Source organism: Sceloporus occidentalis, unplaced genomic scaffold (assembly GCF_023333645.1).
Source record: "Sceloporus occidentalis isolate IW3139 unplaced genomic scaffold, rSceOcc1.0.p SCAF_67, whole genome shotgun sequence".
Taxonomy (NCBI): domain Eukaryota; kingdom Metazoa; phylum Chordata; class Lepidosauria; order Squamata; family Phrynosomatidae; genus Sceloporus; species Sceloporus occidentalis.
The window spans coordinates 3,468,709-3,540,797 of NW_028317047.1; positions in this window are offsets into that span (position 1 = coordinate 3,468,709).

Genomic DNA, 72,089 nt, shown 5'->3' on the forward strand with positions numbered 1-72,089 from the left:
CCCCTTGGGTACATTAGACATACTAAACATAGCAGGAACAGAAGTTACACTACTACACTGTGGTCACATTTTATAGATCCACAGATTAAAAGTCCACTTGAACCAGCTGTTTACAAGGAAGGTATGGGAGGCTAGGACTTCATGACTAGTACTCAGTGATTTGAGAAGTACAGATACAGAGTCTGAAAAAGCGAGATGTTTTTGTCTTCCTGTCCTTTTGGGCTTGACAAACATAGTTGTATATGTTATGTCTCATATTCAATAGCTGGCTTCATTTATCTCTTAGCATCCTATACAAGTAGTATTTATAGATGTTATATTGTTTCATTGTTGGTTATTATACAATTTCCAAAAATGCCTTTTCATACAATAATTGAATGTTAACAACATCAAAACTAAAGTTTAAAATATATCAAACGTTTCTTATTAATGCATGTAACATATAATTTTTTTGTGGATTTTCAAATAAAGAATTAATTCTCCTTTGCACCAAATATTTTACTATAATATGCCAATTAAGTGTCACACGCAATGTTTCACACCATCTGTACCTCAATTAAGGTTTTGTATAATCCTATATATATATATATATATATATATATATATTTAATACACTGCTCCGCACAGGTTTGATTATGGTATGTAATTTAGTGCATTTTCGCTTATAATACTCCTCTACTCTGACCGAAACTGTCCTTATATTGTAATTACTGCAATATTAAATGTATATATGTGTACATAAACAGATGTTGTATAGAATTAATATACTTAATAAGGTGTTATGTGAAAGGGTGTCTTATTATCGTATTTTGCAATTAAATTACTACATGAGAAAAATATTTTTTACACTGCTTTAGATTGCATATTTCATACATATTTCATTTCTGAAATCTTTGCATTAACACTGACTTCACTAAAGCCAATGTGTCCCTCTTTACAAATCCTCATATAAAAATAAGGACTATATGATATATTTGTTGAAAAACCACTTGATTAAAATAATATGGCCTACGGTATGTTAGCTTCCTTTTCTCGAGTTTTGTCTAATTATGCTTCTTTCATTGCGTTAAGTTATGAAGCACCGGTTACAAAATGAGAGAATACCAATATATTTTTTTTGTATAGACATAAGCATGTATTGCATTCTTTAAAAAATAAATTCACACTGGAGAGTTTTTTTTTATTACATTCTTTATCACTTTGCTGCGCTAAATGACGTACGCAGCAAAAATAGCTCTGTGATGGGTTCCGGTATATTTATATATATATAAATATATATGTGCCAGAAAGGGTAATATTGGTTGATCTCTCGTGTGCAGCATACTGCTGTGGTCTCTCGCTTTCATGTTAACGAAGCATTGTTTAATGGAAAGGCGGTGTTTGTGGTGAAGCTGCAGCAAAAGCACACAATGCATTTGCATACAGAATATGCTACTATTTTATTCTCAAATGTTATTTTATTTGTTCAGTTATTATTAAATATATTTACCAGCATTCATTGCAATGTTGTCCAAGATGGTTATTGTGTGTTTCAGTGTTGGCATGTTCAAAGGTAATAACATAAAAATGAATCTCAAAAACACACTGTAATAATAAAATCTAAGCTTTTTATTATCGGTTACCAATAGAAGATAATAACGAAAGCTTTAAATATATATAATGCACCTACCTAAACAAATTGCTTACATTGGTTCCAAAATCTGGTATTATTATACCAATAGCAATCAAGAAGCGAGCATGGGATAGGCATAAGGCTAAGCTAGATATAGGACAAGGCCAGGTACTAAGGAGGAAAATACTCAGAGTTTGGGCAGACTGGATGGGCCTACTGGTTCTTATCTGCCATCACTTTCTATGTTTCTATGTTTGAAACGAAATCCAACAGCATAAATTTTCTAAGCAAAGCAACAATGTCGTCTTCCTCTCCTGTTAGGAGATACTTATGCTGTGGCCTTGTATGTAAAGATCAGGATGGGGCAATACAGAGCACTTTTCAGGAGCATTAACATGTATGTAAGGTATGCTGCACGGTAGGTTGTAGCTTTAAAAGGTGATTCTGGATAATCTGTAAATAATAAAATACAAGTTTCTTTGTAAAACCATGACTCGGGACAAAGTAATCAGAACATATATAACACAATTATTATATGGGTGTCTGTATCAAATGACATAGCAAAGAGCATGCTGTATAATTTTTAGGATCCCATCTGCATCTTGATCTCCCCATTCCACATATACAAAGGCATAGATTTGGTAGAACTGATCACCCAACGTCCAACAGGGCGATCCATAAAAGAACAAGGTTTGACAAACTTTACAGGAACAGAATTTGGCGCCCTTTTGCTTGCAAAGAAACCATGAAATAGTGTGATCTCTGAATTATCTTGGCTTTGAGGGCTAGTTGTGTAGCTTGCTGGGAAAAATATTAACCCAGCAACATGTACAACAGAAACACAGGGTTACCCCCTGAAAATGTTAGTATTTCAATATTTTCTCTTTGAAGATGTTGCATAACATTTTACTTGAGGACCTAGGAATTTGAGGACCTGCACTGCAGTATGCACAGTAACACTCAACTAGTGTTTGAGTTTATATACACAAAAAAAAACACAAACTAGGAAAATAAACCCATACTTACCAGTGGAATTGTTATATATTTTAACACATGTTTTATCATTTTCTCTTGTATCAATGAGAATTGAGCTTTTATCACTACGATCTTCTGTGAAAGAGAGTAAACATATGTTAGCAAATATACATCATGAAATAGTGTTTAGTAATCAAATCAGATTTTTTCCAAAACTGTATTATTTGGAGCCTTTTTACATGTTAAAATGTGTCCATCATACTTAATATTTCTCTATTTTGACAACTCTATTTGTGGAGGTTCTTAAATGTGGTGCTATTATTACGCTTAATTATACTAATGAAAAGATTTTTGCTGTAATTTAAAAGCATCCATAATGCTACAAGTAGGGTCTTTTTAATCTCTGATATCACAAAATTTTAATTATTGTTTATACCTCTTGTATAAAGATGTTAAAGAGGAAAAAAAACATATCAAGCTAATGCACACAGTAACCTCTTATTTTTTTGGGACAGGTAACTATACGTACTAACCTTTCGTAGGTTGAGGTCCAGTTGTGGAAATTTCACCCCACAAATCCGGATTCGTATTTCCTTCATGTTTATACCGGCAGAAAAACCTCTTGCCCAATTCATTTTTGCTCACTGTAATCCAGCTAGTTAAAGAGTACGTTTGGATTTTATCATCTAGCATCATTTCTCCTTGTTCAGACAATAACTCCTCTGTGCTTCCCTCTTTTCTCCAGGTCACTTTGATTACATCAGGGTAAAAATTATCTAGGAGACACATGTATATAACCTGGCCTGTTCTCTCAATTCTCTCCTTCGATGTACTCAAGATGGTCGCCTGGGGTGCTTTAACAGTCTGTGTGTCTAAATATAGGGAAAAATCATCAAAACATAAAGTACTGAAATCACATCTGGCATAACTGAGGTATTCTCTTTTTTTTTGTTGTAAGGCTACAACAGTAGTTTTTCCTTAGCCTGGATCTAGTATCTTATATAGGAAAATGTGAATTCATTTATCTAATATCAAAATAATCCCACTCCTTATATTGTTGCATCCTTATGTTTCATGTCACCAAGATGGATAGAGATGATAAACACACCTTTTAAGTACTCATGTCTGTTTTACTTGTGTTATATCTGCATTCGACCAAGACTCTAATTCATAAAAAAACAATACTACTGTAGTGTTCTTATTGTAATGGCACATTTATTTATTTTTCGTACACCTTCATGATTGGAAAAGTATTTTTTCTGCCACTCAAATGCTTAAATCAACCTAAAAAAAAAATCTAAAGAAATAATTTTCCCTTTTTTAATTTACATGTTATTAAAAAAAATCATTCTAAAGTAAGGGAATGCATAATTAAGTACAGCACTCAATCAGCACACAGAAATATTCCCTAAACGATAAAAAGACAGGTATTGAGTACACGTACTTTATACCGATAAAAACTATTCAATAAATAGAGCACACAAATGTTTAGACATACGGTGTAACATGAAATTATGTTTGTTCATTGGCCCCCATTGAAATGTTATTGATGTTTAACCTAACAAGTAAGTTTGATTGGTTAATTCACTCATAGTCAGTAAGTTGGAAATGTTATTAAAATAATAGAATTTTATATACTAGTACTATTTGGTAAGTTAAGTTTGTTAATTTTTTGTCCGCGGGTAAAAAAAAAATGAGTAAGCTTAGGAAGTATGTTAGTTGATCACGTCTTGTTAGTAAGTAGATTTGGTACGTGGCTGATTAAGTGGGTAGGTGGCACAATGTATACAGCGTTATATCTTTATAAAACAAAAAATGAAAATCAGAAATATAAAAAGAAAGATCTTCAGGAAAAAAAAAATTAGTAAGTTTCTCTTCATTGGAAATGCTCAGAAAAAGCTAATAAAAAAATATTGTACAAAATGATTTACTGATAAAGCTCTTAAGTAGTTTTTTCCCTTTTGGGAGTCTGTCATTGACATGTTCATTTCTATTAAACCACACCTATAAACATTTAAAAAAAAACAACCGTTATTAGCCCCTTTAAAACAAATAATGAAACTGAAAACTACTTTCTGCTGTATTATCTTAAAATTCTAAATTTACAATTTTTTGACTAAACATTTATGGCCCTTTCTGTTTGACTGTAATGAAAATCTAAACTTTCTAGCATCAAATTATAAATTATTGTTCAGGTAACGATACTAAACAGTATTTACGGAAAAAATAGTTCAGCACATACTGAGTTACCAGCAAAAAGAATAACAGCTCCACTTTCAGGAAACTTATCATGCCCACAGGATGAAAGAGTTTCCTGAGAATCAACTTGTAATGCCAAATTTCATTTTGAGAATATTTTTTTGGACCCAGCCTTTATATTGCTTCAACTTTGTAAATTGGGGGGAAAATGCCCAACAAAAAAGCTTTTGTGGATTTTGTGTTGAAATTCAGCTGCTGAATTTTCAAATAGTTTTAAAACTAAGTATTTTCCTACAGTTATTTAAAATTGAACTGCTTAAAATACTGTTGTAAAAGATCCCTTCAAACTAAAAATACACCCTTTATTCAATGACAAAAACTACTTCTTAGAAATGTTCTACTTTTCCAATGGCAATACTGAATTACATTTTTTAAATTTAATTATTTATTTTTCTTAATCATAACATATGTTGTTTCATGGTTGTAATTCTAAGGTAGTTACGCTAAAAAAAAAAAAGTGGTATTTTCTTTTTTTTTGTATATCAGATATATCAAAAAGTAAAGGTTATCTTTCTAATACTGGTGGTCTGATATCTTGACCTAGTTTTTCCTCTTTTGAAAATCGAAAATCCTATGCCTCATTTTTTAGTACATGTATTAATGTAAACATGCTAAATTGTAATTTAGTACATTAGGAAATAATTTGTGATTTTATGCTGTTTTATTTTGTGCTCAACATGTACTTACTTATTACGGTAAGTTTGGTTCCTGTTCCAAACTGTTTTACACCGGAGTCCTTGCACAATGGTAGTATTTTTAACAAAAACTATGTATTTGTAAAACAGTGTTTATTTGATATCCAGTTTTTAAAGGTTTAGTGAGATTTTTAAATCAAAAAATATGGAGTGATTAATATAACATTTAAATCCATCATTGGAACTCTAAAAACTATTTAAAACTATTTGTGTATTAATACTAGTCACAATATTAAAAATATAGGTTTCGAAATTGTTTTACGAAAATATTTACATTTAGACAAAATGGAATGAATATTTTCTTATATTTTCCTTAACACAATGCTGGCCAAACTTTTCCAGGTCATTCTTAACACTGCCATTTAAAAAATAAAAAAAATTCACCTTGTCCGGCAGTGTTCCAGTAAGCAGGAGAAAAAACAAAACTAAATAAATAAGATGCTAGGTCCACTTGAGTTTTGTATGCAAGGGTAGCCTTACCTTCTTCTTGATAAAAGACACCTATTTTCCGAGGCTATTACTTAATAAGCCTTCTGGCACATCAGCTGCTGGCATAATAGAGGCTACCAATTTGTGATTGGGAGACATTTGCTTATGTAGTGGAAGTGGGCAAATTCTAGCTATTTGCATTCTCCTGGCAGTTGGCTGCTGGGCAGACCAGCTTCAGCCTATGCAGGATTATTTTGAACAAGTGATCATTGTCTTAACCAATTAGATGCCTGGAAATCAAATTTAGGGAACATTGCCTTTGTGTTCTCTGCCCCTCTCCATCATAACTTGGAGAGGGACTGGAGAACAGTATAGTAAAGCACACTACTTATATTAAATAAATTATTTTTTAATGATCTCTTGGACCATTTCAGTAGTATTTATACTACTGATTATTTAAACTTAAGGGCTCATTTTTACCATCAAGAGTTCATTTTTACACTTAAGGATTTTTAAAAAAAAATAGTTTGATTATTTTATTGACTTTAATAATTAGATCAGTTGGGGGTTAGTATGGAATTGAGTTTATTTTTACATCTGTAAGTAGGGGTAGGGTTCCTTAGGTTTGAATTTTAGTGTTAAAGTTACTTAATAGAGCATTTTAGTGTTTGTGTTACTTTAGCGAGTACGTTGGGAGTCGTTAGTGTCTCTCTAGCAAAATTTAGAACTAACAGTTATTTATTTTATCTTAATTTGTAAATAGGATTGGGCATTAGCTAATAAGTAGGGTAAGATATATATATTTTTTTAAAGAAAATACTGTGGTTTATCCATTTTCAAAAATATATAGATAAATTGAAATCTGGGGCCACCATACTTCCTCAAATGAGACACATACCTTATCAGAGAAAAACTGTCAAAATTGCACATTTGTGAGAAAAATTTATATCTTTTACCACCAACATTGGAAAATGAAAAAAAAAATACCATATGCCCAGAAGAGGGCTGGTAGCTTCTAGCCTGGGAGGCAAGAAAGCTGACTCCCCCTCCAGACTCTTGAAACCCCTGGTAACATACGAAAGACATGCACTAGCACATGCATTTACACACTCACACACACTTAAACATCCACACTCATGCACATAACATACACACATTCATACACTTACACATTCATGCTAACATACAAACATAAATACCTCAAGATTGTAAGCTTGTTTGAGCAGGGCCCTCCTCACCTGTTGTTTCTGTAAGTCAAATTGTTATGTTATATACTACTTGTTATGTCCTGTCTACCCATTGTACAGCGCTACAGAATATGAAAGCGCTGTATAAAGCAATAAATAATAATATACACTCATGCTAACATATACACACTAACACTCACATATGCACTCAAACTAATTCACATTCTAACACACCCTTATACACTCATCCAAACACACACTTACACACAATCACTTTATCACACAAATCATTCCCCCGTCACATTCTTACCTTCACCAGCTCTTTTTTTCCACGCTATTACCATAGGTCACATAACATGTTACGTGACTGCCTCTTCCTCCCCACATATGCCCTTAGATAAATACCCTACTTTTCAAAAATATATAGTTTTCTTGGCAACAAATATTCAGAAAGCGCACAACCTAAAAAGCATAAAAAGTCACACACATTCAGATCCCCAAGTTGCTGATTGATAATGATTAATAAGTACAGAAAACAAAGCAAGAATTCAGCGCATACCCAGCAAATACTATTGAGAGAAAAAAAAACACCTATCTAAGGCAGAAATATTTGGGATTCTATCACACTATATGGCCATATACCGCTTAACCCGTCACTACATCAAAGTACCCCAAGTTTGGCGAGTCCTATATAATTTTCATTGGCTATATTGCTTACCGGGGAGCTAAATCAGTGAGACTGTTCTCCATTGAGTCTCCCACGAAACTTAAAGCCTTCTCTGATCATATATGCCAGTGCTCCTAAAGGCACACCTGACAGTCCAGGATTTAGGTATTACTTAAGTGAGTCTAAGCTGTTTAAGGTGTTTTTGTTTTTTTAATTGTGTAGCACCTTAGACACACATAAGTAATACCTAAATCCTGGACTGTAAGTTGTGCCTTGAGGAGAGGGTTGAGGAGACACTGATATATGCAGAAATTACTTTCATCTTCAAGTGTAAACTAGTGTAAAATGCCAGCATCTTTAATGAGTTAATAAGCTTGCCTTAATAATGAAAGTAATAAGTGGTTGGCAGTACATTGATCTTTCAGTCATCTTTAAAAAAGTTATTTCAATTTTCCATTTTATCTATTTTAGCATATTACTATAACACATATTAAATACAAATAGAAAGTACTCATATGAATTGTATATTTCAACTTTTTATACATTATCTCTACATAATTCATTTATTCAAGTTTTTATAAAAATCCCAGAGCATGTTATTTTCACACGTTTGTAGTGTCCCTTACATTTACATTTATTTTAGTAGGAAAATATGAGAAACAATTATTGACTTTTCACTATTTTGATGCAGGGTATTGCACAATTCATCTTTTTAACAATTCATTTTTTAACTGCCAATAATTAAGTCCAAGAAGGCGTCTTACCGATGTTTGTTCAAATATGAAATCATTGACAGTGTTTTTAGTACACAGTAAAAAAAATCGTATTCTTTGCAAAGGCTTATTATAGTCATTATAGAGAATTTGCAGAAAAAGCACTGCAACTTTTTCAAATCTATGCTGTTGAAACCCAAACAATTAATAATGTATTGCGGGTGTGCACACCAGTGGTATTTACTGTTCATTTTTAGTGAATACTTCCATAACAACACAATCATCTGAACAAGATTTTTTTTGCAATCATTGTGAAGCGATTTTGTTACAACTTTGTTCACTCATCTAACCATTAATTAATAATGAAAATAAATATCTTTATTATCTATCTTATTTAACCTTGTTTATATCTGGTTTATATCCTGGTTTTAAAGTATTTTTCTCTGCAATATTTACTCTATAGAATCTAATTGTGTGTATATATATATATATATATATATATATATATATATGTAATAAAGTCTTTAAATAGTATATCAATACATTGGTATATAAATAAATTATAAGACAATTTCAAGCAAATTGTTTCAAAAATAAACACATTAATTATTTACATAGGGGTACCTACTTGTTACAGTGAGTTTTGTTCCAGATCCAAATACCATATATACAAAATTGTCAAACACGCCACAAAAGTATATCGCTGATTCTTTTACTAAAGGATTTGTCAACGTGAGTATACATGAGTTTTTTTCAGAATTCTTCCCAGCTGAGAACCCATTTTTGAATTTATCTCCATTCTTGTAGTCAGATGAACTTTTATAGTAGAGGATCCATTCCGGACTCTTGTTTTCCTCAATCCGATACCAGTGCACATGTTCATCTTTTATATTTAATCCTTCCATTTTACACTCAATTCGGGCAGTTATCCTTTCTTGCTTTGTCAATGACATATCAGGTTGTACTAAGGTGAACCCTTCACTATACTCTGTGGGAATACAGCACAATTTTAGTTACATTTATAAACAGTATATATATTGCTGTAGTCTAGAACAGTCAAATATTATCTTACGTACATTTTCTTTAGACTGAATTAAACTTAGTAATAATTAGAACAAAGAATTCGACAAAGTGACTATTAATAATTTACCTGTCATTAATACCATAAAAAGCATAATACAGCGAAGAGACATCTTGACGTCTTCAGAATAACAGTAGTTGATGACAATAATGTACTGTATTGTGGGTTTAGATTATGTACTATATAAATGACTTCCTGTATGTGCAGAAATAATGGAGGAACATGGGCCATCTGCAGGTGCACTGTTAATATGAATTCCCTTAATTATTGTATTTGGGAAATCCAATGATTTGAACAATAATTTTATTTACTCCTATGTGTAAGAGTAATAATAGCTGAAGTCCATTTAATTCATGGTCTCCAGGCCTAACATTTTGCAAAAACCTTATTAAAACAAAATAAAGCAACCCCAGGGCCGGACTGGGACTAAAAACCAGTCATGGAAATAACTGAATATCAGCCCCATATTTTAGGGTGCCATTATTGTGTATTCAAGCATGTGTGGGGTGCCGGCCTATTTTTTTGTTGTTGTTCAGAACAGGGACAAACCATGTATTTGTATTATTATATAAAAATATATTTAAAGAACAAATTAGTCATAAAAAAGATAAGTATGAAAACTTAGTTCTTAATATCACTGTGGCCCATGATATCATGCAATAGGTTGAGACCATCTGGGAGAGCACCAGTATAAGGCCAAATAATGCTAAATGATATCCTACGTATCCAGTAGATGGGCAATTAATGCTAAATGATATCCTACATATGAAGTTAACCATTTTTAAGTTAACTTAAATAAATTACTGAAAGTTATTTAAAACAATTTCACAGTAGATGCTAAATGTGAAAAATTAATTAAGTTTATCACAGTCCCAATAACCCTTTCACGTTCAAAACATTTTTCTAAGCTGTATTGCAATAGTCCAAAAACACTTATATATAAATACACTATATGGACAAAAGTATTGGGACACCTGACCATTACATCAACAGGGATTTTTATGGCATTTCATAGACATTAATATGTAATTGCCCCCCCACCCCCTTTGCAGCTATAGAAGCTTCCACTCTTCTGGTAAGAATTCCCACAAGATTTTCAGGGTCTTTTTTGTGGGAATTTTTTATCCAGTAGAGCATTTGTGATGTCAGGCACTGATCTTGGTCAGGAGGGCCTGGCTCGCAATCTCTATTCCAGTTCATCCCAAAGGTGTTCGATGGTGTTAAAGTCAGGGCCCTATCTGGACCAGTCAAGTTCTTCCAGACCAAACTCATCCAACCATGTCTTTATGGACCTTGCTTTGTGCACTGGGGCACAGTCATACTGGAATAGAGAAGGACCTTCCCCAAACTGTTCCCACAAAGTTGGAAGCATTGTTCAAAATGTCTTGGTATGCTACAATATTCATTTTTTTCTTCACTGGAAGCAAAAGGCCTAGCCCAAACCCTGAAAAACAGTCCCATGCCAATATTTTACCTCCATCCAATGCAGAATGCAGTCAGACAGGTAATATTTTCCTGGCATCCCCCAAACCCACCAGACTGCCAAACAGAGACCGCTGCCTGTCTCAACCTCTGCTTCATTTTGGACCTTGTTGCTGCTTGTGCCCTTTGTTGGCTCTGCTTCTGAGTTTGGCCTGGCTCCTGATGTCTGCTCTGGTTGTATCCTCGTTTCCTTCCAGTGTGGTCAGAGGTGTTCCCGGTGGATGCTGCCAGGTCCTGAGTGCTTTGCCATAAGGTGCCATGTTGAACTTCCAGTGACCAGTATGAGAGAGTGTGAGAGCGATAAACACCAAATTTAACACACCTGCTCCCCATTCACACCTGAGACCTTGTAACACTAACGAGTCACATGACACCAGGGAAGGGAAATGACTAATTGGGCCCAATTTGGACATTTCCTCTTAGGGATGTACTCACTTTTGTTGCCAAGGTTTAGACATTACTGGCTGCAGCAAATTTACATAGTTACATAGTTCATACGGTTGAAAAAAGACCTAAGTCCATCAATTTCAACCCTTCTACCTAACCTTCCTATTCTTAAGCTACTTCGAATTCTGCCATCAGGGGGGAAAAAAATCCTTCTTGACCCCAAGAGGCAATCAGATTTCTTCTTGGATCAAGAAGCTCTAAAATATTAATGTTATTCTATGTATAGCCCTGTATGTCATGCCTTTCTAAAAACGAATCCAGACCCCTTTTGAAGGCATCTAATGTATTTGATAACACCACCTCCCTTGGCAGTGAATTCCATACCTTTACTGTCTTCACTGTAAAGAATCCCTTCCTTTGCCGTCTATGAAATCTCCGCTCTTCCAGTCTCAGAGGGTGACCTCTTGTTCCTGTTATATAGGCTGTACAATCACTACTTTACATTGTAGCAGAATGTCATTTCTTCAGTGTTGTCACATGAAAAGATAAAATATTTGCAAAAATGTGAGGGGTGTACTTTTGTGAGATACTTTATGCATCCTTAATCTTTTAAGCTGTTCAGAGTGAACAAAAATACCGTATTTGCTCGATTATAAGACAAGATTTTTTCAGAGCAAATAGAGGTCTGACTACAAGACTAAGGGACCTGGATACTTCTGTCTTGCAGCCAGTGGAAGTCTGTCCGATGTGCACAGACAATGCCCGCTGTTGCCGACACTTTCTCTGGGGCTTCTATGACGGAGCACCGCCACCTTCCGGGGCTCCACCATAGAAGACCCTGTGGAAGTGTCGGCCTGGTAAGTCGGGGGGTAAGAGTGGCGTATAAAAGACATATCAGGGAGGCAGAGTGGCATATTGGGGGTTAAAAGGCATATCAGGGAGGCAGAGTGGCATATAGGGGTTAAAAGGCATATCAGGGAGGCAGAGTGGCCTATATGGGTGTATAAGGCATATCTGGGGGGGCAGAGTGGCAAATAGGGGGTTAAAAGGCATATCCTGGGCAGAGTGGCATATAGGGGGTATAAGGCATTTCGGGGGGGCAGAGTGGCATATAAGGCATATCTGGCGGGCACATGTGCATAACTGGGGCAGAGTGGCAAATAAAAACAAAAACATAAGTATGAAAAATAATTTACATGTGAATTAATATTTACTAGTAAATCTTTTTTTCCTATAGGGTTGTCTTTCTTTTTTTCCCTAAATTAATATTCAAATTTTGGGGGGTCGTCTTATAATTGAGCAAATACAGTAATCTTATTTTAGTGCAAATGTTGTAAGGAAAAGAATAAAAAGTATATCTTGCTGGTAGTGTATACAACATATCCTATATATTGAGAATAAGGAATAGGAGGGTTAAAAATGTTTAATTCCAGTGAAGGTGGTTAGCCACAAAAGGTGGTTAGGCACCTCTGGCTTCAGGTAACACTTTAACTAATCCTCCATCAAGACATTTATGTAGTGGCTACATTGTTTATATAGGGATGACTACTTACTAGGTTTATTTATATACAGTATACAGTACTAGTATAAAAATTATTTAATTAATAAAGAGAAGAGATGACATAACTTCATATAATTCTTTAAATAACTGCATGAACAGAAGATGTCACTCTTGCCTTCTGGGTTACAAAGACTGTAGGCAGATATGGAACAAAGGATGAGGAAGACAAGGTTTCTGGGTAACTGTGGGCAGTTAGAACAAATATTCCATGAATTTGTAGAGAAATAACCAATTTTGCTTGACTGGAATATTACAAAATGTATGTTATTTCGCTGTCAGTATCATTTTGTAATGCACCTCAGTTGATGGGTTTCAGGTATTCCTCTCAATTTCATTGTTGTTTCCCAAAAACAGTATTAAACATATTAAACTTTAACATAAAATTTTCATACTCTCTTCTATTATATTGTATGACATTGCCACATAATCATTAATTGCTCTTTTTTGGTTGCGAAACTAGGTGCAAAGATATTCTTTAAAGTCTATCCATTATTATTGTTATTATTTGTTGTTGTATATAGCGCCATCATATTCCATAGGGCTGTAAAATGGGTAGACAGGACATAACAGGTAGTATACAGTATAACATAACAATTTGACTTAGGCTAGGTTTCCACTTGGTTTTTTTTTAGCTAAAAACGCCCATAAAAACGCCAATGGCAGCAGCAGCCAGATGTTAGCTGTTCTTCAATAGGAAATCGCAGAATGCCCTATCCACTTGGCGTTTTTTGTTTGGTGTTTTTTCAGTCCTCTTTGGCGTTTTTCTGCTTTTTTGGGCTCTGTGGCAGTTTTTCAAAATCGCAGCATGTTGACACTCTGGCGTTTTTTGCAAGGAAATCTTGGCGTTTTTCTCCAATAGAAGTCTATGGGAGAGAAAAAACGCCATGAAAAAGCCATGTGGGTTTATTGCCTTGGCGTTTTTTATGGCGTTTTTTCCACAGTTACAATGCAGAGGATGGACCCAGTATCTGTGTGTCCTACGAGAAATAGGCTGGAAACAAACAGTTTCACACAAAACAAAGTTCATATTGAATTCTACACCATTTGGAACAAACATGCATTACAAACAAACATACGCGACGCCTCAACTGGATCCTGCGTGCCAAAAGCAACAGCAAACAATTTGCACCATCATTTGGGGCCAATCTTCCTAGAGGAGCAGACATTCGGAATAAAGCAGGCCTTACAAACCACAGAAAAGAGACAAAAGGGTCCGCCGGGGCATTTAAGTAGAACTCTACCAAGTAAATGACATCAGGGGGCAGATACTTGCCATTTATCCGAATCCCTTTTAGCTGGGTGAAACTTCTAACTTGTAAAGGCTGGAAAAACTGCCTAAGGTCCAAAAAAGCAATTTCCACAGAAAGGCTAAAACGCCAGAAAAAACTCCCGAAAAAAACGCAAAAACGCAGAAAAATGCAGTGGCAGTTTTCTTGGCGTTTTTCATCAAGAAAAAAAACGCAGGACAAAAACCCAAGTGGAAACCTAGCCTTACAAAAACAACAGATGTAGAGGGCCCTGCTCAAACGAGCTTACAATCTAGGGCAGGGTTGTCCAAGTTTTTTCTACAGTGGGCCACTTCATCAGAATTGTATATGTGGGCGGGCCGCACTCATTTTTCACTGTGAGAAAATATGGCCTTTAATAAAATATGAAGATTAAAATAAAGTAAATGACATAAAACCTTTACTTTTCCTCTCACTGATTTCTGGGCCTAGAAAGTTTTGTGACTAAAAATCCAAGATTCAGGATAATTAAAAATGAAATAGTTCTATTTATTCTAGGGATGCACCAAAATGAAAATTCTGGACCAAAACCAAAAATTCAGGGTTCACTTAGCCGAAACCGAAAATGACCCCCCACCTTTAAAAATAATTTAAAACCCCCCCCACACTTTTAATAATAGTAACACACCACAATTGGATCATCAGTACATGATGGTACAGGGTGGCTGTAAGTGATGTGTAGACCCCATACTGCTGGCAGCATCAATACCCAAGGGGGGAGCAGCTAGCCAGGCTTCAGCATGTACTGACTGACTTGGCATGATAGGAGTGTGATTGCTAACAGCAATCACAGTCCCATTATGCCTAGGTTCCAGCACTTACACATCCATGCTATCACACACACACTCATTCATTCATATATTCATTCATTCACAGATTCATTCCCTCAATCACGCATGCTCATTCAAACAACCTCCCCCATCCCCTTACCTGCACTGCAGCTCTTTTGATGCTGCTCACAGACTTCAGCAGGAGGCGCGGCCGTCACTTACATTCACATGACTCTGCTGGGTTCTGCTTCCTCTGTTCAGTACAAAAGACCCTCCCACAGGTAAGCAGCCCGGCTCTTGTGATCCCGGTTTCCCTGGCTGCCGATCTCACGCGGTCTCGCGGGCCGCATGTTGGACGCCCCTGATCTAGGGTGTATTACACAATAGATAAAAGGTAAAAGTACTGTTGTTAGCGATGGACCAATCACACTAGTTTAAGTATTGCAGGAGAGGGAAAGGTGAGCTAAAGGAAAATAGGAGGGTGTTAATGTGTAATGTTGTAAGCGTCCTTAAAGAAGTGGATAATGTGTATTTTGTATTTTCAAACTGATGTTCCTTCTTTGTATAATCCCTTTATATTTATTGGTGCTGCTTCCTGTCTGCACTGCCATTATCTTGAGGTGATGGTATTGATCCTTTGTTGTGGTGTGAACTATTGTATTGTATTAATTAAATGCCTGAGTTAATTTCCTTATGTTAACTTTCCTTTTGTATACAAAGTACTTGGTTATTTGTAGTGTTTTACCCACCCCTTGTTTTCCTATATAACCTTGTATGCCTTGCAATAAACAGAGAAGTCTTCCCCAAGAGTTTGGTGTGCGTCCCTTTCTTGGGAGGGTTGCGGCAGAGTCTTCGGATCTGTCAGCATTGAGCTTAACACTTGGCAGCCTCTGTAAAGGCTGTACTTGGAGGCAGAGGGACCTATCCAGTATCCAGTGGTTAAAGGACTCGATGCCTACCCCAGCTCAGGTCAAACCTGCTACCGTCTACTGACCCTTCAGCCTCGCTCCAGAAGTTTCCCCTACTGAGACCAGCATCCTGGGGGAGATATAGTCACCGACTTGACCCCGGTCTCAGCAACGCTCCTTTCTGGACGATACATCCTGGGGGAGAGGCTGCTCCAGGTATCCGTATCGTCACAGATAGGTAGATCTTTGTGTCATCAGAATACAGGTGGTATTTAAAAACAAAAGATGACATTAGCTTGCCAATTGAGGTAGTGTAAAGGGAGAACAGAAGGGTTCCTAGAACTGAGCCTTGGGGTACCCCGAATGAGAGGGGGAGGGAAGGGCCAATGGAGACAGAAATGCTGAAGGTACAATCAGAGAGTTAGAAAGTAAACCAGGAGAGAGCAGTGTCATGGAAACCATCATGGAAACCACTCTTGGATGCTCTAATTAATAAAGTCATAAAACAAAGATTTATTCCTACCTCTCAAGACCACTATAGTGGGTGTTGTTATACATATCTGAATCTTGGGAAAGATATGTATATGTAAAATAATTCCTTTTATGTCCTGCTCATGTACCGTACATTCCGGCGTATAGGACGACTTTTTAACCCGTGAAAATCTTCTCAAAAGTCGGGGGTCGTCTTATACACTGGGTACTAAAACTTACCGAGCCAGACTGGAGAATCACGAATCTCTAGGGGAGGGGTGAGCGGAGAAGCCGCCTCCCCTTGGCCGGTCTTCAGGGCCGCGCCGAGGTAGGTGCAAGATCGTGATCTCCCCAACTAGCCCTGATCAGCGGGCGCCCGATGAGCAGGGCTGGTTGGGGAGATCACGACCTCCCTCTAACTAGCCCAACATTAGGGAGCTCGAGGTCTGGCAGGGTTAGGATACAGATCCCCCGCAGCGGTGCAGGGGACCTGCATCCTACTCTTCGATACGCTCAGACAGCCTCCCCTGCCAGCACTTTCCACGGGGGGAGCTGCCGGCACGTCTGCTCGGTGTGCTTTAACAATCTCCCTTGCCGAGAATTCCCACGGGGGGAGTCCTGGCAAGGGAGATTGTTAAAGCACATCGTGCAGACGTGCCGGCAGCGGAGTTTGTTTACGCTCGCCAGGTGAACGTCTGCGTGGTAAGCTTTAACAATCCTCCTTACCAGTGCAGAACAGTATACAACCGGTATACAACGGAAGTTGTATACCGTTCTGCGTAGAATAGATGTCACCTGCCGGCCCCGCAAGACACCCGGGACTCCAGGAGTCTGCACTGGTAAGTCAAGGGGAGGGGGGCACATCTCGGGGGGGGCACAGAGTGGCAGCATATCTCGGGGGGGGCACACACAGAGTGGCAGTGTGTGTAAAGGCAGGGGTGTGTGGTGAGGGCAGTGTATAAATGTGTATGTATGGACAGTCGTATGTTAGTATGTGTAGATATATATATATATATATATATATATGTGTGTGTGTGTGTGTAAGGGCAGTGTATGTATGTATATGTCTGTGTATGGGCAGTGTATGTGTATATGTGTGTTTGTAAGCTGGTGTGTACATGTATATGTGTGTAAAGGAAGGGGTGTGTGAGGGCAGTGTATGTCTATACATGTGTGTGTGGACAGGCATATGTTAGGGAGAGCTGACCCACCCAATCCAAGCAGGCTTTGTATACAACAACCAGCCAATTACCAGTGAGGTACATCGCTTGCCGTGATTGGCTGGTTGTTGTATACTGGGTAGAGGGGTAGTCTTATACGGCGAGTATAGCCCAAACGCTATATTTTAACTGGAAAAGTTGGGGGTCGTCTTATACGCTCAGTCGTCTTATATGCCGGAATATACGGTATACTATATAAATAAAAGATAATAATAATAATAATAATAATAATAATAATATACTCTTTTGGCTTGTTTCCTCTTTTTGCTCTTCAATATAGAAAGATGAGTTCACATTATGAACATTATGTCATATTTAGATCTTTAGTTATGCATGCTTGTGTTTTATCCTCGCCGTACTTTTTATAATTTTTGGGTGTAATTTCCTGGCATTACATTCTGTTCCACGAGATTCATACGCTGTTCCAGACTTTTTTTGGGCATTACCGTATTGGCTCGAATATAGGCCGCACACGATTATAGGGCACACCCTAAAAGTGCTATTTTAAGGAAAAATGTATTTTTAAAGAAAAAATACAGATCAGTGGAATAGTAAAACAGTATTTTACCTAATAAAAAGGAATACATGTATTATATATTTAATAAAAACTATGATTGATAAAAGTCATGTTTTTGTTTTTATTTCCTTTTAATGCCACTCTGCCCCAGTTATGCACATCTGCCCCCCAGATATGCCTTATATGCCACTCTGCCCCCGAAATGCCTTATACACCCTTTATGCCACTCTGCCCCGATATGCTTTATGCCCCCTAGAAATGCCAATCTTCCCCCTGAAATGCCACTGTGCCCACCCCAGATATGCTTTATGCCCCCTAGAAATGCCACTCTGCTCCCCCAAAATGCCCCCCAGACTTACCAATGCACCCCCAGACTCCCTGGTGTCTAACGGGGCTGGCCGCAGCAGAGGTTTTCTATGCGCATCACGCAGACCTCCGCCAGCTGCTGGAGAGTAGGATCCAGGTCCCCTGCAGCCCACAATGAAAAAGAAAAAAAACCACCCGCCCGGCGCTCAGAAGTGCATGTCCGGGGCGTCAGGCGATACTAATTGCGCATCCCTGCGCTAAAACCCGAATATAGGCTGCACCCTCCCTTTAAAGACTTAAAGTGGGGGGGGGGAGTGCGGCCTATATTCTGGCAAATACGGTATATGCATTGCTATTACTACCACAGCATTACTCACTGCAGCCTCGTCATCTACTTACAGTGCAATATAATGTTTACAAGAATTACTATTACAAATATTTTTTCCATGTGAGTGTTTCCAGTCATTTGTGGTTTCCAATATAACAGTTCTGTAATTAATACTTTTTTTCTATTGCTGTTGCTACTTGACATTTTTGTTGTAAACTAGTACACCACAATCTTCTGCCAGCATCGACTACACAGTCATATGTATCACTTTACATTTATCATTGTTGCACCTCATCTGACCACTGTCTGGATCTACAGTGGTTTCTGTTTCTTTTTCTTCTTTTAAAATCAACTATTGCTTCATTCTTACAGCATGCTAACAAAAATAATGGTTAGAAAGTATTAGGTTGCTGAGTGAAAATACCTGCATTCATTCAATTGTTCCAAAATGTGTGAATTGTAATACATAATAAATTGTAATACATTTGCAGTTTTCAATAAATAAATGTAAAACATGTAAAAAAAAAAATGTTTTAAGATATAAATCTAGTTTACACTTGCTTCGACTGCCTTTCAATACTGCTTAGTTACTGCCCTGAACGAAAAATATTTTCATTCATTTACATGAGTAAATTAAGTAAATAAACTCTCTATACAGCAACAAATCTTGGATTCCTGTTAGCCTTCTGTTTCTTATTTTCTAAGTGCCTGTTCCAGACCCAAACAAAAAACAATATTAAACAAGCTTGTAAGGTACAAGTAAAGAGGATATTGTACATGTCACCAATGTAGCAGTAATATGGTGTTGATATGCCAAGCTGCACAGAAGTATATACCGTCATCATTCAGTTGAATATTAGTCATACTCAGTGTACACAATCTATCCGACTCTGTATCCAAAGACATTCTATTTTGATATTCTTCTGGTATCTCTTTATGTGTAGGTTTATAGAACAAAAGCCACTTAATATTTTTGCTTTGATCCTGGTGGTACCAATGAAGACCTTGGCTAATTACTGACACTCCATCAACTTTACATGAAAACTTTGCTGTCTTCCCGACTGCTTTGGTAATGAATGCTGGACTCTGTTCAAGTTTCAATTCCTGGCAAGAAACTAAACATAGAACATTAAAACAAAAGAACAAAGCCAATTTGTTTCCTAATTATTTAAGCACATCACAGCTAGAGTCAGAATAGTGATACTTACATACACACATCATGCAAAATAACACAGGATAAAAAAGAATACTATATGGAGCCATCATTTTCCTGGTAACTGAATGTTTTTGAAGTCTGATCTCTTCAGCTTCTTAGATTTAACTGTTTTTTGGAAAATTTCCTTTCTTCTACCAAACCATAAAAGTTTTGTGTTCTCAGCATATTTCAAAGCCACAAATAACCACACTAAACAAAACACCTGACACACATGCATTACCAAACCACAAGATGTGGTGTGAAGTATTTAACTCCACAATACATGGTATCATTCTATTATTTTGCCACATACAATATTGCATACAAGATATCCCTCAGTATACAGCATATAACTTTTAAAATACCGTAATTTAAAATAATTCAGTAAGAGAATGTCACTTAATAAGATATATTAGAAAATCATTAAGTTTACAAAACCACAAAACTAGCTTCACATGTCCAAATGCTTCATCAACATGTGAAACTAGCTTTGTTGTATACTTTTAGGACACTGGTAATTCATATATAGGAATGGAGTCTTGTACACACAAGCAGTGATCCTGCTCCCAATATGGATTTTTTATGTTTCAAATCCCACTTGGATTTCATTGGTACCTACACGCCCAGAGGGTTTTCCATCACCTAAGGAACCTGAAGTGAAGCATGGTCTATTCATTAAAAGAGATACCTATCCTATCTTTGGAAATTAACACATTTTAGTATATCTACAGTCATGTGAAAATGAAAGTACACCTTCTTAGAATTCTATGGTTTTACATATCAGGACATAATAACAATCATCTGGCCCTCAGCAGGTGTAAAAAATAGCTACATACAACCTCAGAGGAACAACAACAACACATGACATATTACACTGTGTCATGATTTATTCAACAAAAATAAAGCCTATTTGTAATAGCACCGGTATATTATAATGTATACTTGGTATACTTATGTTTGCTTCAAATTGTAATTGTAAGTTTAATAGCTTACCTATTACAAAACGTTTGCAAAATCTAGATGTTTTTCTATTTCAAATGTTCTTTAAGGTAAGAGCACAAAAGTGAAATAGTACACCACCAAGTGGCCAACTTAAGTATTACCCTGATGCATAAAAAAACATATTTTTCAGTCTAAAAAAACTATTAGCGGTGTCTGGGGCTCCGCTTGATGGTGCTTTTGTAAGTAAAATAACTAAAAATGTTTCTGAATGGCACCATTTGCAGGTGCAGGTTTTTCCTTCTTCATGTCTTGGCAAATAGCTTCTGGTAAAGTGCAACTAAATACCGTATTGGCTCGGATATAGGCCGCCCCCGTATATAGGCCGCACCCTAAAAGTTTGGTGCTTTTTTAAAGAAAAAGTTTTTTTCTTTAAAAAAGCACCAAAAAAACATGCTGCCACTCTGTCTCCCCCCCCCCGAGATATGCTGCCACTGTCCTCCCTCCCCGAGATATGCTACCACTGTCCTCCTCCCCCCCGAGATATGCTGCCACTGTCCTCCTCCCCCCCCGAGATATGCTGCCACTGTCCTCCCCCCGAGATATGCTGCCACTGTCCTCCCTCCCTGAGATATGCTGCCACTGTCCTCCTCCCCCGCCCCCCGGAATATGCTGCCACTGTCCTCCTCTGCCCCCCCCCCGACTTACCGGAGCAGACTCCCGGGTGTCTTGCGGGGCCGGCGGGGGACATCTACGCAATATGCGTATACAACTTCCGGCGCCGGCACTCCGCGGATGTGCCGGCACCGGAAGATGTATACGCGTATTGTGTAGATGTCCCCCGCCGGCCCCGCAAGACACTCGGGAGTCTGCGCCGGTAAGTCGGGGGGGGCAGAGGTAAAACGCACCGTCCGCACGATGCGCTCAGACAACCTCCCGTGCCGGCACCCCCCCCCGTGGGAAGTGCTGGCAGGGGAGGCTGTCTGAGCATATCGGGGAGTAGGATGCAGGTCCCCTGCACCACTGCGGGAGATCTGTATCCTAACCCCACTGCATGTCCCGGGCGTCGGGCGATAGACCCCGAATATAGGCCGCACCCCCACTTTAAAGACTTAAAGTGGGGGGAAAAAGTGCGGCCTATATTCGAGCCAATACGGTAAGTTTAGGTTTAGAATTCAGCACATTTTGCTTTATCACTGCATACCACTGTTTTATGGATGTAAACAGTATAACTTTTTCTTTGGTGTAGGCATGTTGAAATTTAAAAAAAAAAGAATAAATAAACACACTCCATAAATCAGCAAAAAATTTATTAGGGATGACACAACATAATAGATACAGACTGATATTTTTATGTAGCATATATCATAAATTTCAAATAATTTGAATAGTGTATGTATTGTCAAAATATACGCTCTTCCAATGGATAAAGTATGCCAATATTTTATATGCCAAAAAGGACTGTCAGCTTTGCAGTTTACTTTGTTTTCACTGTTTGTCATAACTATAATGAAACTTTCACATTATTTTACGAACACATGTAGAGTGTTTTGGCAAGAAAAGGTAGCTGTGCCTTTATTTTAGCACAAAAACTATACATCATGATGCCAAAAACAGAAAAAAGCAAAGCACTTGGTACTACATACTCAAGAAACTACAATAAAGGACATACATGATACATATTATATTAGATATGTCTGTAAATGACATAAAAATTGCAGCAGTTCTTCAGTTTTGATATATAAAACTGTATATGTTTTGTTCAGACTCTTGCTCGTTCTACTAAAATATTAAGAATACACTTTTCTGCAGTGCAGTAACTTAACACAGCATGGACAGTGCACAGAAGTAACATTTTTTAATGCTGCAAAAAAGTAGAAGTCTCAGTCCCACTTTAATCACAAGATACTTACAATACATTGTGTTAATGTGAACATGCCTCCCAAAAAGTGCCAGAAACATGTAGAATTGAGCATAAAAAATATCTTGTCATGTCACCTTTATAATCTCATCTGTTTAACTGTATATGTTAATTACCTTCTGCAGAAATGAGATTTCATTGCATATCCGATATCATTTATGGTGGAAGATAAAGCTGCCCAAAAAAACAAAACACTTTTTTTATTTTTAATGATCTGTACATATTACCAAGTCTGCTCCAATCCATTTCAAACACCAAAAGCAACGCTTTGTTTTAAATAAACAGCACATTTTACTTGTTAAACATTATGAGAAATGTGAACTGAAAAACACAAATGCTGTCAGCAACACTGTGCAATGAAAATAAAAATCTGTAAAAAAAAATTCTGTAAATACTTTTTGCTGACCCCTTCCAATATCCTAAAACTGTATTTCTACTTTTTTGGATGGAATGCAGGAAAGTAATTGATCAATGTTAACCATGGTATACCCTCCATTTGCTCTCCTAATTGGATAAAGAAAATGGCTCATAAATTAATTTAAAAAAAGGTTCTCATAACTGGAACTGATGTTTCAATAAGAAACGTTCCGACTTACTTTTTCAAAAAGCACAAACAACTCGTGGCAGCATACAGGTAAACAAACAAGCTCTTAACCCCTTAATGACAAAGCCCGTACATGTACAGGCTCAAAATGCATTGTTTTCAATGGGTTTAGGGCCCGTCCATTGTCCTTAAGGGGTTAAGTTTTTTCCATTTAGACTTGAGTAGGATATAGTTTACTTAAGCATTCATGCTTGTTTTGATAATATTCACCAGGCCTTATCTGTGCTAGAGCCAGTCTGTAACAGTTGACAATGTAGCTTACAATATTTCCTTGTTCACATAAGGTTAATTAACCCGAATCACTTGCCATCTGGCAGCACTTTCCTGCCTTAAAAAAAAAAACCAATTACTCTATTTTCTTAGTAAAGTTTTCTGGAAACAATCCCTTGTAGGCATTCACATCTTTGTGCTGAAGCCAATCCGATTCTCGAATCCCGGCCAGCCAACCAGCCTCCTGTGAAGACAAAGACCAATGCTCATGTACCACGAGGCTATTTGGAAAGAACGTGGCTTGGTATACTCATTAACATTTTCTATGCCAATTTTGTACATTAACAAGGTTTAAAGAAGCTACTCTGAGCCTAAAGTAAGGGGCCCAGGCATTAAGCATGTACTGGGCTCTAAAATATCTGATGGCATTCCTGGCCGTAAGGTCATGGAGGACAAATCAACCTTCAGAATGCCTAGTCAACCTCACAGGAAGTAGTTCCATCTTACTGGGCAGCAGAAATAGGTGCTCTTCCAGCTATTTTATAAGGTTCTATACTCCTACAGAAAGTGATTAAAATATATTTATTTGTCATTGTGTCTAGCAATTAGTAGAGGTGAAATATTAAGCAACCCTAACTCCTCTATTATAATTCTTATCTAATTACTAGCAGCTAGTGAACCTCTGAAATTCTATTTTTTGTGTTCATATTTAATTGTGTAATCAATACATACTCTTCGAATCAGTGTTATATAATCCTTATTGGGAACATCTGAGATTTATTAATAACACTTCTCAGTTTAAGTTTTTATAACTTAGGCTAGGTTTCCACTTGGGTTTTTGTCCTGCGTTATTTTCTTGATGCAAAACGCCAGGAAAAACGCCAAGAAAACTGCCACTGCATTCTCCTGCGTTTTGGCGTTTTTTCTGGCGTTTTTTCTGGCGTTTTAGCCTTTCTGTGGAAATTGCTTTTTTGACCTTAGGCAGTTTTTCCAGCCTTTACACGTTAGAATTGTCACCCAGCTAAAAGGGATTAGGATAAATGGCAAATATCTGCCCCCTCCTGATGTCATTTCCTTGGTAGAGTTCTACTTAAACACGCCCCGGCGGACCCTTTTGTCTCTTTTCTGTGGTTTGTAAGGCTTGCTTTATTCCGAATGTCTGCTCCTCTAGGAAGATTGGCCCCAAATGATGGTGCAAATTGTTTGCTGTTGCTTTTGGCAGGCAGGATCCAGTTGAGGCGTCGCGTATGTTTGTTTGTAATGGCATGTTTGTTCCAAATGGTGTAAAATTCAATATGAACTTTGGTTTGTGTGAAACTGTTTGTTTCCAGCCTATTTCTCGTAGGACACACAGATACTGGGTCCATCCTCTGCATTGTAACTGTGGAAAAAAACGCCATAAAAAACGCCAAGGCAAAACCCACATGGCTCTTTCATGGCGTTTTTTCTCTCCCATAGACTTCTATTGGAGAAAAGCGCCAAGATTTCCTTGCAAAAAAAGCCTGAGTGTCAACATGCTGCGATTTTGAAAAACTGCCACAGAGCCCAAAAAGCAGAAAAACGCCAAAGAGGACTGAAAAAACGCCAAACAGAAAAACGCCAAGTGGATATGGCATTGTGCGATTTCCTATTGAAGAACAGCTAACATCTGGCCGCAGCGTTTTTTCACAAAAAAACGCTGTGTGGCTGAATTGGCGTTATTATGGGCGTTTATAGCAAAAAAATTAAACCAAGTGGAAACCTAGCTTTATAGATATGGGCAAGTTGTGAATACAAATTACCATTTTGCTGCTATAAACGGGTGTCGTTTTTACACACATTTAAGAAAATATCTACCAATGCCTGGAATAAATGTATGCTGTGTTAAGTTAAAAAAAACAAAAACAGCAAGTAAATGGGAAAAAATCCCCACAAGGTTAGCTATGACGCTAGAATATTTTTTTATTCTAATACAGTGGTTTAATAAAAAACTAATTTTTACAAATTAAGCTGAAAAGGCTCTAACTCATACTGTGGGCCAAATTATCACTTAATGATGTTCTTTTTAAAAAACAAATATGCCTCTACCAAGGGCTTATACTTTACCAGATCAGCAGTTGTTGTAGAGCTTGTAACAAGAACAATGTCCCCTCTCTTTAAATTGAGCTCATCATCATTTGCTGCTTCAAAATCATGCAGTACCTCAACCTGCAAACATGGACAAACAAGACTTAGAGCTCATAATTGAAAACAACATTTAAATAATTCATATTTTATCTGGGTAATCGTTTACTAGCATATTACATTTAATACACATATTTCCAAAAAAGGGAATATTCATAACACTGGGTGCTGAAGAGATCAGTATATATTAGTACGTAAAACCAATTTAAAGTAACCCAAACCTTATAAAGAAAGCTCGCTTTTGTGTCCTGGATCGCTGCATCCTCAGCTTCGGCTATGGGTACTTCTGTGGTAGTGGCTTGAGTTTCATCCAAAGGGGGACCTGTAACTGCATCATTTTCGATTGTATCTGCAACATTTCCAACATGGGAGGTAGCACTGTAATCATAATCATCCTCCTCTTCGTGGTTAGATGCTGGCTCTATCACCACTGATGGGATACATGGAATTTCCTTCATTCCAAAAAAATTTAAAAAAAATTTGAGTAATTAGCATACAAATCAGATAATTTTTTTTCACAGTATTATTAAAACAGATTATGTTAACTTTTTTTTAATATACCTCTACTGCTGTAACTAAATACTGTGTCTTCATGTAATATGTGTATGTCTTATGTTTCATAGTTTTGATGACTTTAATGAGTTTACATTTATTCCGACAGCGTCCCATGTAGACATCCAAAGGACACAACCTTTCTATACCCAGGGAGGCAAATCTGGTCTTGGGCAATAATGGAGTTTCTTCTCTACAAAGCACATGGAAAATTTGAGTTGAACCAGTTGAGGTTCTTGGTCACCTTCCATTCCCACCCCAGTGGAATGTCCTTTCCCCTTTCTATCACCTTGGTCTCTGTGAGGGTCACTGGAGGATGGGTTATCGGGCAAAAGAAGAGGGACTTATTGTGTTTAAAAAGTCCTGCTAATCCTCTAACATCCACTTTCTCTCTTTGAGTCTACGTGGACTCCACAAAGAAGTGGTAAATGCATCTCATGTTACGCATGCATGTCCTGGTGTTTATTTGTTATTTCCATTTAATCAATGAGTTTGGTAACAGAATATACTTACGTATATCAATTTGTGACTTTACACTCAATAGTTAAAGGTTATCAATAGCATAATATAATATAAATATTCATACATTAAATATTATCAAATAACTAGTAGCATTTGACAAAACACCAACGGTTCATAACAGTTGCCATGAGAAGATTGTGCCAAGATTAAGCCAATACCAAGTAGATGTGGTAAGGTGGGTCCATTGGATCCATGCACAGCCCACTTACTCATATGGACATGTATTTCACATAGTACCCAATATATAAAATAATCATAACCCAATGACTAGGTTTTTAATAGTGTGTGCTAGTTTATATTATCTCCAGTAATGGTCCAAGGTCAGCTTACATCACTCTTCTGAGTTGGTGCCACCTCTGTAGAGTTATCCGTTTCTGAGCTGTTTACCTCTTCGACAACTTGAGAGGTTTCAGCAATGTTTTCATCTTGACCCTGAGGTTCTTTCTAAAAATACAGAAACACTGATGCACTACAGATTTCAAGAGTCACATTTTTAGAAAACTGGTACAGTGAATATTTTTTCATGAGGAAATTTGCAAGTAGAAAATCACTTTCGTGTGATTACGGTCGCTTTCATAACCGTAATCTATGAATCAGTAGATTCTAAAATACACTCAACAGACTTAATTCAAAATAAAAAAGCACAACAAGAAAAGAACTGGTTAGTAATAAAAAAAACCCCAACAATATCACCATATGTCTGGCAAACATGTTTGTTATTTTTTATATTGTGTTTTTAATTTTGTACAAAAATTTGTTTCATGTTTGAGGAAAGCCACGGCACATTTTGCAATATTTTGCATTATTATATTTTTATTTGTTAACTAATTAATCTTTGGCAACCATGTGCCCAGCATAGTGTTTCTGTTAGTGCTGTTATGCATAGCTACAAACCCCAAAGGCACATACAAGTTGCCCCTTGTTTTACTCCTGAACCGAGTTTCAATGGGTGATCCACTAACAATCAGCTCACTCTGAAAAATAGTCAGATTGAGAGTAAATTAACATTTTTTTTAGCAAAGCAAACCCAATATTTTTTACTTTCTTAGATGATAAGATAGACACATTGGCATTATTATTATTATCTTTTATCTATATAGCGCCAACAATTTACGCAGCGCATCTAAAACAATAGTGGACATAGAACTATCTATTCACATTTTTATATGTGCCCATAGGTAGGATGAACACACATCGGGGTGAAAATAGCTTTTCTAAGACACGTTAGGATTGTGGTTATGTCCAGGCATAGCTTTTTTTCAAACCTTAACATGTTTAAGTGAATGACTCTTGTATTTATATTAAAAGCAGTATGTCTTTCAATGTATTTCCTGGATAGCCTTACCTTTAAATTACGGTTTGGAATATGACACAAATGTATTAGTTAAAAAATTACATCACAAAAAAAATATTGATTTGCTTGTACACCCATATTTATTTGCTGGTACACCATGAAGGGCATATCTGGGAACTTGTGGGCTCCGGCTACCAGGAGCCTACCCTTGCGGGACGTGGGCAAGACTGCCCACTGATGTCAGTAGGCGGTCCCGCTAGCGTCGTGGGCTTTCCCACAGACACTGTTGGGCGGTCCCGTTGACATTGGGGGCGTTCCTGCTGATGTCATTGAGCGTTCCCGTCAGCGTCAGTGGGTGTTGCTGCTGACATTGTGGGAAGCACCTCTATTTAAAAGGGAAATGGGTGGGGAGTGGGGTGTGTCAGGACCCTGTTTCCGGTGCTTTTACTGGAGTTCCCAGGTATGTTTACGGGACAAGCACCGTAAAATCTACCACTGAGCTCTGCTAGGCCTCTGGTTTAACTACATTGAGAGAGGTTGGAGATGGTTCTTCTGTAGAAGCACCTTGAGGCTAGGTTTCCACTTGGTTTTTTTTAGCTAAAAACGCCCATAAAAACGCCAATCGCGCCACCTGGCGTTTTTTTAGTGAAAAAACGCAGCAGCCAGATGTTAGCTGTTCTTCAATAGGAAATCGCAGAATGCCATATCCACTTGGCGTTTTTTTGTTTGGCGTTTTTTCAGTCCTCTTTGGCGTTTTTCTGCTTTTTGGGCTCTGTGGCAGTTTTTCAAAATCGCAGCATGTTGACACTCTGGCGTTTTTTGCAAGGAAATCTTGGCGTTTTTCTCCAATAGAAGTCTATGGGAGAGAAAAAACGCCATGAAAAAGCCATGTGGGTTTATTGCCTTGGCGTTTTTTATGGCGTTTTTTCCACAGTTACAATGCAGAGGATGGACCCAGTATCTGTGTGTCCTACGAGAAATAGGCTGGAAACAAACAGTTTCACACAAAACAAAGTTCATATTGAATTCTACACCATTTGGAACAAACATGCCATTACAAACAAACATACGCGACGCATCAACTGGATCCTGCGTGCCAAAAGCAACAGCAAACAATTTGCACCATCATTTGGGGCCAATCTTCCTAGAAGAGCAGACATTCGGAATAAAGCAGGCCTTACAAACCACAGAAAAGTGACAAAAGGGTCCGCCGGGGCGTTTAAGTAGAACTCTACCAAGTAAATGACATCAGGGGGCAGATACTTGCCATTTATCCTAATCCCTTTTAGCTGGGTGAAACGTCTAACTTGTAAAGGCTGGAAAAACTGCCTAAGGTCAAAAAAAGCAATTTCCACAGAAAGGCTAAAACGCCAGAAAAAACTCCCGAAAAAACGCCAAAACGCAGAAAAATGCAGTGGCAGTTTTCTTGGCGTTTTTCATCAAGAAAAAAAACGCAGGACAAAAACCCAAGTGGAAACCTAGCCTAAGGGACGCATGATCTCTGTCAATTTTCTTTTCTGACAATACATTTGGACAGAAATTCAATAATCAATTGAGTGTAGTATACTTACACAATATTACTAACAATATACTAATATTTGCTTATGCTATAAAGTGTGTTACATTTCCCTTTGAGTTGCTTTTTAGATGTATACACTGAATTGCACAAGCCCTTAAATATTAACTGACATTTCAACATTTAAATGTCAAAATAAACATTGTTCATGGTAGAAGTTTTATTTGAAATAATAAATGAAAACTATATATGGTGTTTGGGAAAAAAACAGTCAACCACAAACAGTATTATTTATTTCTTATTTACATTTAAAGCCTCCCATTAGTAAACACCTACCTCGGTTACCTCCTTAGATTCATCAGTGGTCTTGATTTCCTCTGCCTCCACCGTTTCCTTTACAAGAATGAAACACTGTATTTTTATGTCAGATATGATGATTAATAATGAGTACTAAAAATGGAGTGGTTCAATGATTTTTTAAGAAAGTTTGACAAAAATGGATGGTATGAAAATGAGTATAACATGTTTACAAACATTGGGTTTTTTGAATGAGGGAGAGGTTAACAGCTAGTGTGCCAATTCAAAACCAATTTAAACACAATACTTTGCACTACAGCTTCATGTCAGACTAATTAGCAGGGTCTACATAATCATGAATATGGTACTTTCAAAATCCTGTTCTCATTATTTTTAAAAATAAACAAAACAATAAAACACAAGATATGAGACAAGGTCTAACATCTGAGTACCAGTTATACCAGGAGCCCAGTGATCGACACATTTTGGTGTTGTAGACCCTTTTATATTTATACTGGTGCCCATTTTATTGTCCTGGTTACACTAGGTGCACACAAGGTAGAGAATGAGTAGGATTTAACCACTGCTCCACTATAGAGTGACCACATCAGCCATGTTTTCCAGGACTCATATATGTTTTACATATTGCTGACCAGCCCAAATAAAAAGCTGGCTTGCAGTATGTGGGATGTATAACTAACTCATTGTATGTAAAGTTCATCCTCCCAACATATATTTTTTCAGTTTATTTCCTGATTTAAATATAAATTACAGTTTGGAATATGACATCTTTGACACAAAAGTCAAAAGCTACTAAGAGCAAAAAACATTGTCCTGGTTACACAAGGTAGGAACATATATGTAGGATAGGAGGGTTTGCATCCTACAACCTTCTATATATTGTATTATGAAGTATTTCCAATAACTGGTACTAGTATTTAGTTTACTATATTTTATATATAATGTATTGCAAAAGTGTTTTACACTAGGCGGCAGCATTAGACAATATATATTTTAGAATAGCAATTATGAAAATGGAACAATAGCCTAAATTTACAAAATATTTTCAGTTATTCCTGTCTCTAAGCATAAAAATATAATTGTTAGTATCAATGAATGGGACGTTTCTAAGTCATGAGATTGATGAGTGTGTAGTTGCGTATCAAATAAAATAGTTATTAAGAGAAATAAAAAATGTACAATGTTAGATTTTTGTAATTCAGAAAAAATAACGGTCACCTATTCTACCTGGAAACTTGGCATATTGAAACCACCTAATTAGGATGGAAATACTGGGACGAGCTTGGGTATAATAGGGAGTAGACACAGGGATGATTGAAGTGAGACTGGAACAGTTTGTAGTGCATGGCTTTTCAGGATTAATTGTTGGCTAACTGTCCCTCATATGCTAGACTGATATATTTTTAGTCTAGGGACTATGGTCTCAATTCAATGGCCTGTCTAAAAGCTAGACTTTGTATTCTATAATCATGCTCACCAGTAAATAATTCAAATACTAGCACCAAAGTGCAAAAAAAGATCACTAACTGCTCGGATTCACAACCTTGTTTAGCATGGGTCTTGCGTAATCACAACCCAGCCTGCACTGAATCAAAGTATCCTGTTGCACATGTAATAAGATAAAAAAAACCTTAATTAATGTAATTAAGCACACATCATTGCCACAAAAGAGGCTCATTACAGCTAATATGGTGCAGCCCATTTTGTGAGAACTTATGTTTGTTGAATTTTGGTGACGTTTATTTATCACTGTGTTAAGTTGTAAGCCTTTTTCAGCTACTAAATAGATTTTTTTTAAATATTACATACAAAAATGTATGTGCTATGGATCTGAACTAAGAGTACTTAAGAGTGTGTCCTGGAGACTGTTGAGTATTATATCTGTCTTTTTCCCCATATAAAGCTATATCTATTTAAGTTGTATCGCTTGAATCACTTGGGGAAAAAGTAGGTTTTTTTAGGACTTTAAGTCTACAATCTACAACTGCAATCAGGAGCTAGTTTGTGAACTGCCATTAACATCAATAATGGTTTAGTCTTGCAACTTAATCGAGATGAATGAGTCTGATGGAGCAAGGAGAAGAATTCCACACGGTTAATGTATTAAAATCTAGTTGTCATATATTTGGTACTAGGTGCCATAGGGTGGTTGAGAGTTATTTGTTTATGAAATTGGCAACCTAACTCAAAGAATGTTATAATGAATGTAAAAAAAATAAAGTATACACCTTAATGACCCACAAAGCAGATATATTAAACTGTTATCCTTTAAACATCTAAAGAGCTTATAAGGTGGAAATTATGTTGAGTACAGGGCACTTGAGTGTACAGTAAGATATCTCTTGAGCTACCTTAGTAAATATGATTTATTGTCGGAAAGAGACAGTTTAAATGTAGCAGTTTGCCTGTGTAGTTTATAGTCTTGGTTTGAAAAAAAAAGACCTGTACTGATGAACATCCCTAGAAACACACAGCATTCTATGATTACGAGTGCAGCAGTATTCTACAATTAAATAAAACTATAGAATAAATACTAAAGAACAATAGGCACACTATTAAGACATATAATACTAGATGTTACATGACCCTACCTACATAATGTAATAATCAAAGCATCCAGAAAATCCATACAATATTGTATGTGGTCATGGGGATGTGGATTGTTGATTTTCATGAGTAAATAAAATATACTATAAAGATTTATTTTGATGAAATGACAGTCAGCAGGGATTATGAGCTGGTGGTTGTTTGAACTCACCATAGTCTTCTCTACCAACTCATTTGGTTCTGCAATGTTAGTATCCTCGACAGGAACTTCAGAAATTGACTGCGGTTCATCAGTCTTGGTTTCCTCGGGGGCAGCTACATCTGACTCCACCTTATTTTTCCGCAATAAAAATTATTTACTGAACATAAATCCTAGTCATTTTAGCATTAGGCACATGTATGTATGTTTAAAGGGATAGTAACTAAAAAGCATAAACTAAACAAATGTTGTAGCCATTTATTTATAATCTAGGTATTTCATAATATTTTGATCAGCAGTTTATGATATTTTACATGTATTGTACCAAAGGTTACTTTATAGATCATGTCTGAAAAATAAGCTTTTTCTTCTCTTTCCAAACTACTGCACATATAGCACTATTCATTCATCAGATTGGGTCTAGAAAATATTTTTATAAAAACGGAATCAAAAAGGTATGCTATATACCTTACAGTGGGGCAAAAAAGTATTTAGTCAGCCACCAATTGTGCAAGTTCTCCCACTTACAAAGATGAGAGAGGCCTGTAATTTTTGCAAATTAGAATGGGTGCATTAACTCTGTTTTTTAAAATATGTTTTTTACAAGGTTTACTATCCCTTTAAACATCACTAGCTCAGATGTTTGTGTTACTTTAAATAATTCTGACACGAGAGTTTGTGGTCCTGTTTTTAGCCAAGCAGTTTCCATCTGAATCCCATTAACATCTGAGTTAGATCGGTTGGAAAGCTAACTTTTCATGTCCCCTTTCTTAAATTGTCAATATGAACACCTTCCATTGATATATATTCCTTAATTTTTGCTGATCATGAACTCTTTATCTCAAAATACTTTATAAAACTTAAAAAAAAAAAACAACTAGTACATCTACAATTAAGAAGAAACAACAGAAGAAATCCTGGTGGATAGTTACTTAGGAAGATGACCACATTGCACGACTAGTTAATGGATTGCCTGTAAAATGACATTTGGACATTATTAACCACAATTATAGGCTGTCAATTGCATAAAGGTCTTGTGGTCCATGAATTACCTCTCTGTCCATAAAAGCAGGTTCAGACTTAATTTTAAGGGGGGAAAACATGTCAGGGCTAGTCACGTTTAGCGGCGATTCTGCTCCAGGTAAATTAGGGAGTGAGAGGGAATATGGGCAGGAGTGTTTGCGCCCAAACACCACCTCTCCACACGGAGATAGAGGAAGGGCTTCATCCAGAGACTCCACAAAGGTAGGCTTATGAGGATCTTTAAAGAGCTTTTTTCAGGTATGTAGTGGACCTTAGCTAAAGTAAAATTCCTCAAACAAGAGTCCACTTGCCTAATTATGGGTATGCAGACTAGAACTACTGTATACTATCACTGTACTGCTGAAGACCATGTTTAGTATTTATAATGATAGACATGTGCAAATGGGCCAAAAACTATTCAGACAAATTTTTCTGTTCCTTCTTGGCTCATTCGTTTAGGGCAACGTTTTTTGTTCCCTGCCATTTCAGTTTGGCCGAAAATCCGGGAACAAAATTACCGTATTTGCTCGATTATAAGATGACCCTGATTATAAGACGACCCCCCAAAATCTGATTAATTTATGAAAAAAAGAAAAAGCCTGAATATAAGACGACCCTATAGGAAAAAAGTTTTACCAGTAAATGTTAATTCATGTAAACTATGTGAACAATTTTTTTTAAATAAAAGCTATGATTGAGAAAAATATTTTGTTTTTATTTCCTTTTTTTCCAACCTGCCCCCCCCCCAGTTATGCACATCTGCCCTCAGGCTTGCCACTCTGCCCCAGAAATGCCTTATACCCCATATATGCCACTGTGCCCCATGATATGACTTTTAACCCTCTAAATGCCACTGTGCCCCATGATACACCTTTTAACCCTCTATATGCCACTGTGCCCCATGATATGCCTTTTGACCCCCTTTGTGCCACTCTGCCTCCAGAAATGCCTTATACCCCTATATGCCACTCTGGCATTTAGGGGGATAAAAGGCATATTATGGGGCAGAGTGGCACATAGGGAGGTATAGGGCATTTCAGGAGGCAGAGTGGCGTATAGAGGGTTAAAAGGCATTTCTGGCTGCAGAGTGGCATTAATGGGGGTTAAAAGGCATTTCACAGAGCACTCTGCCTCCAGAAATGCCTTATGCCCCCCATTTAACACTCCCTCCCCCTCCCTCCTCCAAACTTACCGGTGCTTCTGAGTCACCCGGTGCTTAGTCCTGGCAGTGTGTAGAGCTCTACGTGATTCGCATAGACAACTTCCGCTCTACGCGCTGCCCGGACTAAGCACCGGGGACTCAGAAGCACTGGTAAGTTGGGGGGGGGGCATAGCACAGGAGGATCCAGGTCCGCTGCATCTGAGTCCCCAGTGCTTAGTCCAGGCAGCGTGTAGAGCTCTACACGATTCGCGTAGAGCGGAAGTTGTCTACGCGAATCGCGTAGAGCTCTACACGCTGCCCGGACTAAGCACCGGGGGACTCAGAAGCACCGGTAAGTTGCACCGGTAAGTTGAGGGCGAATCGCGTAGAGCTCTACACGCTGCCCGGACTAAGCACTGGGGACTCAGAAGCACCGGTAAGTGGGGGGGGGGCATACACAGGAGGATCCAGGTCCAGGGGATCTGGATCTTAGTCTCATAGTCAGACCTATTTGAGGTTTGATTATAAGACGACCCCGATTATAAGATGAGGGGTATTTTTCAGAGCATTTGCTTTGGAAAAAACCTCGTTTTATAATCGAGCAGATACGGTAATTGCATAGTGGCCACATTCACTCTTTCACACTCTCATTATCATTGACTCTCTTAATGTTTTCCTACCTTCTCTGCCGACCATTTGCACTTCTGCCGACCACTTCTGCTTCCGCATCTTCTTCTACATCTTCTTTCTTCTCCCTTCTCTTCTCTCTTCTACCTTCAATCTTATATCCTTAATCTTCTTTCTTTTTTGCAGGGTTATGTCCACGTAGATGCGGACGAAGAAGGAAGATTAAGGATTGAAGATTAAGATTGAAGAGAGAAGAGAAAGGAGAAGATTGAAGAAGAATATACGGAAGTCGTCAGAAGCTGAAGTGGTCGGCAGAGAAGGTAGAGAAACATTTAGAGAGCGTGAAAGAGAGTGAACAAGAATGAGAATGTGAGAAAGTGAGTATGAGAGCGTGTAATTGAATGTGGACCCACGAATGTGGGAAGAAAATTCAGAGCTTTTTGCTTCGTTTTCATCCGATTCGTGGGGGTCTGGCCTCGTTTTCGAAGCTTCATACAAATAGCTGAATTTACCAAGATTCTGTAAATTTGCAATTTGTACTAATCCGAATGCACAAGTCTTGGACACACTTACACTCTGTGTGTGATTAGACGTTTATCATGGTGTGGTGAGTGCCACTGCTGACTATGCACTGCCGGCATATTGATTGGACTAAATACAGTATAGTAGAGCACTAGTCTTGTGTAATGAAAACCTTGTGTAAAAGGGTCTTAACGAACAGAATCGAATGTGTGTGTGTATTTTTGCCTTAGCTCACTTACACTGCTTTTTCTTTGTTAATGTAATTGGTGTGGAGATAACTTCTGATGATGGTCATCAGGACAGCAAACAGAGTTGTATTAAGGCTTAGGCTTCATCTGTAGCAGTCTGGGGGCATGGGACAGATCTGTGACAGACCACAAGACCACCACAAAAGAGCCTTCATTGCAAAGTAAGTGTGAGGAGGCTAATAAAGGAATGTGAATTGGACCGATACAGGCACTTAATGAAATGGCCACCACACAGCATGTTACTGCCATCCCCTAGGCTGTGGGCGGCACCCATACATTAATATAATGGTCTTATTACATAAAACTTTGTTCCACCATTTCACCGATACACAAAGAATAGCATATTTTAATTCACATGGACACAAGTGCAAAATATTGAAGAAGAGAAAAACTGGATTACTACATTGTTTTAATATATATATATATATATATATATATATGTTGTTTTTCTTTTGAGTGGTATTTTTTAAATAAGCAGATAACCCACCGTTCCAGTATCAGCTGCTGTTTGATCTGTAGACATTGTCAACAAGGACTGTGATGCATCAGGCTTTAAAAAATGAAGACAACACAGACTTAGATGAAGTTCTGATGAAAGTCCACAAGTTGGATTGAAACATCGATATTTTAGTGTCTTGCAATTGAAGACCATGAGTGCTGGCTTTATTACCGTTTGATTATTGTTATTTTGCTAACAGCCAAGCACCAGGCACCATCTTTTAACTAGATGGGCTATTTGTTATTTTTTTACACACACACACACACACACACACACATATATATATATATATGCTGTTTTTGTTTTGAGGGGTATTTTTTAAATAAGCAGATAACCCACCGTTCCAGTATCAGCTGCTGTTTGATCTGTAGACATTGTGAACAAGGATTGTGATGCATCAGGCTTTAAAAAAGAAAAACAACACAGACTTAGAAGACATTCTAATGACCACAGTGAAATACTGTTTAGTCAGGTTTGACAATTCTTAATTAAATACCACTTATATCTAAAGACTAGTGACATGATCTTGAAACGTCGGACCAGCCCTTTGTTAAAAATTTTGTACCGCCACAGGGAAGGCAGGAATGCAGTGGGATCACATTGCGCAGTAAAAGCGAGGCTTCCCTCACAGTGTGCCAGTGCCAGAGAGAAAGCTGCGGGTGAAATAAGGAGGTGCGGAAGGGAGGAAGTGAGCCAGTGAATGGGAGGGTACAGGGGAGATTATGTACCAATGTATTTTATAATTCGAATATATGTATAAGTGTGTGTGTTAACATGAATGTGTATGTGTAAGTGTATATGTGTACTTGTGCAGGTTTTTGTGTGTGTGAGCATGAATGTGTAAGTGTTAGCATGGAAGTGTAAGGGTTTGGGGCAAAGATATCACAGGCAGGCTACTTGGTGGTAAAGATGGAATAAACAGGCTGTTTGGGGGCACTGACAAACTGTTTGGTGGTAAAGATGGCACTGACAAGCTGTTTGGGGGCAAAAATTGCATAGACAGACTGTTTGGAGGCAAAAGTGTCACCTGATAAACTGTGAACAAAGCTTGCACTGCAGGACATATTGCCTGCAAATTTCACACTGGAGCCCTGTGGTTTTTAGCTATGCCCCTGTCTGTGTTTTGAAAATTATTTTGAAAAAGCTCCTTACCTGTGTTAATCCATTAGGGGCACTACTTGATACCTAAATGAAAGTAAGCAACATAAAATTAACATATTTAAAGGCTAGTATCAAATGTATAAAATAACCTACAAGAAAGCAAGAAAGATGAAAATTGTATATGAGTAAACTGAGAACACTTCCATATTGTAGTTTTTGGCATACATGTGAAACATTTCAATTAACATTACTTACAATTTATAGTAAGTGCTTATTGCTCTCTAGTGCATTTCACTGCATGCAAATTTTTATAAGCATTCTCTTTCCTTGACTTTGGAAAATTAGACTTTTGCCTCATTTAACTCCTGCCCCGGTTGCATCTACTGAAAGTAGGGGGCATACATTAGTATGTTTCTTGCAGATGCTCAGTACAACTCCTAGTCAACAGGCGCTCATTTCCCATTGAAATCAGGAGAGTAACATCTGCCAATCACACATCTGAACACTTATGTTTTGCTCCCATACATGGATTTGGCATAAATGGGGGTGCTACCCAGCACATGCAATAAGTTTACATCCTAGTAAATCCTGGTTTCAGCAGAGGCAGCCATGGGAGGACAAAGGTTTCTTTTTTTTTTTTTTTAACTCCAATAACTATAACAAATGCACGCTCCAGTTTCAATTTCAGACAGCCACATGAGCTGAGAAAAGTATTCCCTTTACATTGAACAGGGTATTATTAGCTTTGTAATTAGCTCTAATACAATTAGAAAAAATAAAAAAAACAATATACATGCTCAATTGAACAAGTGATATGCTGGAAATGAGACAACAGATAAATATAGTGTTTCCAGAAGTGAAGGCACAATGATTATTAAAAAGAGATGAAACAGGTCTCTGTTGTACTAAAACCTCCAATAAAATATGATGTGACACAGATTTATGCTATAATTGGTGTAATTTAATTTTTTTTTATTTCCCTTAAGCAAAAATTTTATTAAGCTACTACTTAAATGCCATATAACTATAAGGCACTAATAAAGATTACAATTGGTAGTTTAATTATATTATATCATAAGTCTTTATATACTCATTAAACATGAAAACTTTTTAAAGAAAACATAGACTTGGTAGTTCTATTTTTTCTGCATGGACATACCATTGAACGCAAGAGGCAGGAAAAGGAATCAGAAATGGTCAGGGAGAAAAGCATAGGATCAAATCAAATATAGGGATTGTGTTCTATCTAGACTAAACTACACACTTAGGAACACAGGTACCTCTTCCTTTTCAGGCTGTGTATCCTGGTATAGCAATCCATATCGTCGGTTAGCAATTTCATCTTCTGATAAATCTGAGCTGTTGGCCTCATTGTCTTTATGGCTAGAAGAGCTTTCACTGTAATGGTTTCTGGAAGTCCCCATGGTATAAAGTGCTTGGGTGCTATAAACTTCACTGATTGCGCCAGCAGAATTCTCACTCATGGGCAACTTTACTTGTGTGGGTGCACCTTCTTTATCATTGTCAGTATTAACTAATGAATGTTTAAAGCCTACAATTTCCTTTATATGGGAATGCCAAATATCATTCAGTTCCCATGACATTTGGTCACAGATAGTAAATTCAGGATTATACTCTGCTAGTGATTCAGTTGGACAGGTTGGGTCCCAATTAGGAGGCCATATCTGATCTTCATCTACATCCCAATATTTTTCAAATTCACTAATTGACAAAATATGGTCAGATTTAGGTAATTCTTCTTTTTCCTGGCATTTTGGATTAATTTTGGTATTTTCAAGAGATACGTCATTTCTGTTTGCATCGTTTGATTCTAGCACAATTGCAACATTTTCTAGTCCCTTTTGCATGGTTTCATCAATATTACGGATGCTAGTTTCTAGAAGTTTGTAACTGATGTCCTCCAACTTAATCTCTTCGGACCTGACTATTTCATCTTTTAGAAAAATGACTGTGTTGTTTTGTAATATGTCAGTATGTGTCAACTCCTCACTATCAGTCTCCATTTCATTTGGCCCTTTCAAATGCGTGACTTGTTCTGCCAATGTCCCCAAAACAATCTCCTGATCACCTTTATCATTTAAAATATTCTCTTTGTGACCACTGATTGAGATTGTATCTGAACTATATTCCAAACCTGGTGACTTTAAACGTATTTCCTCTTGAGCACATATTCCTTTGAAGTCATCTAGGTTGGAATCTTTAACCCTCTGAAAGTTAACAGTGTCATCCACATGCATTTTATGTTTTGTTTGCCCCAAGATACATTCATGGTTTATTGAAAGTTCTACCTCTGTGTTTTCCATGTCTTTAATTACTTCCTCTACTGAGATTTCATAATGGACTGCTTCATGTATCTTGGTGTCTTCAGGATTATTTTGTTGAATCTCTTCATTTTCTTCTCTGATATTTGTGCCAGTTCTCTCCTCACTGACACATACCTCAAAGCCTCTTGTTGTGGTACATTGCTTTCCAAAGTCCTCTTCTTCCATGAGAACTTCCTCAATTAAACTATCATCACTCACGATTACAATGTCTTGACTAGATTTTTCTTCTGTTGCCTGTTCATTGCCCTTCTCCTCAAGAGATTCTTTTGCATATTGTTCACTTATGTAGTTGTCATTGTCACTAAAATAATCTTCCTGTTCTTTATAAATTAAATTATGAGAGTCTTCTGGGTACATAGTGTCAGAAATCTCCTGCCTATCTGTGACTGCACTACTTTCAAGCCCCCAGTTATCTGAACCTATATCACTTTCAGATATCTTTAAATCTTCTCCTGACCCATAATGTGGGCTCCCAGAAATGATCAAGTTACACAATGACATACTTTTTGATGTGTCAGGCTTTATGAAGACAGAGAGGTAAAGGAAAAAAGAAGATAAGAAAAATTATGGAAATTATATGATGATGAAATGATATAATAAAAGAAATGAGTAAAGCATAATATATATAGCGTATATAGTGAAAATGTGAAATTATACTTACTGGCTGCACTAATTCATTATTTGTCTATAAAGGAAAGAAAAAAGTAGCATCCATCACTAAGCCAGATAGGGATTTAAACACTGTACAAAAATAGGTACCCCACCCCAAAATAGGTACCCCACCCTTCCAGTAAGTATTTATGACCGGATGCCCTAGGCAGTAGCATATGATGCCTTGTGTACAAAGATAAAAGCAATCAACTTAACAATCACAGAATTATCCAAGGAACATATTACAGAATTGAAAACTGATTAAAAGAGTTTTATAATTCATCAGAATGTTTTGAAATGGCCTTCTGTAAAAAGCATAACCTAAAAAAATCATCTATCGTGTCTGATAATGTACAATTAAAGAAGTTATTTTTTGGGGGGGGATTTATTCAGTAAAGAGGGAGTTGGCAGGACAAATGCAGGTTCATCTCAATTTATATTATTAAGGGCCAACCTTGAATAATTTAGATAGCTCTTCATGAAGGGTATTTAAGTTAGTGAGATGATTTGAAATCCATAACTCTGAAATAAGTTTTATGCAGAGCAAGGTTAGCTGTTCCCGTAAAAAAACAAAAAACTGCCAGTTTTGGTTCTATATAATTTTATTTTACCCAAATAATTAAAATGAGCATGGTCTTGAAGACTTGTGTATTTTCTTTGTTGCAATGATACAATTACATAACCAAATAATAGCATATGCAAATTAGGTAGCAGGTATTATGGATATATCAAACCACTTATCCACAAATTGTACTCTGATTTGGTAAGCTTACCGTCCAGAGGTCCCATGGCAGTGTCTGTAAATGAACAGAAAATATATGCTTATGAAAAAAAATTTATTTTGACAACATTTGTATAGGTATAGTACTTTAGTTAATATGAGTACTACATTTTCTTTTGCAATTTTACTTCTGAAAACCCTGATTTATGTTCAACAACAGCGCTCCTGTAATACCCCATATGCATAGGTTTTTTATTTTTTCTAAAAGAGCAAAATGCTTTTTACATACTACATTGTTTTGTTATTTATTTGACACAGCAAATGGTTTTATTTAATTTTTCTAATGGGGGAGGGTGCACTTCAGGGATAAGTAGACAGAACTCAATGGTTAGATCACTTGGGGTCTGTATAATTATTATTATTTTTACTTGATTGTAAATATTTTTTTCGCTCCTTCTACTCACTTTGATTGCTATTGCAGCTGGCCAGTGATTAGCAAGCAAAGCTCTATAGCCCTGCATTACAGTACCTATGGTGATCTAGTTGTGGTGGGATTAGAGATTAGAGATCCCAGAAGGGTCTGGAAAGATCCATTGGGAACTCTTTGTAATTCATTCAGTGATTCCTGTGGATGCAGTCAAATGCCCAGGAACTCATACAGGATAGAGGCCAAGATGCGTTTTACTAATGAAAGTTCTAGTTACTTTAGGCTTACCATGACACTCTAAGCTAAGAAACAGATAAAGCTTCCGAATTGTCCAATATATTCCTATTTGGGGCAGCCCAGGCCCCAGGGGACAATAGTTTTAGCAAGTTAGCCCTCACCTGTCATTCTATTTTTTTATTTCATGTGATTATAAAGTTTTTCCATCTCATTGCGTTTCGCATGCAGAGCCATTTTTGACAAATACATTTTAAAAGATTGCAGGATTATAGATAACCATGCAGAGTACGAAAGGTTACCCGAGCTCCGTGTTCCAAATATCACTAATTATATATAATGCCAGGTTTCTAAAAAGTAAATTACAGCTATTAGCTAGAAAACTTAAAACTATAAAGATTTTGGTGGCACTCTGGCTAGACATTACATTTATAAATTTGAACCAGTTCTATTTCTAGTATAGTATGAAATATATATGACAGGTGCACCTAGTTTGCTCAGCTGATGTCATGTACATGTCATTGTTAATGAAAATGTCATTATTTCAAAGGTTTTTATAATGTCACTTTAAAGTGTATGTGAATGCTAGCTATCTAATTCCATTCCTTTCCATACCAAGGTTTTTTAGTACCCTATTTTTACCATATGTCAGTTTAATCAAGGCTCCCCTTTTCTGTGTTTGATGTAGCCATACAAATTATACATTATACAACATAGGGCTTTAATTTAATCTCACTGTATTTTTTATTTATTTTAGATAATTTTTAGTTATATTTCATTAAAAAAGTCTCTTCTTTTTTAACTTGTTCCACTTGTAGGAAGTGGGAGATGCTCCCCTGCATTGATCACATTGTTATCAGCAAGCAGTGCTCCATAGCCTTACATTGCTGATCGCCATGTGTGCAAGCAGACAGCAGGTGAGCAATCATAGATTCTAGCAGGATCTAGACAGACCCTTCTGAGTTTCTCCTGTCCTCCGGTGTCAGCAGTGACACCTACCAGAAGGGAATGTGATTGGGCATTCCTTATGTAACAGTGTACCAGTGCTTGCACCAAGCGTCGGTACACACAATCGATCAGTAGGAAGCCAGCAATGCTGTCTAATGCTGACAGGGGGAGTCCAGACTGCCAATAGAAACGTGCTAAAGGTAATCTTGCAACACCTTTTGTGGACCTACCTGTGCATCTATAGGGTTAAATGGCAATGTATATCAGTGTTCTTTTCTCTCTTAAATGGGATATTTACTTTTTTTGCGGGTTAGTCATTAGGGAGGTACTTTACATTTATATATATTACCAAAAATAATGTACAATGCATACCTGGGACATTGGAGAATGAGATTGTGATATTCCTGCCGATGCTGATTCTGGTTTAAAAGGATCAAAATCTAAATCTAATAACGATTCTTCTTTCTTTTGTTCCATAGCTTCATTCTGGGAGCAAACAAATAAATAAGAATAACAAAAAAAACCTGTGGAGCCAAAACTTGTATGTAAAAGAAGTGTAATATGCAGTACAGTTGCAAGCAAATGGAACTGTCAGTCAATGGATTTTCCAATTACTGTGGTAAGTTTCAAAATGTCTGTAATCGGAAATCCAATTAATTCATGCTCTTTTATACCTCACCTGTGACGGAGTTGTCACACTGATCTCAGGGACAAAATTGTCTTCAAAGAAGCTAATGATGTTCTCTTGCTGTAACTCTTTAGATGGAGTGAGTTTGGGTAGAGGAGGTACAGGAGGTCCTTTCCTCAGCTGGGAATGGAAAAACACATAACACATATGTTGGGGATAAGCGAAGTGTCCATACAGGGACAAGCACAACTTTTATGGGTAAGTGCATATAAGGGATTAATCTAAAGCGGGTCACAAATCCGGTTGTTGGCCTTTTCCTGATAAAATTACAAGACATTATACGGTTAAAACAGTGTGACAGCACCCTTTGATCTACCTAGTCCACCAATAAAAAATATTGATTTGTCCATATGTGTACCATAAGACTGCTCATTTTTCAAGCAATGGATATCTCCTTCCAGTATAGTATAAAATAAACAAAAACATATTAACCCCTTAATGACAAAGCCTGTACATGTACGAGCTCAAAATGCATTGTTTCCAATGGGTTTAGGGACCGCCAATTGTCCTTAAGGGGTTAACATTCAAATCCTGAATAAGCCATTACCAATGGGCAAATCAGTTTAGATGTTTTTATACAGGAGGAAAAATGGGCAAGTTGGATGGGCTAAATGTTTCTACATTCCCAGATTTCTGTAAAGACAATATTGGTGCCAACCACACATGACACATTTATGAGAACACGTTGTGGGCAAAACACTAAAATGTCATCTGATGTGCTAAAGGTAGTGTCTTGATATACTGTATATAGACCATAGGGAAGTTTGCCTCTAATAAAATGTATTGTTTGTGTAATTGTATATTTATATTAACCCCTTAAGGACAATGGGCGGTCCCTAAAACAATGCATTTTTAGCTTGTACATGTACAGGCTTTGTCATTAGGGGGTTAAGGAATTTAAAATCCTTGTGTTTCAGAGTAATTTTTTCTCTTCTGGCTCAGTAATGCCTGTAGTCGTATGATCTACCTTGACTGTCTGCTTTTATGTCTATACCAGTTAAAAGATTTACGCATAATTCGGAAAGCTTGAACTGTGGACATTGCTATCCTTTGCAAGGATCAAAAGGATATTTTTAAACTAATAAATAAATTGAAGGTATTGACAGCAACCTAGTCTGGGGTTGTTAAATTTCCAATATTGCAGATCCTAAATTGGTATACAAAATCCCCTTATTTTTTAAATGTAAAATTAAAGAAATACACTAAAATACTGAATGCAGAAATCTTAACAAAATATATATGTGCCCAACATCGGAATAAAATAAACTGCAATAGAAACATACTTAAAACGAATTCTCTGCTAGTCTTTGCTCAGGTGTAAGGAGAAAAAAGCAGCCACTTTCAAGAAAACTTTTCAGTTTCCAGGGCAATGATCTATGAGTGTCGATTTTTGTGTAACATGACATTTAAGAGTTTGTAGCAAAAATCATGCTTGAGACAAAATTTTACATTATTTAAGGATAGTTTCTGGGAAGGGTTTAAACATCGAACAATACTAGAATTATGTTTTTAATGCTGTATTACGTCATGTTAAACTCAGCAGAGCAGATGGAATCTGTAAGTTCAGTTTGTATTTTTGTACATACCTGTGATGGTGATTTTGGCCTTGCTGGTCCAGGTGATGACACCGGTGCTAGTGTGTGGTTGGGGCTGGCTAACGGGCTAGGTATTTGTGGGAGATCTTCAGGAGGCGATGGCGTCTTTGCAATACGGAGTGGACCTGAATCACTAAAAGAATACAAGACAAAGTGCATTGGTGCATAATAACTAGGGACTTGCTTTCTGGGGTAAAGCTACATTTACAAAGCTCAAAAGTTTATTTATTTTTTTTATGTAGGGCAAGGTTTTAACTTGAAAATAGACTACAATTATATCATAAAGCAACCATAAATGTTTTGAATTAGAAAAAATACAAAATTATGTGTAGCACAAGAATAAAAATATAAAACAAATGTAAAAACAATGGAATTGAACCAACACATGTTCTACTTATATTTATGGTCTTTTGTTTTTGAAGAATTGGTCATCATATATAGTGATGGATAAAAGTAAAACAATCGGCATATGAAAATGAATTACAGATTTTAGACCACATGTGATATTATCTTCGGGTGGTCTAAAGGAGGGGGGTGTAGGAATAAGTGGCTTTAATTGCAGATGCTTTACCGCAACAGTAAATCAAATACAGAAACACTAATTTGCTTCCATGTAAAATCAAGGGGACTGAGGAGGAGTTCGGTTGTCTGGATTGAGCAGCATCTCGCTCTCTCTCACACTTATCACCAGTGACGTCTTTCCCCTTCTCCGGAGGAAAGGTGGGTCATATGGAGAATAAAGGAGGGGTTTTGGTGAGTGCAAGAGAGTTAAAAAAATACCACCAATTTGGCCCACTAATGACCTTAATGACAACAATCCAAAAAGGAACGTAAAACTACAGAAGTTCTACATTTTTATGTAGTATCAGGATATATCTGCAATAGTCTACAGAATTTCACGACAGTCTAGCAAATCTAACAGAAAACTAAAAGAGTTGTGCATGATTGTGCGTTAAATACTCAATCATGTGTTTTCTGAAAACATGGCAAACTAGCGTTTGTTTTCATCTAAGAAGTTAGACCACTCACCAAAGTATTCTGTAGATGTTTGGGAAAACAGAGTGAACCTGAATTATTTTTATATTTTAAACTTTTGACTATCAATATTTTATATATACATGTATCATCATGTAATATATATTATACATTTCATTTTCAGTCTATACAGTTAAATGGATGGCATCATGCAACATGACTGAGGAAAACTATTACGTTACATATATCATAGCAAATTATCACACATTGTACATGATATTACTGATGCAATGATATGTATACAGCACTGTCCAAAGGTTTTAGGTAGGTGTGAAAAAAGCTCTAAAGTAAAGATGCTTTCAAAAATAGACATGCTAATAGTTTATTTTATCCTTTATCAAAATCTCAATCAAATCAATATTTATGATTGTGTGGCTACACTTTGCCTACATTTCTTCTAGGTACACTTGCAATTATACCAAACATGTTCTAATGATCATCAGTTTCATATGTAGGCTGAAACACATTCATTATCTGAAACAGAAATAGCTATGTAGGAGTATTAAAACTGGGTGAGGAACAGCAAAACTCGCTAACAAGGTGAGGTTGCTAACAACAGTTTGATCTCAAAAGTCATACACCATGACAAGACTGAGCACTGCAACAAGACACAAGGTAGTTATACTGCATCAACAAGAGATTTAAAGGGAGAAAGGGTTTCCAGTTGTTCCGTCCAAGCACTTTGGAAGAAGCACAAAGAAATGGGAAGCAGGTGCTCTGGAATGATGAGTTAAACTTTAAAATATGTGGCTGTAACAAAAGGCAGTTTATTCACAGAAGGGCTGGATAGCGCTACAAGAATAAGTATTTGCAGGCATCAGTGAAGCACGATGTAGGTTCTTGCAAGTTTGAGGCTGCATTTCTCCAAATGGAGTTGAGGATTTGGTCAGAATTAATGGTCCCATCAAAGCTGACAAGTACAGGCCAATACTTATCCAACACGCAATGCCATCAGGGGGGAATCTGATTGGTCAGAACTATTTTTAGTGTAAAGAGAAACATAGAGTCCTTGAAGCGATGTTATGGCCCTACAGAGGCCTGATCTCAACATCATTGAGTCTGTCTGGGATTACATAAAGAGAGAGAGGCAACTCGGGCGGCCTTAATCCACAGAAGAACTGGGATTAGTTGTCCAAGATGCTTGGAACAATAAACCTGCTGAGTTCCTTAAAAAATGTGTGCAAGTGTACTTAGAAGAATTGATGCTGTTTTGAAGGCAAAGAGTGGGCACACCAGATTAGGATTTTATTAAGATTTTTACTCACTTTTTTGTTAACATATTGTTTATGTTATCTGATGGGACTACCACCCCCCAGAAATGGAATGCATTTAGACATGGGCTGATCAGACACTGATTTGTGTCCTATGCTCCCTCACATTATTGCGCTGATGTATTGTGATGCTATGTTGATGCTAGCCACTGAGGGGGGGGGGTATAGATCTCTACCTCAGTTGACCAACATGGAGTACTGTTTCCTCTGAAGAGAAAAAGTGCCACTACCATTCTATCCCTCTCCAGTCCGAGACTTCCAAAAAAATGCCTTGCAAAGCCTCAAACCCATCTGTCTACCTCCTAGAGCATGGCGCTTCACCTCTGGTAGATTGCGTTCGGGCACAGGAGATATATGCCCCTTCCAACAACAGATCTCTATAATACTTCTCCCCAGTGATGCGTGAGAATCTTTGTAGGATATGTTTTTTCTTGTGCACTTTATATATGCTTAAAAATGCAAACACACACCAATACCTACCTTGGGGCACCCTGGATAGTAAAGGCCTTATCTGAATGCTGTTCTCCTAACTTGGTCATCACCTCATACAGCTTGTGACAGTGCTGTCAGAGACAATAAACAGAAAATGGTTAATATCTGGAAAAAACAAGTGCACCTGTCATTGAAAATTGTCACATTGCAGGAGAACTTTTCACCTAAACATTGTGCTAGCCTGTTAGCTCGGGAATGTATAGGAGAAAAGATATTTAAAATCTTAAGCCCCCCTGCACCTTTCTATGCTGGGCAGGCGGTGGGCACCCTCATTCCTCTCCACCAGGCCATGTGCTCAATCTGGATTGATCAGAAGGCAGTCTGGGCGGGCAAGCATACAGCACCCAGGTAGCCATATTATAAAAATCCCCAAAGATCGGCATTGTTTAGGTAAGTATAACTATATGCCATTTTTAAGACAGCAGGCCCATATAAAAGCACAGCTATGTTTGCATTGTTGATCAAACAACAATATTGTCTTAGAATCATACAATTCTAAGTATGCATTTGTGTTTCCAGTGAGATTATATCGTTAGGCTATTAAAAACAATGGCATGATGTACATTGTGACATTTATATCAATAAGGCTCCTTTGGGAAGGCCTGCATTTATTAAAGGTAATAAAAATGCAATAGCATTGAGCACAGTAATGGAGTGCCAGAATACCAGGATCTCAATAAATGAGCAAGAAATGAAAACAGCTAGTTCAAAACTGAGTAAATTGCACCCTTGGGGAAAACATTTGTTATACATACTTCAATAAAACCAAGAACAGGAGACTCTGAGTTTAGAAACATACTCTTGTGTGTACATAGAGGGCTACAAAGCAGAATAACCCAATTGTTCCTTAGTTATATTTTTTAAAATATAAGGATTCTGCTGAAAAACTAAAGGTTATGTTTGCTTTATAAAATTCCCAAAGTGCTTCTAAGGTCTCTATTAATGTGAATGCAAGTTGAACTTTGTTTTATAAAAAAAATATATATATATATATTACAGGATAGAAGGGCATTTTCATTTTATATTACAGTTTTTAGAGAATAATTAGACTAGCAGCATTGTGTTCATTTGAACGGATCCAATTATAGACACTGAACATCTAAGTTTGACTTTGCCGTGCGTTTTGTAAACATTTAATTTGTTCCCCATGCCTTTTTAAAATATTGTCTATGTATTTATTAATTTATTCATTTTACATGTCAAAATTTGCTGGAACATGGCCAGGTTTGCCTTTCTTCAAAATCAGTTCCGTTTAGTCACATTTTAGAGAAGTTCTGAAATATTTATCTAACTATCTATATATACTTTTTGAATGTTCTATGAAATGTACTAATTCTATGTTGTAAATTACTTAATTTTTCATAGAACTACCCATATCTTACCACTTAAACTATGTACAATTCGAAAAGGCCATGAGGCCAAGCTGTACTTGTACTCATAGAATAACATGTATAATGTCATTGCAGTTGGGAATTTACTGTATAGAACCCAAAATGAAGATGCTTATACGATCTTAATCATATATACACTCTTGACATTAAAATAAACAAAAGTCTTAACCAGGACAAAAAAGCATATATGTGTCACTTAAAGAAGATATTGTGCATTTTATGGATCTCTTATGTAGAGTGCCACATACATTTATATATACCTCCAAAAATATTTCACTAAGTCAATCTGACTGATAGAAAAATGACTCACATTTTAAATTCTAAAGCATTGTTTTTGAACTTACCCCTGTGATTTCCTTATGAAATTTTGCCTCCAAGCTGGATACATTTTGGAAAGTGTTTACATAGAAACCAATCCGTCTAGGTTACCAATGAATCGCATGAAAATAGAAAGTAAAAAATTAGAGAACTTCATAATATTTATACTGTGATGTTTGCACTATTCATATAGTTGCTTTAGATCAAGGGACACAGATCCTGAAAACACATATAATAAGGGTTTAAATATACATTTAATATATACTACATGGCAAAACATATGGAGGCACCAGGTCATGAAACATTTACTCCAAAATCATGGAATATATTATGGAGAAGAGAACTCCTTTGTTCTATTCTTCTGGGACGGATTTTAATTAGATTATGAAACATTGCTGCACTAAGCTCACAACATCTTCGCTGATGTTGCTTCCAGAGGTAGTTTAGATTGCAGTAATAATCGCTCCAACCAATATTTATGAGTGATATTTAGTTGGCATAGTTCTGACTGACTCAGTGGAAAGGTGGTGTCCTGTGATGATGCCGTATTGAAGGTCACTGAGCTCTGCAGTACTAGCTATTCTATGAACTGTAAAGATGATGGGAGAGTAAATGCGGAGTAGTGTGTGTATAGGGTTAAATTCTGTGTGAATATGTGTATATGTGTATATACAGTGTTACAGCTAGTGTACGTGTTGTTGGATAGTGTATGTATGTGGATGTGTATGGTGTGTGAATGTGTGCGCGAATGTGTATTAGAGTGTGGTGTTAGTGTTCTGAATTCCTAACACAAGAAATAACAAAAGTATTAACCCCTTAAGGACAATGGGCGGCCCCTAAACCCATTGAAAACAATGCATTTTGAGCCTGTACAGATACGGGCTTTGTCATTAAGAGGTTAATCCACTCCCTTGCTATATCCTGTCTGGATTATTGCAACACCCTACTAACTGGCCTCCTCCTCTCCCAATTTACCACTCCAATCCATCCTCAAAAAGATTAACCTTTCTTTGTCACTGTTCCTCATCTGCTGCTGCACTCTCCCAATCACTCCATTGGCTCCCCAATTGGCTTCAAAATCTGATTCAAATGTCTGACCCGGACCATTAAGAACTCTGCACACCCTATATGTCTACCCTCCTATCCAAATACACCCCTAACCACTCTCTTTGTTCCTTTTTAACTCAGTCCCATATTCAGGATGTCACCCGTGCTCTACCTCTTCTGTGGAATTCCCTTCCCCATTCCACCAGGCTTTCCCCCTCTCATCTCTATCTGAACCACCAACCTCTACAGATCATCTGGTCCCTCTCAAGTTATCCCCATCCAAGCAGTCCTCTCCTATTGTTTCACTTCCCCCTCAACCACTGATTATAAGGTCACAAGAACAGGGCCCTTTTCTCCTTTTTTACTAGTTTGTTGTTGTGTGTGGTTTTAATTTATATCACTGATTGTAACAGTGCTATGGCATCTGCTAGTGCTATATAAATAAATGTGATGTCATTGTTGTGTGTATTACTATATGGCATTACCATGGGTGTATATGTCTGCATATAGCATTAGTGTGTGCGTGAATATATGGTACTAGCATGCTTGGGTGTAAGCATATGGTGATAACGTGTGTTACTGTAAGGTGTTTGTGAGCATATGATGTGTGTCCAGGCCCGGACTGGCCATCGGGCACACTGGGCATTTGCCCGGTGGGCCGGGCCGGGGCAGGGCCGCGGCCGGGCCAGCCCAGGCCGCGGCAGGGCCGGATCGACTTAGGGGCTAATGGAGCTGCAGGCCCGCTACTTACCTGGCAGACGCGCATGAGCAGCGTCTCTTCTACCGCCAGGGGGACGCAGGAATCCAACGGAATTGCTGCGCGTCTGCTTCCCCTGTGCAGATCTGCAGAAGTCTGCGAGCGGCACGTACATCATTAGCTCAGGTAAGGGGGTGAGGGAGGCTGTATGGAGTATGTGAGATTGAATGAAAGAATGAATTAATGAGTATATGTAAAGGAGTGAGTGAATGAATGTTTGTGAATGAGTATATGTAAATGAGCATCTGAATGAGGGAATTAATGAGTATCAATGTATGAATGAATATCTGAATTAGTGAATGATTATCTGTCAATTAGTGAATAAATATTTGTGAAAGAGTGAATGAATATGTGTGTGATAGCATGGATGTGTAAGGGGGGGCAAAGATGCAACAGGCAGGCTGTTTTGGGGGCAAAGATGCCACAGGCAGGCTGAGTGAAACCGTCCGTGGAAACCCTCCGGATGCGGGTGTCAGTGTGGCAAAGCCTGTCCAGGTGTTTGTGATTGGGTGTCAGTGTGGCAGAGCCTGTCCTGTTGTGTGTGTGTTTGGGTGTCGGTGTGGCAGAGCCTGTCCTGGTGTGTGTGTGTGGGTGTCAGTGTAGCAGAGGCTGTCCTGGTGTGTGTTTGTGTATGGGTGTTGGTGTGACAGAGCCTGCCCTGGTGTGTGTGTGTTTGGGTGTCAGTGTGACAGAGCCTGTCCTGGTGTATTTGGGTGTTGGTGTGCCTGTCCAGAGCCTGTCCTGGTGTGTGTGTCTGGGTGTCAGTGTGGCAGAGCATGTCCTGATGTGTGTGTCTGGGTGTCAGTGTGGCAGAGCCTGTCCTAGTGTGTGTGTTTGGGTGTCATTGTGGCAGAGCCTGTCCTGGGGTGTGTGTTTGGGTGTTGGTGTGGCAGAGCCTGTCCTGGTGTGTTTGAACACAGAAAAGAACCCCAGCACTCCAATCAGCTTCCAATCCTTAGGTTACTTTATTCAAAGAAAGCAAAACAAAAAAGCAAACGTTTCGGCCAAACGTTGCTATTTTTGTTATGCTTTCTGTTTTTGTTTTGCCCTTTTTTCCTGCTAGCTCCCAGATTCCTGGGAGTTGAGTGCTGAACCATTTCTTCTTTTTTTAACTGTCCTGGTGTGTGTGTGTGTGTGTGTTTGGATGTCGGTGTGGCAGAGCCTGTCCTGGTGTGTGTGTGTTTTGATGTCGGTGTGGCAGAGCCTGTCCTGGTGTGTGTCTGGGTGTCGGTGTGGAAAAGCCTGTCCTGGTGTGTGTGTTTGCTTATCTGTTTCCTTAATTTACAGTAGATACTATTTCATTTTTACTTATCCAGAGATAAAATGCCCTCCTGAATCTGTAGTGACTTCAGGGGACAAAACATTCAAGGCCCTGAAATCATTTAGTGGAAAAGATAAGGTATTGTGTTATTTACTCTAATATTTTTTTAAAGGATTATTCGCACTAAATAGTGGCTTCAGGCTTCCCATGTTGAATGACCAAGTATTATGTATATGTATGTACATATATGTTTTTTCATAAAAATGGGCTGCTCAGTCTGAAATGCCCGGGCCTATTTTTTGTCCCAGTCCGGGCCTGTGTGTGTCTGTTACTGAATGGTGCTAGAGTGTGTTTTAGTGTATGTGATTGTGTAAGTATATGTTGGTATATGGTGTTAGTATGAGTCTGTGGGTGGGTGTCAATGTATGGTGTTAGTGTCAGTGTGTGTGTGTTAGCTTATTTTGTCAGGGGTGAGCCTAGGGTTAGTGACACCTGTGAGATGTAGTATTTAATACCAGGTACACACGTATTTTAGACTATGTTGTATGGGGCAATTGGGTTTTGGATTGAACAATTTCCTAAACCATTGCAATTTGTAATAGGATAGGGTTCTCAATCAGAACAGTGACAGTGTCTATAAGATAAGACGTTAAAGACATATACAGATTGGAAATATATTTGCAGATACTCAGAGACAATTAAGGGGAAAAGATCTACATTAAGAATTAAACATTCATCACTGTAATATATTACATGTATATATTTTATACCTTGACCATAATGAAGGCAGTTCTTCTTGTAAGTCTGTGTTGAAATCTTCAAATACATTCTGAGCCTTCTGAAACTCTTCCTCTGCCTAGAGTACAAAACGTTTCACGTTACACCAAATTAGTTTGTATTTCTAGATTTTCTTCCTCCATACATACTTATATATCTCTTTATCATTTGAACCATAGCTAAATGTGTATACTTAATATATCCATTTAGTTTTTATTTCCTTAAAAAAAATCCAATTTTATCATGTTGTGTAAATTGTTACTCTTTTTATTTCTTAATGTACTTTCATAGATATTTACCGGTACATAAGAAATATGAATATACATATCACTAGACAGAGTAGGCACATTCTAAAGGAATTTAAATAACGCAGAACCTTTTGGACAGTAAACATTGCAGATCTTTTACTCTGGAATGTAAAATTAAGTTATTGTTTCTCCAGAGCAAATACATTTCAACTGATGGCTTTTTAATAACAAACATGGATTAGCCTGACAAAATACCTTTGACAGAGTACATGATTATCATGATCACTAGACTTGCATTGTTAAAACGATATCCAAGAACCACAAAAGTATTAATGGCCATGCTTTCTCCTTAAGCAGTTTTGAGCTCAACAACTCAACAGGTTGAAAAGACACATGAAGTAAGACAGGTGTCTCACATACATTCAAAAGTTATAACGTCTGGTACACTAACTTGTTGTTAACATCAGATTTAATATGATCCTCAAAGGAGCGTTTTCCAGACTTCTGGCTGAAACCTGATGGATATCAGATCCAGGTGCACATACTGGCCATAGAGGTCTCTGTCCTGTAAGTCCTGACCTGATATAGAGCAACATCACAAATAAACCCCCTCCCAAAATGCAGGTGTTCCAAGTCTGTTTAGAGTCTCTAATACTTTGTGAAATGGGGCACTCCGTACCAGTGCCTATAGTCTGTAGGAAGGAGGCTGGCACTCAGTCCCCTCCAGGAGCCCATGGCACAGAGGCTTACATGACACTGACAGACTCCATGACTCACGGGAAGCCTTATACTCTGACAGACTCCATGACTCAAAGGCAGCTGTATACACCGACAGACTCATGACTCAAAGGCATCCATATACAACGACAGACTCCATGACACACGGGCAGCTGTATACACTGACAGACTCCATGCCACACAGGGAGCCCTATACCCCGACAGACTCCATGCCACACAGGGAGCCCTATACCCCAACAAACTCCATGACACACAGGGAGCCTTATACTCCGACAGACTCATGCCAGCTTCATGGAAGGGACCTTGAGCCTTAGGAACCTGTTGGACAAACACATCACCAGGCAGGTAAGTATGGTTTGGGGAGCACCTTTTGTCAGCATGTCGCTGTTGGCATCGTGGGGCTTCCTCTAAAGGAAGGACAACAGGACTGCGGATGGAGTCCATATAGACAATAGTAAGGGGTCTTCCCCTTTGACTCTTCCACAAAAGAAAGGAGGTCTGACCCATGTGGGTGCTGTTGGCAAACAGCCATCCAGTCTCCACCGTACCATGGAGGTGGTGGTAAGTGGAGGGCTGGACCGGAGCTGTAACAGATACTACCGGAGGCTGTTGTAGCTGCAGGGATGGATCACTACATTCCAACAGGGTCTGGGGAACCTGGAGAGAGCCTGGAGAGAGCAAATTGGTCTATGTGATGATCCAATTATTCTAAAGCCAGCTTCGCACATCGCTGCCACATGCTGTCCTACAGATGTGAGTCTCATGATATCCAACTGATTCTGTCACTCTCAGCATACAAGAAGATATGCTGGTTCAGGGTAGGACACACAAGAGAACGCAGGTTGTGGCGCGGGTGTGTGTGAGGCTGCATCTGCCTTTCGGAATGAATATGTTTCTACATAGATGTACAGTGCATTACATTGGGAACTAATATCAACTGTAAATGTGCTTATCAGTTTTCAATAAAAGTAGCATAGTCTGAATTCCAATTAATATTTGTGTGAATTACTTTGCCGATGCCTAATCATAGATTATAAAATCAGTTGAATTCATGTAGGCATTGTATATTATGTATAGATTGCATTACATAGCATATGTTTGTTCCATCTTTACAGCACCAGATACATACTGTATGCATTGTAGGTTTGATCACAAGCACTCAAAAATAGTAAATAATAATTTCAATATTTTATCACAAATCTGGATGATGTTTTTTAGAAAAAAAACATATGCATTTCACATATAATATACTGAGCACTGTTTGCCAAGCAATGGTGTCCGCTTACTTCAAACATAAAGTGTGTTGTATGCTTTTTGTTACCTTCGAAATCCTTCCTTCATCTCTTCTTTTGGAGTTCTGTAAAGCTTCCAAGTGATGCCTTGCACTGTCATAATCAACCAGCTTTCGACTTCGCTTGGCAATTCGATTCTGTGAATCAAACAATATGATAACTTTTTTATTTGCTTGTGACAGTTCTACATATAGCTTGTGTATGCCTGTGTGTTCCTTTTGTCTTTATTTGAGTAATCTGTATGTATTTAATTGTATATAATTCCAACAGTTACAGCTGTATGATTTCTAGACAAACATGTCCCTTCCTAAATGCACTTGCTAGCTAATTACAGGGGAAAACATAGTACCGATGCCCCACCAGCTAACCTAATACATAAATAATTAGTTTACAATATTTAATTAGCTTGAAACATTATTATACTATAATTGTATTTTGTGTTACTACGTTAAAAAGAAAGGTTATGATAAACACAAGGTAGAACAAAGTCCTGAAAAGTCCAAAATGGTACAACCAGGGTAATCATGTAAAGTTTATTAACAATTTTTTGCTTTGTTTTGCAAGTTTTTTTTTTCATTTGAGGGATAGTATCTGGAATCTAAATATCCATATTCTTCTTTCTTCTCCTATAATCTCTTTTGTAGGCACTTCCATTTCTGTTCCAAATGCCTTACTGAATTATACTAATGCCTATCACCGAGGGATCGTGGGTAATGAAGGAATATTTGCAAGAAAAGTTCCGGCTATGCCTTTGGTTAATGTCACAGCTGTTCAATAACATATAACATATATTAACATATATTAGGATTCTGGGCTTACACAGTTTACAATGAGATATCAGGACTTCACGTACCTTTATTTCAGGAAATTGCCCTAAATATGTATCAAGTGTTATTAATGCGCCATCCACTAATTTCTGATGAAAATCTTCCCAAAGCACATCGCATTTCTGCATTGAAAGAGAAAGAAAAATGTTTTAAAAAAGCAAATGAAAGAAAGTCCATATTAAAATGTGCGGTGAGTGGCTTTTGTCATACATTCGCAGCAATCTGCTTTAGACCTTTTAGCAAAGTTACTTCTAAAATCAAAGAAGGTCACAGTATAATCTGATCTTCTGTAATTAGTTTATGGCTTGCACAAGAAAAGAAACCCTCAATTAGCCGAATCAATGCTACACAAGCTTTTGCATTAAATCAAATGGCTTAAAAAGGAATCTCAATTAAGGAGACGCATGGTAAATCAGATAAATACTGGTATAAGGAATGGTATATGGTATAAATAGTTTCTTTATTGCAATTCATTTCCTGATTGTGTGGTCACATACGGTATTAATGTATTAAATAACTACTACTATGCAGAGCAATATTATTTCCATTGGCCTATGGGTTTCTATCCCGTTCTGCTAATATCTCTATCTTACCCTTGGCCCATGTGTTGCACTCTGAAATAAATTGGCAAAGTTGTCTTAACATTGCAATTTTAATGTTTTCAGAGGGATTTAAAAAAAATAACAAAAGTAAACATTTTTGATTTTGTCACCTTTGTAGAATCTATTTTTTCAGCAATGATGTGTAGAAAGAGTCTGCTTACCTCTCCCACCATTTTGACTTCATCTCTTCCATACCATTCTGGTTCATAGACTTCATGGAGAGATTCTGTAAGTTTTAGGGAGGCTTCTTGCATACCTGGAAATGAAAAACAAATAAAAAAATGCCATTTATAAACTATGGTATCAACCATTTTTGGTGAATCCATACAAAACACTTTGTTCTTTGAAAGTAAATCATACACAACAAAATAACAACAAAAGTAAAATGATGTCACACACGATAGTTTCATTGCTATTACACATTAGTTTGCATGTATGTATAATGCAGACAAGTTAAACAGGGTATACAACATTGTTTGTTTTTCTTTCTATTTTACATAACTATTTAAAAAAATAAAATGGGTTTTGTAAAAAAAAAAAACACAACAAATCTAACATGTTTCCTCCTGAGGGATGACTCATAAAATGCTAAAAATATACAGGTATTTTGGTTATATAGCGCTAAACTGTAGCTTCATACAGTGCGCAACATGAAAAATAGTTAATGCAAATTGATGATTAATGACATAGCATATATGAAATGGAAAAATAATTAAATATTTTCAACCACTCCAAATGAACTTTTAGACAAGGAATCAACGGTCAGGGTCAAGAGCCATATCCTTATTAGAATCTGACTATAAAATAATCAATAGATGGAATCTAGTTTTTGGCAAATTGTCAAGGATCTATGCAGACGGTTCCCCTATTTTCTGGAGGTTTGAAGAAGACCATGACATTTATATACATATGTGGTGGCAATGTAATAATATCAAATTAACTTGGGAAGAAGTCCTCGCTCTTACTGAATCTCTTATAAGCCAGAATTTGGGAACTTTGACAGCGATAATATTACTTCAGATCAATTGGCCTGACATATGAGCAGTCGCTTATCTCTAGATATCATAGTGACTACAATTTTGACAGTAGCCAGACTTTGGTGTTCCCAATGTATTATCTCTTGGAACATAATAACATCTCAGGTAATATACCAATTAAAAATGGATAGAGGCAGATCTAAACAGCTTAGTTTGAAATGACATCGATACATTTTAGATAAATTATAACATACTCTGTACAATAAATCAAACAGATTATACAGAATATGCCTCTGGTTAGAAACCTAATACCGCTGCTGTCTTCTCCGACAGATGCCTACGTTTTTTTTTTTCCCTGCGTATTGTTTATTTTGAGATTTTCCTAAAAGTTACGATACTGTAAATTGCAGTATTTATGTGAACAATGTTTTAAGAATTTCAACTGTAACGGAAAAAAAGGTATGGAAAAAAAAGTAGAAACAGAGTCTGAATTCTATAATTGCATATGGAAGGCTTATTAAGTGTCTATGGATTTAGCTTTGTTAAACTAAGAGCCATGTGTCCTTCTAAGCAAAGTATTGGGATATAACAACATAAATGAAAACTGATAAAATAGTTGTTAGTGTCAGGCGAGTCAGGCAGCTCCTTGTGGCATCTGGGCCAAATGGACACCAGCAATAACCTCTGAAAATGTATATAGAAGTAATCAGATACCAGGGGAGCAGTAGAACCGGTTGCATGGGGAATAACCACAAGAATATTCTGAAATCCACCAGTACCTTTACGTGTTTTGATAATTCATTGTTATTATTCTGTTTTATAAGTTCTGTTTTTGCTTTAAATATGTTGATCAAACCTATTTTTCAGCTTTGTTGGTATTAAGACAGAGGAGGGCTGGCACCCAGGGAATAGGTACAACTGTGTGGCCCGCACCCCCTTACCCACTCCCCATAACATACACAGTTGTACACACTCTTACTCATTACAACACATTTACACTTTTACACTAACAAACATTTGCACACACTGGCACATATAAACTCACATTGACACACACTAACACCTGCATTGGCACACTCACAGACAGACTTACTTACTCCATCACATCTCACATCCTTACCTTTGCTTACAGCTGCTCATGAGCAACCACTTTATAAGCCCAGGATCACGTAACCTCTCTTTAAGTGGTCCCCACCTCTGCAAATGAAGATTTTTGCCGGCCCTGGACCAACCCGCCCCTGTTTTTAGGTATCAGATCTGTGTTATTTTCTTAATGCAATAATAACACTGTGTCTAGATATATAATATCCTTTCCCTGGACTTTCATTTATGGAGTTGTCATTTTCCCCATCAGAAAAAAATTCAACCAATTATAACAGAACTTAAGTGAATTGCAAAATATGCCCCTGATACGATACTTTGAGCACACTTTGTGATTTTATTCACCAATCACAACAGTTTGATTGGTGAATAAAAATGCACCAATTTACATTAATAAACTTTAAACTGATAACAAAGCCAGTCAATCATTTTCTAGCAATGGGCTAATCCCTGGAATTTATCCTTGCATTTGACAGTATACCATACAGCTGAGACAGGCTAACTGCTCTGAAATTTAACTGTTTTATAAATAATTAACAAATGTATTGATTTCTCCATATTTAGCAACTTGAAAAGTACTGAAGCATACTACACAACATTTTATATGGCCAAAGGGGCCCTTTTGTTTAAGGGGGGGGTTTGACTAAGGCTTTATTGAGACTTTTTTATGTAACTGATGGCTATTTATGAAACTGCGCAAGGTATTTTAATAATAACATTTTATTTTACATACACTTACACTAAAACACACATACACACTCATGCTAACAAACCCTTACTAATATACATAAAATTTCCCAATAACACACACATACACACTCATGTTAATACACAAACTTACACATACACTTTTACTCTATCACCACACTAATCACATCATCATCACAGCCGTATCTTGCCTGGAGCTTTTTTTCTAGCTGCTTGCACACATATTACTCTATTACCACAGGGGTACCCTGGCCAGCACGGATTACAAACAAGCATAGCATGTTTGCCCATAATGGGCTTGGGGAGGTGTGTCCCGTGGGCGGTTTATGGCACCCAACAGGCTTATTGGTAATTATCTGCCTGTTGGCCTTAACAGCGGGTAGGTCTTTTACCTGGCAGGTCGTACCACTGGAACATTTATGTAATGTTTAATAAAGCTGTGGCCAAAAAGCCCTACCCCAATGGTGTCCTGTTTTTTTTTTCTTGAGAGGTAATCTTGGTATAGGGTGGTTGTCAGGCCCAGGGCTATGGGCATAAGCATTCATGTCTACCGTTCCATCTATACCAAATGTTCACACTTTAGCCAGGCTAGCTGCAAAAAGCAGGACAGGATCGATGTTATTCCGCTGACCTTGAGTCAGCTGACAGGTGTGATTTCACATCTAATAAATTATTTGTATGTGGAACACAGATATTTTGACTGCTAATATAACTTTTTTTTTAAAGCAGTTTAGAACAGATCTGCAAGTATAGGAAGACCATTTAGTGACTTATAGGATTTTGTGACTTATAGGAAACATACAGATACATTTTATACAGCATAAGTATATTTGTAACCCTCAAATATGCAAATTTGAACTTATTTAAAAAATAGCCTCAGGTTTTATTTATTCTTGCAAACACTGTATAAAGTAATGACCATCATCATACATTAATTTAATGTAATATACAACAACAGATATTTTACCCTCCTTCCATATAACATTTTATTGTGTATCAAGCCTTAGTATTCTCAGTATAAACATTACACTCAAGATTTTAGATTAAATATAAAAACTGTACTATGCCAGTTGGATGTCTTAATAGCTAATGAATTCTCAATCTTATGCAGAATTCAGAATCCTACTGCTTTTTAGGGTTGTAGAGTAGAGGGCTGCATTGGGAGGCGGGCGGTCTTGCTGGTGTTCCTGGGCGGAGCAAGAGAAGAGAAGCTGTGAGGGAGCAGCGAGAAGGCAGCCTTGCGGGACTGCGCGGGAACTCTGCAGTTCAGGTAAGGAGGTGGGCGTGATTAGCCACAAATGTGGCGGGAGTGGAACACCCACATTGCAGGAGCGGCCAAAAAATCAGCGGGAGCGGGATTAAAAAAGCCGTCCCACACAGTGCTCTATTGTAGATTACAATACACTATCCATGAGTATACTTTTCCTTATAAGGATTTTTGCAATTTTGGGCAACTCCAACAGAAGCTCAGTTGCGTTATGCAAGAGTCTTATATAACAGTACATACAGTATATGAAAGGAATAATCATTCAAATAAAGAAGGGAAGCAAGTTAATGTTATTTTACAGGTAATCTTCCAACTGCTCTTCTAAGTTTTAGCATTTTTAGACCTTTTGGCTGTCCAAATTCTTTCCGGGAAAAGCTTTTTAATCATGGTACATTTTGTTCGCTTCATCATTTGTCAGGGAATGTTTAATTTGTCATGTGACACAAAAACAGGCAATTATAGGCTACTGCCATATGTAACTGGGGAAAAAAACTCAACTTTTCATTGTTCTGTGATGAAACCAACAAACAAAAGAATACTATGAAAAATCTGCTATGCTTTGTTTTCTTAACAAGCTCAAATTAACTTTTGCCTCAGTGGGTAAGCCAACAAAAAACTACAGAAAACAATTAGGAAAACAAATATTATTGCAGGTTTTTTTTTTTAAACCTTGAGGTATAGCAAGGAATATGCATGGTTTGACAACCATCAGATGTAGTGCAACATCAGCCTTTAGAAATATAACCTTAATAGGTCAGCGTTGGTTCTGTATAAAAATAAAAGGTCTTCTCCCTTGCAAATGCATTGATGGATTCTTAAGAATCCCCAAATGCATCTGCCCTTTTCCCCAACCCCAAGCTATTCGGGTGAACACATTTTCTACACTTACTTACTACAGTCAACTCTAGAGCTGGCTCAGCTGGAGTGTCCCTTTCAAAAAGTCTGAAGACTGGCATTCAATACTAAGCAATTTCCAGCAAATTTAGAAATTGTTACTCAGTTGCTAATATTAATTGAAATTTTTAAGTTGCGAAACAAAGTTTCTCACAAACCAGCAGAATATTGTGTGCTGTGTTGCATTAAGGATGTACACATTTTTTATAGAAACTCTGAATAATACATTTTAAATTGTTATGCTAATGCTCACAAATTGATGAAATATCAATTGTTTATCCAACAAAAATAATCAACCAACACCATATACTTGCTTGAAATTGTGAGTCGCCTAATGTATTGTTGAGTTTGCTAATTCTCCTACTAATCTTGGTGATGTTGCTTAGGTAAACAGATTATTTTTTACAGTAAACAGCAAAGAACAAGCTGTCATGCTTACTTCGATGATTTCTGGATGCTTTCATTTGCCTTATGCCACAAGTTCTAGGCCAAATCAAAATGTTTTTTATGTATGCGTGCAAGATTTCTAATGTAAATGTCAACTGAACAAAAGAGTATACTTGAAAGAAAATACATTTATGATCTCAACATACCTTTTATAGCAGCCAAATATGCTCTCAACTCTCTCTGTAGTTTGGTACCCTCTGCCTGAAAAACATGATATATTAAAGGTCACAAAGAATGTTTGAAATTTAATAAATGTTGACCAAAATAACTAATAATGTGAACATACAAAGGCATGGTTTATATACTTTTATATAAATATAAAGCCCAGACAGTTCTATTCAATGGTTTCCAGCAAGTCTGCACATTTCTTTGAACAAGGCTTTGATGAAAGGCCAGCAGAGACTGAAATGCCACCTAAGGATTTAGTGTTTTTCTATTCTATAGCAGCTCCATCTTTTAATGGATTGATTCAAACAACAAATTTGACATTTTTATCTCTGTTAATATTTCACACTTACCGATTTAAACTCTTTGGAACTGTCTTATGAGGTATAAAAGTTATTATTTAGTGGAAATTGTTCACATGAATAACCCAAAAGGTCTGTATCAAAGAAGGTCACACATATTAATGTCACTGCCAATTCAGGTGGAGTATCACTCATAAGGAGATATGAAACCTTAGGGTGCACTCCTCCAAACCCCTGTTGGTAACTTTCCACAGAACAACAAACTTACCAATGAATTTAATATAATTAGAGTAAATTAGCTGGGTCAACTCAATGTCCCCCAGGAGAACAGTTCTGATGCACCTCTACAAAAATTCTTAACTAACTAATAAAATTCAGTTTGATTGGCTGGGCTCCGATATGTGCCTCTGTACCAAGTGTCTTTGGTTAGATTTAGGTCAGTTGTACATTAGTCAGTTAATTTTAAGGTACACTCCCGCACATATTAGCTGAGTGTTGCCATATATTTTAAGTTCTTTCCTCAGAATTCTCTAAATACATTGTTGATGAATCTTTACCCCCCCCCATCGACTTGTACCACATTTGATATGACTCTTCTGCTGGATGTATTTCATTTTTTTTCCTTCAAAATCCAATGTTTATTAAGATTTTCAAAATTTTTTATGGGAAGGGGAAAGGGGTAGGGATACAGAAAGAAGAAGGGATGGGGGTGGGGGGGACAATCGAGGTCATGCATGACATTGTACAGGCAGATTGAGCTATTAGAGTACATCAAAATAATGATAACAATGAGTCAAAGACGGCCAAGAGTACATAGGAGGGTCAATCAGGGCTTGGCTCAGAACACACAAATCCCCAGTAATAGCGAGAAAGATACATCACAAGGGCCAGGTCGGGAATACCGGACCGCAGAGAGATCCTCAAGCTCCCTGATCTCCTCAACCCGGAGCCCCCACTCCCTAATAGTCGGGGGGCAGGTGCTCTTCCAGTGCAAGGGGATGAGGCTCTTGGCCGCATCAAGTAGATGGCGGACAACAGACTTTTTGTATCTGGAGACAGGGTGTGAGGTGTGATCCAACAACATAGGTAGAGGCTGAAAAGGCGGGGGGGAATCGGAGAGCTCCAAAAGTATCCGGTGGATCTCCTTCCAAAACTCCCGTATCCTGGGGCAGTCCCACCAGATATGAAACAAAGTACCCACTTCCACGCCACACCGCCAGCATCGGTCAGGGGTGTGTGGAAACATAGAATGTAGCCTCTGGGGCGTACGGTACCAATGCGTCAAGAGTTTGTAATTCGTCTCTTGTGTTTTAGTAGCTTTAGAACTCTTGTGTGTAAAAATGAAAATTTTCTCCCAGTCCGCGTCAGATAGTCGTGTGTCACACATGGTTTCCCATGTCTCACAGAAAGAAGGTCTCGCGGAAAGGGAAGTATCGAGGAGTAAGGAATAAAGCAATGAGACGGCCCCTGCCGGAGGACGCTCCCCGATGCACCACCCCTCAAAGCTCGTCAGTTCCCTATGTAAACTACGGTGATTCGGAAGTGATGAGATGTAATGCACGACCTGGTGGTACGTGAAGTGCTCCAGCCAGGTAAGTGTGACTCCCGGCCGCAATGTCTCCAACGGCATAACCCCACCATCCCTCAGCTTTGCCCGGGTCCGAATCGGCGGGGGCAGTCCCAAAAACTCCAACCTCGCCCAATCGCGTCCCGGGGCGAAATCAGGGTTGCCCCACAGAGGCAGCAAGGGCGAAGTTGACGTGGTCAGCTGAGCTCTCTGCTCCATGGCCCTCCACACCGCCAAAGTAGGTGAGAGGAACGGGTAACGCTCCACCCCCAAACCGGCTCTAGGGCCCACACGGCATGCAGCACACTGCCTCGCAGCTCACCCAGCTCCAAAGCGACCCAAGGCTTTGCAGTCGGACCCACCATGTTCCATTCAATGACTCGCAAGAGGTGTGCAGCTTGATAGTATTTATAAAAGTCAAGCAGCGCAAGACCACCCGAGGATTTGGGTCGAGTAAGTTGCGAAAACCTCTGTCTAGGGCTCCTATTGCCCCAAATGAAGCGAGTCACAGCAGAGCGGAGGGCGACAAAGAAGTCGCGAGGGATTCGGATCGGGAGCGTCTGGAATAGGTACAACACCCGGGGAAGGAGGTTCATTTTAACAGTATTAACCCAGCCTACCCAGGAGATATACAAGGGCGACCACCGTTTGAGGTCTGCCGATAGCGTCGACAGGAGAGGAACAAAGTTTTCCTGGAATAACCTGTCTACAGTAGGCGTCAGCCAGACTCCCAGATACTTCATTCTCTGACCGCACCATCGAAAGGGTAAACTAGTAGTGAGCGTCTGGACCAGCTGCGGGGGTACAGGGATGTTTAAAATCTCAGATTTGGAGTAGTTTATCTTGAGGTTTGAGAGCTCGCCATAGGAGCGGAACTCAGCAAGGATGTTGGGTAGCGTGACCACGGGGTTCTTAACCACGAAGAGGAGGTCGTCCGCATAGGCAGTGACCTTGTGATGCACTCCATCGACTTGGAACCCCAGGATGTCAGGGTTGGAGCGGATAGCTTCCAGAAAGGGCTCGAGAGACAGTGCAAACAACAGTGGGGATAGGGGGCAGCCCTGTCTCGTACCCTTCCCAATAGGTACCGGTGTCGAAAGAGCATCATTAACACGAACACGGGCAGTAGGCTCAGTGTATAGAGCCCCGATCCATGTCAACATGAAGGGGCCCAGACCCTGATACTACAACGTAGTGTGCAGGAACGTCCAATCCACCCTGTCGAAGGCTTTCTCGACATCAGTGGAGAGGAACAAAACCTGTCGGGATCCCGCAGTCGCCCTGTGGATGATGTTCAAAAGCCTGACAGTGTTGTCTCGAGCCTCCCTCCGAGGGACAAACCCCGCCTGGTCCGGGTGGACCAGTTGTGGAAGAAACCGTGCCAAGTGTAACGCCACCGCTTTGGCAAAAAGTTTCAGGTCGGCGTTCAGCAGGGATATGGGCCGATAACTCTGAGGTAAGCAGGGATCCTTGCCCTCTTTGTGTATGACTGTGATTGTCGCAGCCAGAGTCTGTGGGGTGAGGCGATGACTCTCCCGAAGAGAGTTCACAGCCGTGAGCAGACACGGGAGCAGCAGGTCCGAGAAGGTCTTATAATAACCCAGAGGCAGGCCGTCCGGACCAGGACACTTCCCCTTTTGCGTAGCCCGCAGAGCTAGGGACAGCTCCTCAATAGAAAGTGGCTCCTCAAGCGCATCCGCCTGTTCCCGAGTAAGTCTAAGTCTAAAGTGGCATGTAAGGTATTGATGGATACGCTCGCTCGCGGCATGCGGTGCCGCCCGGGGCCCCCCCGATGTAAACCATAAAGGAAGGAGTAGTAGGTGTGGAATGCCTCCACTATCTTAGAAGGAAAGGGCGATACAACCCCCGTGGCCGTGCGGATTTTGTGGATGTGAGTGGCCTTTTTCAGGGGGTTAATCATTTTAGCCAACAGTTTGCCACACTTGTTGCCGTGTTCCTGGAAGAATTTCTGACTATACAGGGAGGCCCTCCGAAACCATGAATTTAGTAAGTCACTGAGTTTACCCCGTAGGTCCACTAGTTCATGATAAGTGTCATTTGTCAGGGTCTGTTTATGAGCAGCCTCCAGGTGCATAATGCGCCCGGTAAGCCTGTCAATCTCCCGAGTTTGGGCCTTCTTCCGCTGCGCACCCTGCTGAATAAAGATTTCCCGTATCACGCTCTTATGAGCCTCCCAGAGGACCGGAGGGGCCGTCTCCTGCCTATCGTTTTCACTAAAGTACTTCTCCAGTTCCAACTTCGTCTGGGACACAAGAGTGTCGTCAAATAGGAAAGAGTCATTAAGTCGGCACGTCCACTCCCTAGGTCTGTACAAAGGTGAGTCCAAGGTCATGGAAACCGAGAATTGAGCTAGTCCGTAAGAGGTCAAGATGGGACTGAGAGAGAAAAATGTAATCTAGACGGGAGTAGCAATTGTGTGGTGAGGAGTAGAACGTGTAGTCGCGATCAGTGGGGTATAAGGAGCGCCAACAATCGACAAGGCGTAGGCTCGCCAAGGAGCCACGTATAGAGCGCAGCTGGCTCAGGGGAGTACAGCTGGACCCCGAGGAGGTGTCCACCACGGGGCAGAGGGGGACATTTAAATCGCCACCCATTATTAGTTCGCCCTCTTGAAACTCGGAGAGGGAGGCGAGGATGGAACGTAAGGCAGCATGCTGACCCCTATTTGGGAGATAAACACTGGCAAAACACTGGCAAAGGTGAACATGACCTCTGCCAGCTGGCCTTCAACAAAGGTCTATCTACCTGACGCGTCTAGTAAAGTAGCTTTAAGGACGAAGGGGACCGATCGGGCAATCAAGACAGCCGTGCCCTTAGTCTTGGCCTCCACGTTGTTGCTAAAGTATCCCGTGGAAAAGTGCAAGTCCCTGAAGCTAGGCGCATGGCCCTCTTTAAAGTGTGTTTCCTGCAGCAAAACTACAGACGCTTTATAGTAACGAAATTCCCTAAGGGCACTAGAGCGTTTCTCGGGGATATTTAGGCCCTTAGCATTAACAGTATAAACCGTCTACGGCTACCTCTGGCAGCTCCAGGGCCTGCAGGAATGGTTGCACATCTGCGGGGGTCCGCACCGTCACCGTAGTAGAGCCCCTGCGCACCGTTAGAGCAAAGGGGTAACCACATCTATAGGAGATCCCTCGTTCCTGCAGAACCGCCGTGACTGGTCGAAGAGCCCTTCTAGCTTGGAGTGTGTAGCGGGACAGGTCCTGGAAGAGGGAAATCTGGTGCCCGTCAAATGTCCAGAATCGTTGGGTCCTGGCTTTCTGCATGATCTCTTCCTTTTGGGCGAAGTTGTGCAGGCAGCATATGATGTCTCGCGGAGGATCTCCAGGGCCACCACCATACCGCAGGGCTCTATGAGCCCGATCAAATTTAATAGGCGGCCTGTTGGGGTCGTCAGGCCGACCTAGGATCATTGAAAACAGCCTGTCCAAGAGACGTCGGAGGTCCTCAGGGTATTCACCTTCGGGCATGCCCCTCACTCGGATGTTGGAACGACGGCTCCGCTTGTCGAGGTCTTCCAGGTGATAAAACAGGTGAGTAGGTTGAGAGGTACAGGAACGTTGAAAAGACGTAAGTTGGCGATCAACGTCGCGCGTCCTGGTCTTAGCGGTCGAGAGTCGAGCATCTAGGCGCGTAATATCAGCGCGTAGGGCCGTAACTTCCGCACGGACAGTTTGTTTTACCTCGGACACGAGGAGACTGAAGTCATCTTTGGTAGGCAAAGTGGAGAAGATGCAGCGCCAGTCCCGTGAAGAAGGCTCCGGAGAGCCACTCAACAGTTGCTGTGAAGAGGGCACATCTGAGGCCTGGGAGCACGCGGGAGATGGCGCCATGTTGGATTCCTCCGGCTGGGAATGCAGTAGGGCCGGAGTCTGGAAATATTCCCTCAGCGAAGCCGCGGGAGCCTTGCCGGCGGTCCCCGGTGTACCCGGTTCCGTCGGCACTTTTTTATTCCTGCCAGGTATAGTAGGTGTTTTATAGCAAGTTTAGGAGCGGGTGGTACGGAGCTCACAAGTTAAGCAGCCATCTTCGTCGGCAGGCTAACCACGCCCCCGTATTTCATTTTTATGCAAGATATTACTTCACATGCAAATTAAAAATGGAGTCAACAAGAACAGCACCATACCGCCATAAATTAAATCACCAATGTAGCTTCACTGAGAAGTGAGAAGGTTAAATATATTAAAAACATGCTCAAGAGAACAAAGTGAATATAAATACTTAAGCAGAAAATGTGGCTTCATTACAGTAAGGGGATTTTACCCCATGTAAAATGGAGCATGTTTTTTTTAGAGGTCTTAGAAAATGAGACTTTAGTCTATTTTCCTCCTTATCTTGCCTCAACTAATGCAGTCAGTGTACTTGGAAGTACAGAAAACTCATTTTGTAGCTCCCCTAACAATAGGCAGACAGAAAGTGTATATATTATATATTGGGAGTTGTTTTAATAACACTTCAAATGGAGTAGAGTCAACTGCTGTCTATAACAAATGGACTCCACTGTACATTTTCTATGATGAAACTGAAGTTTCTTGTATAAAACGAGGACAGATAAGTGAAACATCATTTCTTATTTAGTGATATGCAAACCTCAAATACTATAGCTATAGTAATCAACAATCTGTAGGGTCCTTACCCTAGCCTAGGCTTTTCCTGTAACTTACATCCATCCTTTGTAATAGTTGGATAACACTAAAGGATCCCTAAATAGTTCTGTGCAACCTTTGAGTCAGCTTGCTTGAGTTGGCGCATTGGTAATGTTATATAAGGGGATTTATAATATCCCAAACACTATGGGATGTAAATTATTTATCTAAATTAATGACAGTATTGCCTGCCAAGTATACAGAGCTTCTTTAGACGAACTTGGCAGAAAGCCGTGAACCTGGAACTGGTGAACTAACACATTTCTATAACTTGTTTAATTACCATCCGGAGATTCATCACTAGTAAATAACTATTTTATGCCAAATAAAAACAATTATAGCACTGAACTGTTATAGTAATACTAAGAACATGTATGGGACTTTTGGAAGCCTATAAGCCCATATTATCTTAATTCTAGTTTGTTTATGTTGTGGTCATGAAAGATCCTACTGCTTCCCTTAATTGAAGAAGATTCTTTACACTTTTAAGTCAGAGAGAGATACGATAAATTGTGCATCATTTAGGAATTGATTATTTCTTTCCATCCCACTTATGTATTTCATTCTTATCTTGATATTTTTTTCATAGTTTTATCTTAGAGCCACAGTCATGATAAAAACAAATATCTTAATTTCCTTATTATTTATCTGAAGTCTGACTTTCAACAATGTGTATGGTCCACATTGGAACAACAATTTATGACGCAAGTCTGAATCACAAATGCTACCTCGCAGATGACACCCTAACAAGGCAAGAAGTCAGCTAATTTTGTTTTGTAATTTACATGAGCACAAGAAAAGTATCAGGGAGATGTTTAGTGTTTGTTATTTGATTTTTTTTGTTTATTTTATGGGTATTTCCTGTGAAGTGTAAGCTCAATGACAAAAGTCAAATGTTTGCACAAACCAATTTTGGACAAACCAACCTGGCAGATACCTTTAACGTTCCCACAGAGATCTGGCATATGGTATAGTGTAAAGCAAAGTGTCATATAAACATACAATAAATTTGGTAAACCTAATGGTAAAATTGGCTAGCAAGTATAATCACTTTAATGCTTTCAAAACTATCTCAGTCTCTTATAATAGGCCCAGGGACCTAAATAGTCTTAAAAAGTTTGAAATCAATTATTCACCAGTCAATAAAGGAAGCATCTTTACCAAATTTGCTCTTTTTCTTTTAATGCATTATAGCTCGATTTATAGACATATAACCAACAAGTAAGCCAAAAATACTTACATTATCAATTTTATTGTTCTTGTTGGTTTTCACTCACTCCCTGTTGTAATACTGCCACACCATCTGCTAGCGCTCTATAAATAAAGGTAATGTAATATACTGCGCTACTGTGTATAAATATGTGATCCAATGAATGTCCTTTTTTTCCCAATTACATGCATCTAATATCACCAAAATGCCCTTCAAAACACCTTGAGATTATATCATTTCTTATGCTGATGGATAACATAATTTGAGAATCCAAGAGCAGGCAGAAAGTGTATATATTATGTATTGAGAGTTCTTTTAGTAACACTTTGCAAGAGCAAAGAAATGAAGGTTAGTTAATAAAAGGAAAAAATCTATACAAATTGGTTGACTGCAGAGGACAATCCAATTATAGCTAATTCAACACTACCAAAAAAACCAAACACATTCCACTAATGCATATTACTGTAGTATCTAGGCTCATATTGCAAGGATATTTGATTGTGGGAACATGAAATAATGGTCAACCATTACTTATATAAAACAACTAATTATAGAATTTATTTAGCCCTCAAATGTGATCGGTTTTTTTTTTATTTACTATTTAACATTTATATTGTGGATAATTTCAATAATCTCAAAGTATAGATTTAAATATTTAGCAAGGACTCTTGGTTATGCAAAAAATGCATCATAGGGACAAGAACAGTTTAATTTATTGATTTATTTTAAAATCCAGTTACATAACTTAATGGTTAGAAATTAATTTGAGTCTTGATTCTTTCAGTTGCGCAATTCAAGAAAATTATGGTTTTTGGTATCTTGAGGAAAATTAAACCTAAGGCTGTACTCTTGCATATACCGGTAATTTATGTATTGCCAAAGTCAGATGGGTGTACTACAGAGAAGTCAATAAAAAATCCAGCCTCTTTATTTGTTGGCAATATTCCCCAATTATGTGTCTGTTGTATTGAAAAGTAATTTTATACAGATATTTCAGAAACTATAATTTTTATAATACAAAAAACCCAAATAGTCCCAATAGCAGTTCTTAGGCATTGGGTAATGTATGGGGAGTGAATTACAAGTAAATTATATAAAAATGCTGGGTTATTGCATGCAAA